The sequence below is a fragment of the Drosophila rhopaloa genome, unplaced genomic scaffold (genome assembly GCF_018152115.1).
Source record: "Drosophila rhopaloa isolate 14029-0021.01 unplaced genomic scaffold, ASM1815211v1 contig_167, whole genome shotgun sequence".
NCBI classification, from domain to species: Eukaryota; Metazoa; Arthropoda; class Insecta; order Diptera; family Drosophilidae; genus Drosophila; species Drosophila rhopaloa.
Window position 1 is genome coordinate 689,515 of NW_025335047.1, and position 59,796 is coordinate 749,310.

At 44.6% G+C, this 59,796-nt stretch overlaps 1 protein-coding gene across 1 annotated transcript; it reads right to left on the reverse strand.

The window, feature by feature from the left end:
* Positions 1-29,620: 29,620 nt before the first annotated feature.
* Positions 29,621-37,578, reverse strand: LOC108052573. The gene is made up of 7 exons (XM_017134991.2): positions 37,247-37,578; positions 34,307-34,788; positions 33,910-34,070; positions 33,143-33,344; positions 31,474-32,663; positions 30,564-30,782; positions 29,621-30,333 (listed from the first exon to the last, which is right to left on the reverse strand). Exons 2-7 carry the CDS (start codon positions 34,750-34,752, stop codon positions 30,239-30,241), a joined length of 2,313 nt encoding a protein of 770 aa, XP_016990480.1. The 5' UTR covers positions 34,753-34,788; positions 37,247-37,578; the 3' UTR covers positions 29,621-30,238.
* Between the last annotated feature and the right edge of the window lie 22,218 nt (positions 37,579-59,796).

The following is a 59,796-nucleotide window of genomic DNA, read 5'->3' on the forward strand; positions in this document are numbered from 1 at the left end:
ATCCATCAGCAAATCAACCAAGTGCAGACTCTTCTGTGGAAGAGAAACGAGACCCATCTTAGAATAGCCAGTTTGGCAATTAAATCGCTTTTGTTCGGACTAATGGACCTCTTACTTTCGGTTCGTGATGTGGTTCGATTTGATGAGCTGTGATTCGATCTGAAACGCTCTTGTTTTGTGGCATGCAAATGATTTGTTAAACAACAAAGATTTTGAACCGAGTGTTCGGCTACCGGACCCAAAAACCAAAGCTCAAAACATTTACCCAAACAATTGGAATGATTAAGCGGATTTTTTGTCTCTGCGTGGGGGGTAGATGTGTGAAACTTATAAACAATTATTTTCACATTTCTGGGCTTTTGTTGGCTTGGGCCAAAATTAAAGTAGCGTAGAACTAAAGCAAAGCTCAGGACCATGAAATCGTGTTTAATTTTCGTTTTGGCTTTCTATTCGCTGGTTCTGGCCAAAAAAGCAAAGCAAGTGCCAAAGTTTCTCTGCCTCGTGTCGGCAGAAGTAATTCTAATGGCCCAGGTCATAAACGGCTTTAATTTTGTGGCCGCGGCTTAAGTTAGTTTCAAGGTTAGCATGATGTGACACTTTCATTCGTCAACCCCTTTCGACTTGGTTCTAGCCGCTTTCTATTAAAGTTTTTTTTTTCCGATTTTTATTACAACTCATAGCCTGTCCACATTAATATCAATTGTGGCCACTGTTTGACATCGAGTCAACGCCATTTAACAGCATAATTAACACATGTTCTTCGCACAATCGATTGCACACGCATCTCGATCTACCAGTCGGCCACTAAATTGGTTATCTGGTTTAAGATGAGTCCACCATCCGACTTGCCTGGCTACCTCTTTCATTAGCACGTTGTCCAAGTCCACATTTCCAGTGAAATTGGTGGAGACGGGCCTGTCACTATCCCATTCGAATTGGTAGAACAGGTGACACTTACGGAGTGGCTCAACCAATGGATCCCAGACTCGTCATGCGCTCCACTCACCTACGAGTCCATGGGTGTAGCAATTACAGGCCGCTTCTTCTTAATTGAGTTATGAGTTCTTCTTGTTAGCGGAATTCCCTAAAATGCTCTTACTTTAACGGGGAGGTCCCCGTCACTTGGGAATCGAGCGGCGGATTCTGGGGCAAGTTGAGTTGTTTTTTCTAAGAACTGTCGGCATCGCTGATGAAAGCCGCGTTCCTCGCTTGTGGATCAGTAATGCGACAGAAATGGCCTAATGAGTAAATTAATTGCTCAAAACCATGATCTGGCTCTATTTGATCCACTCTTTTTCGCTATAAATACTCAATAAATCAGCCAGCAGAAACGACCCTAAGTTAACCCCCCTTGAACAATCAGCGATTAATTAACAGAAAAAGTTAAAAAGATGCAATGAAAGTGCAGTGATTTTACTTCACTTTTTACTTTCGTAGGAAGAGTGTTAACAATTTGGGTCTGGCCCTAATGATGGCTCATGCAGGTTACCGATCGATTAAAGTCGTTCACTTCAAAACAAACAAACCAACAAATGGAAAAACAACTTCAAGATGAACTATGCCAGATGAGATGAGCTGATTTCTGCTGGCTGCACCTCGAGCATTTAGCTCTCACTTTTCCTAATTAACAAGAGACCACTTGAATACCCTGTAAATAGAAAAGGGTATATGAAGAACTTCAAGTACTCACAACAGGGCAAACGGTTTCTGCCACTAAATTAAGACATTTACGACCTGGTCAGATGCGAATCAATAATGAAATGGCCATGCAAAATTCTAGACACAACAAGCAAAGCGCTAAAAAAGCCGCCATGGGGAATGCCGCAACGGTAAATGGGTCTCGACAGGAGACTTTGGACTTCATGACTGCAGATACCCGACTTGAGATTAGAATGAATCATTTCCAGGCATCCTAATTGAGTTGTGGCCACGCCGGCAGGCCGAAATATTAGCAGACGTCTTGTCGATGTCCAAGTTTTAGTCTGGGTTTTGGTCTAGGTGCCTTGCTCAAAGGTGTGAGACTACTTAGCCGGGCCAACTAAGCGGGACCAAACTGCAACGATTAGTCGCAGACTTTTCACGAGGAAGTGGACGAAGGGCCATTTATCAAAAGCTGCTCGTGTCTAGTCTCTTTGGACAAATTAACCGTTCCCTGACTGACTGACAGACTGACTTACAGACTCAGGAGCTAACTAACCAAGTAAGTGGCTAACGGGGACTCCCACTTTAATTGCTCCACCGATGCTCTCACGCCGAAAGTGTTATAAAAAGCCGCATCCACAGACTGAAATCGGAAAGAATGTAGTTCTCTGGGTCAATGCGAGCACCTGAACTAATCAAAGCCACTTCAAGCGAGGCACGCGTTCCGTCCAAGTCAATAAGCTTTCACAAATATTTCCCCAATATGACACGCACTCGAAATGTGGCAAGAACACTTAACATCGAAGAGAGAGAGATGTGCGAACTGAGCCAAATGAATTCGATCAGGGAGTGACAAGAACCAAAGCTGAACTACAACCTTAAGGGTGGACATGCATCTCTGAGAACTTTTACTCGAGCTGAACCTCACGTTCCATGTGGCAAAAGGTTCGGATTCCAGTTCCATAAAACACAATGGAGCATTGCCCGTCTTAGATCGATTGTTCTACCGATGGCCATGGCTTGCAAATTTTCGGCAGCTTTAATGTTTATTCATGAATTCCAACATGAAACGGCAATGCAACGAGGAAAAGACAAGTTCTTCGAGCAGCACAAACATAAATCAAATTGGCCAGCTCTTTCAGTAAAGGCCAAAAAGATAGAAACAGAAAAATCCAAGAGCAACTGCAGCACGCAGTCATGGCCAACTGATTGAGCTGTCGCGTATTTGGGTGAGGTGAGATCGCCCAGTGTCTAAATGGCCATAGAATGACTGGGTTGTGGGAAGGGGTATACCTATTTCTGGCTTCGAGCTTCGTGTCTTGGCTGCTTAGGGAAATCTGCAGCAGAGAAAATTTCCATATACCTTGCGATCTTATATGGCTCCGTTTTCATGGACTTTTGTCATATCAAATTGTAAATGGAAAACGGCAAAAAGCCCGCCCACTGTGGCCATCAGTTAGCATCCCGGTCTGGGTAGGAATGCATTCATATCTCAGGGAACAACTGGGTCAACTGGCTCAAACAACAAAAGTGCATCAAGAGCAGCATCAGCGAGCTGAGCTAACGGAAGACGATTATCAATTTTATTTTGGCTCATATTAATAGCCTTTATTCTTCTCGCACTTTTCTAGCCCAGTGGCAAAATCTGAAATGTTTTTCATGTTTCTCTGCCACAGTGGTTCTGGCACTCCAAGGAGAAGTCAGAAAAAGCCTGGCGAAACTTAATTACGAGATTTTTATTATGTCCCAATAAAATAATTATAATCTTAACAAAATAATTAGGTAAATCGGTGTATAGAATCATGCGACCAATATAGTCAAAGAGAAAAGCATCGCAAATCATTTTATGCTGATGCAATTGGTTTATGTTATATGGAAATGGCAGCTAATAAACATCCCATTATTTAAGCCATCATCGAACGAGCAAGAAGAGTAATTTGAACTCTTAATCAACAAAAGCTATTAAACTAAAAATATGTGTATTGTTCATAAAGACGATGGTGTCGCGGAGATCTTAAAAGATTTTAACGTCGAGAGATGTTTAAGAGATGTAAAGATTTTATCTGTATACTCATAAAAGTTTATGGGATTTACAACCAAGGGAAAAAAACACCTGTTACCCTTGTTTTTTATGCTGAATGTAGGCATCCTTCAGAACGTCACTAATTGGCGTGGCGAATTCCCGATTTCTTGGGTTGTTAGCCCTTTCCAAATTTTCGCATAAAATCACGCTTGCAAAGCTCAAAAAGCTATTATTATTCTGGTTTTTAATATCTACATACTAACTTGTATAAATGAAATTATGCAAAACAAAAGAAATAAACTTTTAGATCTTTAAAATCGGATTTCGATTTATAAAATATAAATTACCTATGGATCTGCCTTAACAATTTTAGAATGTTTTTAAAAATATATATTGCATTGTCAATTGATATGATATTCAGAAGATATTTAATTATTGAAGCCTTAATATAAGGTTTTGGAATATTTTTATTATCATTTGATTTTGTAAATAGGTGCACCAGACTTAATCTATCGGGGTTGGTAACAAATTAAGATCTGACACAGCTTTATATTTTATTTGATTTTTTATCGCTAATGCACCAATGTGAATTGAGTTCAATAGTCTCGGAACTTGCTCTGTTTCGATTTCAGCTGCAGCTTCCAAGTGCCGTGAATGAGGTCCATCTTTCGGCTGCCGGTGGGCGCTTTCTTTTGATACAGCGGGCATTACATCAGCCCGGATTTGGATTGTAATCGATTCGAGTTGCAACCACATAACCGTATCATCTGCTAAGTTCCAACCCATAATGGCATTAACTCCTCTCTTTAAAAGCGAAAAGTACTGCCGGAAAATTACACTGTACATTTTGGGAGGGGGAAAAATCACTGCAAAGTGGTTTAGCAATTATGTCTACATATCTGCTTGTCTCTTGATTTGTTGTTTAAATTGGATTGTGGGTCACAATCATATGTATTTTATTTGAATTGGCTATTTCTGGCCATTCGATCAAACGCACATTCATTACAAGGGGTTTGGGGAAAACTCACTCCATCTTCAACACAAAATCCTAAACATGCAAGCTTCTATCGCGGATAGTTAGTGAAGAATCGTGTGTCTACGGCTAATTAGGCGAATATATCCATCACGGCTATTTTGCAGATGCCATTAAAACGCCTGCGAAATTGGGTTTATAGTGCAGAAGCTTGATGTTCCATGGCTATTTATATCCGACACCTGCAAACAAAAGATCTAAGAAACGAACTCGAACTCGTTTCTGTGCGTTGCCTGCTGGTTGTTGTTGTTAGTGTATGAATTTATGCATAAAGATTATATTTTTGCAGACTAACTTAAGCGGACAGTTAGTTCTTACCGGGGGCCCCGATACGTTCGTTCAATAATTCAAACAAAAAAGTATCCAACTAATTTTTCTCCATTTTTTGTGGTCCACGCCTACCAAAGACTGGCTCTAAACATGCCCGTGGCTCAGTTGAGCTAAAAAAATTGCAGTCGGTAAACCGAAATTGGGTTGTCCGCTTGACCAACACCGTTTCTAACCATTTGCCGTGCAATTAGTCAAAATTATTGTGCAATGTTTATCCAACAAGCCACGAGTGACACTTCGGTCAATAAACAATTCATTTGCATAACTCGAAGCACGATTTTGCAACAGGGCAGGCAAAACCATAACCACCTGGTACCTCTTCTCTCCTTGATGCAGGAATGTTCGGTAGCTGAAGGCTTTTCCATAGCTTTCCAAGTGCAAATCATCTTCACACTTCTGCCGAGGATGCTGAAGTACACCGATGACTCTGCATATTTATCTGCATACCACTGCTAATAGAGGGTATAATGGTTTGCTGATGAGGCGCGAAGTGATAAATGTATGGGCTGGTGGGAGTTCAACATGTATTGCTACACGAGGGAACATTGAGTGATTGGAATGGGGATTTTATCGGACCTACAGAAATAGCGTGGTTGTTTCTATTTTAATTATGAACAAAAATTGTGCCGTTCTTAAACATTACTTCTTCGAAGTATTTAATATTTATGGGAAAATATTAATCATTTATGGAAGAGTGTTAATTATTTTATTCATCGAAACTTGAATAAATATAAATATTTTAAATTTTTGTTATACTCTTAATTTGTAAGATTTAATAAAAGAATTTTTCTGATTCAACTTTAATTTTTCTGCTTTCCAGGTTGGCCTTTTGAGCCACTCGAATTATCACCGCATTTTGGCTTACTGGGACTTGTGCCTTAAAAAAAAGAATTAATTATCAGGCATAATTGTCATATATTTGAACTTACTCCTTCCACACTGGTCCTTCTCATCTTTTTTCTTTTTGGAAGCATCGCCCTTACCATCTTTATCCTTTGGTGGATCGCATTTCTTTGTGAAAAAGCGAGAACGCACTTGAGAAAAACCAACAGCACTTAATCTGTTCATTTTTGCATCAATAGGCTAAAGGTTTAGAAACAAACAAGTAAATTTAAATTGAGAAATCAATTTTTTCTCGTTTTTTGAAAACTCTATAATCTTATGCTCACTTTGATTGATTTTTAATTTATAAAACTTTATCAAGAGTGTCTATACTTCGATCCCTTAGAAAATATCGAATCTTTTCTATTCTAGCTGCCAATAGTCAAAACCAAATAGAAAATGCATCAACAAACGTGCAGATTTGAGTGTTGTAATTGACGGCTGTCTGTCTTTGACTTGATTAACTCATCGATGACTCGCTGGTTCGATGAATGGCTAGTTAGTTGGAAGCCAGCCCCTGCAGACGACTCAATTGACAGGCCATATTTCCAATTTGTTTGGATAATTGATGACTGTTAAACTGACTGCCTTTTCTTTCATCGGGTCAACCCGTAAAGCGATTCCATATGCAACTAATCATGTTAGGGGCAAACTTCAATGCAAGTGATCAATGAAAGTGAGAGTTTGGAGCTACAAATTTAACCCATGAAAAGCGTTTCGATTTAAATATGAATGCACAGAAAGCACAAACAATACTTTCGGTCAGAAAAGAAAGAGTAAAACTTTCATTTCTTAGGGTTTTGGTTAACATACGTCCATCATCTGTCTAATTTTAGACCTTTTATTTGCACAGGTTCGAAAAAAATGTTTTTCCCACATTCGTTGTTACATGATTCGAAGCAACTGTCTGATTTGGATATGGCGCCAGCCTACTCCAAAATTCTAAATTCAGAATTATTTTGTTTATGGCACTACAAGGAAAACTGAAAGTTAGAAAGTGTTTTCGTTTTTCCCAAGCACATGCACCGAATATATATGAAAACAAGAAAGGAAAGCTAACTTCGGGCGGAGCCGAAGTTGATATACCCTTGCAGAATACTCTGTAAATTATATTCTCCAAAATTATTCATATGATGCATTCTTAATACTCATAAAAAATCCCAACTTCCTAACTTTAAAAACACCAAAGTTATGACATTTCCAATCGTTCAGTTATATGTCAGCTATAGGATATAATCGGCCGATCCTTATGAAATTTGGTAGGTCGGATTGGCTGGCCAAATATAACACCCATAGAAAATCCCAACATTCTAACTTTACAAACACCAAAGTTATGGCATTTCCGATCAATCAGTTATATGGAAGCTATAGGATATAGTCGGCCGATCCTTATGAAATTCGGCATGTCGGATTGATTAGGCAAATACAAAACCCATAGAAAATCCCAACTTCCTAACTTTACAAACACCAAAGTTATGGCATTTCCGATCGTTCAGTTATATGGCAGCTATAGGATATAGTCGGCCGATCCCGGCCGTTCCGACTTATATACTGCGTGCAAAGGAAAGAAGGGTGTGTGCAAAGTTTAAATTCGATATCTTTAAAACTGAGAGACTAGTTCGCGTAGAAACAGACAGACGGACAGACAGACGGACAGACAGACGGACAGACAGACGGACAGACGGACAGACGGACAGACGGACAGACGGACAGACGGACATGGCTATATCAACTCAGGAGGTGATCCTGATCAAGAATATATATACTTTATAGGGTCGGAGATGTCTCCTTCACTGCGTTGCACACTTTTGACCAAAATTATAATACCCTCTGCAAGGGTATAAAAAAGCCGTCAAGTGGGGCCATAAAACTCTGCACTCGGCTAATATTCTTGGGCCCGATTTTACACTCGCTGTGGGTCATTTGCAAATGCCTAAAGTGCCTGAAAGAAAATATTTTTTGAAAATGGGTATCAGTATCAGAAGATTTAAAAACCTTTTGATTAACTGTAAATGTTTAATTTAATACACTCATTTAAATTGTCTTCCGGTGTATCAAAAAAAAAATAACACTGACTCCGGTAATCAACAAATTGTTTTTGATTTTGATCGGGGCAAACGATTGACTCCCGAATTGATGGTCCACTATTCACGTGCTGGGCCTGAACTCTGGTTTATGTGCTCCCAGCCAGAAGATCGATTGGCCGATTGTTGTCAAACTCATCAAATACATATTTCAACCTGGTCGTCGGCGGCTTCATGTTCACCGATCGTCGGTAAAGATCGCTCGCCGGGCACATTTATTGCGGCCATTCAGGTTTATGGCGCAAAAAGAGGTAAAAAAGAAGAAAGAGGAACACACACATATCATTGGATCGGTGTGCCACCTCTTTTGGGTTTTCGTTACAAATTTAAGCTAGAACCACCGCTGCTAGTGGCTTTTGGCAAATACAATTATGCTCACCCGGCCATTGTTTGGATCTAATTTTGCGGATTATGGCCACCAAGTGCGATCCCGCATATAGCGATGGTGGTAATTCTCTTTCGCAAATTTACCAAGAACTCTGGACATAAGCCGATTGGACATCAATGTATTATACGCCATACGGATCGCACATAAAGCGAATTCGGTGTAATTAATTAATTAACGATTTGCATGAGAATGCAACCTTTCCCTAAACCGAACGATTCTGACCTGATTGCCAAATCGCTTCGCTCCACCATCGAAAGTGGGCCTCTTAATTATGGCCATAATTATACGCATTTAGCGGCGGTCAAATGATTGCTAAGTGCTAGACCGGCGGCTAAAATACTCATGCCAGTCGGTCACAATTAGTCGGAGGGCCAATGCATGTCAATTGGGTGAAATTCGATGGTATTTTGGCCCATGGCTAGCATCTAATTGAGCGGTAATGGTAATAGGTTGATACAATCCGCCGTCAAAATAATAAAAATCAATTAGTCGGCACTGTTAGCATATACGAATTCCGGCGAACAGCAAAAGCAGATGCAGATGCAGCTGCATCATATCTATACCTGAGGCAGTGGGTTAAGTGCCACTTAAGCGCGCACAATAGATGGAAATTCAATTAACTCGGGGCCATTGATAAAGCCAGTACAGACGTTTCGGTAGCTGTCGGCGATAAAATACAAAAAGCGACGACAATTGCCAACGCCACCTCGCTAACCCCTTCTAAAGAGACCAAAAAGAAACCACAATTCTCGGGCAGTTTAATTGCCAAACCGATAAATGGCTGATAGCTTTGGGCTAGAGCATAAATTGGTAGCAAGTCGAGGAACTCGCTCGCAGATTGCTTTGCATTCTAGATGCCGGAAAATGCCGTTATGCATCGATGTCTGTTGACCTTTCAGCCCGGCCCAAAACATTTATTTTGTCATTGCCCGACTCGGGTGGTCTTCTCCCACTCCTCCTCTTGCTCCTTAAAAACATTTTATCGAAGCAATTACACAAAAGCCGCTTAGTAAATTATGTACCCAGGCAAAGTGAGGTAACAAAAAAACAGAAGAATCGAATAAGTTAACAAAAAACACAAATTGCGCATTCATTGGGCGATCACCCTTCAAGTCGCTCTCCTTGAACGGTACCAACAGTTGTGTAGCCTCACCGGCCCTACTAAATCTCAGTTTCTTGCCAAGACTTGCATAAATTTTAGACGAAATTTTATCGAAAGTGTGCATCTTACGCCCGCCGAAAACAGTTAGAAGGAGTAGTATTGTTGGATACTTTTCAACTGGGCCTAGCATGTCTCTTTAAGTCTAAACATGCCGCTGACAAAATGCTTAGCAATGAAGACAACAGCAGCAGGAAAGAATCGGCAATAAAAGAAATGAAAAGACGCCTGGTCTGGAAATTGTGCCAGTAGTGTATACACGGCCACATTTAACAGGAGCACAAGGATCGAAGTCCCTTTGTCCATCTGTCCGAATTCTAACTTCTCCATAGTTTGTCTCCAAGTTGTTCGGCTGGCTGTTTAGGTGATATCAGAGCTGATAGAGGCCCTGTCTGGGATCAGGTCATGCCTCAGATGGAGATGGAAATAGACAAGGAGGAGGAAACCCAGCGTGGCTTCATTATCCTTCTTTGTCTCCATTCCGAAACGTGGTTTATTCTGCCTGTATGATGAGTAGTTCCCGTTGGGAAGATGCAAGATTAAGAAATTTGTATTCAAAGATTGTGCCAATTCCTCGTACCCAACTCCATTAATCTCTCTGCAAACCTTTCGTTTGCTTAATTATAGAAAGGTGTTCTCGATGCCAATTCAATTTGTGGGATAGGGCGTGTTATAAACTGATTCCCTTCGATTGTGAGTTACCTGGTTATCATAAATCAACTTGAGTCCGCTCTAATTGATTAGCACGAATAAAAAAAGCGATAGTTATTCCCTCGGTCAGATTGTGGGTCATCAGGTTGTCAATTCTTTTGCGCTTTAATGTATGGCTATTTGCATAAATCTTGCCTGGAGAGAATGTCATCTATATGCGTGAGTTGAAATTATGGTGAAGTCGAAAACTGGCTGAAAGTTGTAGGATAACAAATGAGAATGTTGGGGTTAATGACGCCTGGTATTGACTCTTCGCTACTCGCTATTGTGCTGCGGAATCTATTTCTCCAAATGTCAGCAATTATTGGCTATTAGAGGTATCACTTTTAACAGGTCTTCAGAGTTTTCCAAACACTTTATTCATCTCTGTTTTTGCGATTTAATGAACTTTCATTTCGCATGTCAAACATTTGCAATTCGCTGCCCACTTTAGCGTTCTGCATTATACATCCGAAAATGAATATAAAATCGAGTGTCCCGCATTCGACCGATGTCAACCGTCTTCTAAATCCAATTTATATTCCGATGATGCATGGCCATCGCTCATCTGCCTCACCTTTTGCTTTTGTCGTCTCTAGTCAGAATCGTGACGCGAATGCCAAGAGCAGGAGTATCAAAGGATGCCACTGGTAAAGAGACCTTGAGGAGGATGGAGCCACGGCCAGATGTGTGTCGATCGGAGTTTTGATTTAGTTGAAATCCCCGTCCGCTTGACACTCGACATGAGTGAAAAGCTCGTGGAGATTCTACATTCTCTTTTCGCCAAGCATTATTTCATTAAATTCGTACTCGTTTGATTAGAATCACTTTCGAGTTCGCTGGGAAGTGAAACCTATACACGACGCACTTTCGATGGCACGTGAGACAAACGAAGTGCATTGGGCAGTGCGGACTGTCCAGGAGGGACTGAATAACAATGGAGTGATATGGGAAAACTCTCCTAGAGACCCAGGGTCAGCACATGGAGCACCTGGTATCCAAACGAAATGAAAATTGCAATGGGCTAGGTTTCCCTCTTGTTCGCACAAGAGCGGCATCTAATCAAAGGGGTAGCCCGTTCAACTCCCATCTGGAATGGAAATGCAATAAAAGTGCAGATGCAACTGGTTGCCGAAATGCAACGTGATAGTTGCCACATGCAACATGAGGCCAGAAGAAAGAGAAACGGAGGTGGAAACCGAAATAGAAACAGAAGTCTCAGGAGAAGAAGAGCCAGTCAAAGTGGCATCGGCCTGGGAATTGGGCTAATTGATGTTTTGCTGCACTTTTACCTGAAACGTGGACAGTGAGAAGGCCATATCAATGCACATACAACGACAAACCAGAAGAGCCGACATCGTCGAATGCATATTACATGACTCTTCAACCAGGAGCTGATCCAACTGCATCTTAATTAATCCGGGCATCGGCTGATTTTAAAACAGGATTGTGGACTGAGACGTGCTTTAATTGAATACAATTAATTATTAACACATTGTGCTAGGAACTCAAGGCTGGGGGCCCAGATAAAACGAGTCGTGAGCTGACTGCTGAGCAGGGCGAATTTGGATATGGAAATGCATTTTCTACGGACTCCCCTGCAAAGATTTGCAAGTCAAACGGCGATTGTTTAAAACATACTGCAGGCTTAACCCAATTTGTTGTGGGAGTCGTTGGAAATTCCCTAGTTAAACGAGTTAATTGCTGCGGGAGATTTTACCTCTGGAATGTTTTCCACCCAACGGTAACATTGGAACACTGGACCGAGCCCGACATATGGTGCTGCTGACAGGTGCCGTGGACATTTTTCAATGCATTCAATTGGAGGAGACACCAAACAGAAGGCGGGGAAGACATGGAGAACGTAGACAAAGTCGCGCAAACATTTCAAACATCTGCTGCCTGTTTGCGTTGAATGGAGAAGATCAGAAAGGAACGGCGTATCCAAGGAGTAGGAGGTCCATCGAACGGCTTGCTTTTCTCACCCGGCCAACACAACCTCTAGATTCCGCGGAGGAACATGGCCAACAATCGATTGGAATGCCAGTTGCGGGTGTCGCTTGCCTGGCGACAGCTCCTCCAGCTTTTGGCGACAGAGGCCCAAGATCCAAGACCTAGTCCAGGAACCCAGCTCAAGACAAGTGCCCGCGCCTGACGCCCCCAACGGTGCCATTTGAATATCAACATTTGTCATCGTGTGTCGTGCGGCATTCCGCACTCTTTCTGTTTTTGTTACTCTTCCCGGTTGCAAAGTGACCAAAAGTAAACAAAATCCAATTAAAGTCAAGTGAAACATGGCCAGGGATCAGAAACAGTACTGCTCGACTCGGGTCTTTTAATTGAGGGGCTCTCATGTAGCCATGCAAATGTGGGCCAGCCAGAATAAGAGCTACTTAAAAGGATTGTTGCAGAATGGCACTGCAACTCCAATTACTTTGTAAATCAGCTTGCAACACTTTCCCTGAGGGAGAGAAGTGGAGCGGGCTGGTGGCAGAGATCTGGAGAGCATTTTGCATTTTGTTCGATATCTAACAAAGATCAGAGCAGACCAATGAAATTTGGAACACGATCGTTGCGAATTGTAATTGAAACGCATTACCTCCAAATGGCAGCAGCCGAGTTCGGTTCGTGTCTTTGGCTCTAATGGGCGTTGGCCACAGATCTCCGCCAGAAGTCGGTATAAAATAACCACAAGTAACGTAGGCGATGACAGCATCGGGAAATGGAGACCAAGACTACGCACAGAAAATGGGTGCAGGGGGACTGGGGATCGCGACATGGCAGCCGAAAGTAGGTGAAGCAGCCGCTAACGAAGACCAACTAATGGAAAGGATCCGCCGATCCGCGGGTAAGGAGCAGGAGCCAGTATCAATGGATGGCAATCGGACATGCGCGACGCATTGGCAGCCAACACAGAAAGAAACAAACTCACAAAGTCCAGAGTGGGAGGCACTCGACTCACGCACTCAAATGCGAAGATCCGGAGGGGATTCCTAGGAGGGAAGCAGGTCTTTTAGGGACAACAATGCGCGGTTCGATTTGTTTGCGATCGGGTAAAGCAAATTTACGGCAGCCCAGGAATGTCCCCTGTCTTTCGATTCCACATCTCTGTCTGAAAATCTCCGTAGGTGGTCAACACCCAAATGACTTCTACTCTTGGACATCAACTGCTTACCCACTCATCCAAACATTACTCCATTCAGAGGTGCGTGCGATTATTTGGAGTGAGGCTAAGAAGTCTTATTATTGTCTCTGATGGTAGCACATTTGTCATAAGCATCTCAGGGCCTTTGTAACGGTTCAATTTTGGCATTGCAAATATGCAGCATGGGAATTCGTGTCATTAGAGGAGGATTTACTACCCTTCCCCCTGATAATCATAGGCATGGTCACATGCAGAAGGAGTGAACGATTTAACCTTGACAGGAGACAAAAACGTGGACTCATCAACCATCGATGATCAGCGATCCAGTTGGACCCGCGGGACAGGAAGAACCGTTCTTGCAACGTGAAATCAGCAGGTTGCCATGGTCGATAACAGATCGAGCAATTAGTTGACAAGGATTGGATGGGAAGGTTCGGAGAAGGAAGAGGATGATGAGGTAGTGCGTCTTCGTGATTCCCTGACGGTGACTGTGACTGTGTTGTCAAAGGTGACTATGATAGGCACGACGGCTTCATATAAGTAATACGAGAGGTTGAGGATCGTGATGACCAGCACGTTAGTCACTCATTCGCCAGTTGAGATCAGTTCGGATTACCTCTAATCAGGAGCAACTTGCCCAAGTTCCCCATTCCCAACAGTTTGGTTCTAAATGCCGTTAAAATTCAATGACTTGCTGCTGTTTCCCAGAAGCAAACGACACAGAAACCGAATTTTAAATCAGCATCTGAATTTAATTCACAATTATTATGAGTTCTCTGTGGCTCAGCTCGCCGCTGTTTTATATCTGCTGGGAAAACTCATCATCAAAAGCTAAGAGAGATGACCTATATTTTGCATAATTGTTCCACTACAGTTTCTCTGATCTCCTAACCGAATATCTCCTTTCTGTGGGTGCATTCCATTGCACAAAGTCTCGCAAATTCTCCCCAAAACCGAGAAAGTTCATTATGTCCGGCAGATCATTTTTATTTTCATTTGCGTGGCGTCGGCGGTCGGCAAATTATCCTGGCACCTGGCCCCATCTAACTCCATATCTAGCTCTAAGTCCGGTTTGGATTCGGTTTGGATGCACTTAGAGAGCCACTTGACCATCGTCCAGGTCGATACTTGCGTGTTCTCCAGATTTTGGTTTCGTGATGAAAATATCGGAGAGTGGAGTGCAAGAGGGTGGACCGAGGCGTTATGTCGGCTTTGATATTATAACCGCAATTAGTCGACATGGTCTCGAGTGCTATCTCTGGCATCTGTGAGCGGATTGCACTGCCCCTGGATCACCTCCTTCTCTAGATTTGCAGTGAGAGTTTGACTGGATTCCATTTCTCTGCATTTCTCGCACTCTTAAAGTCTCGAGCTGCGAGTCTCGAGTGGCCGATGATTGGGCACGAGAAACACACCCGGAAAAACCTCCTCCAAGGGAGTGACTCAGCCATCTATTTTTGCCCTCATGCCGATGGAGTGCAGATTTAAGATTGAGATCGAATAAGATTTCAATTGCGAGTAAAAAACTTTCGATTGCTCAGAGAGGTCAAGAGCTCATATACGAAACGGGAAACTGACCGCAGGATGCCGTTGAACCCTGAGTTCGCGGTTTGCAGATATCTAAATCGATGGGAACTGCTAAAAATAAGTCAGCATCGGAACTCGCCATAACAATTTCCTGTCATTCTGAGGCAGCGACTGCGACGAGGTCTCCGCCCCTTTATTGCTTTCATAGAGCACGCAATTAATTAGTACCTCTCCAGAGCGAAGAAAGAGTGGACAGTTCCAAGCCGAATCTGCTGGAGCGAGGAGATATACAGAGAAGTTCCCCTTAAACTGACCAGCAGAGCTCATCAAGCCACCTACGCTTACGGTACTTGGTCAGCTGCAAATTAATCTCCCCTGCTCCACTTCCCCCTGCGGTTCTCCTGGCTTCTCTCCAGAACTGCCACTAGGAAACCCCTGCCACACTTCTGAAGTCATTTTCCAAATTCTTGACAATTTATCATTCCGCTTTATTTGGCCAATTTTTCTGCTCGTCAAGTGTTCGTGACCAAAGGGAATGGGGAATCAGACCAAAAAAAAAAAGGTAACAGAAGTCAATGGCTTGGCCCAAAACTAGGTCAGACTGATTGAGTAGCCGCCGGCCGTCGAATGCCAAAAATGTTAATTAATTCGAATTAAAATGTTGCGAACGCGGTGCGCCGACAGAGTCCGGCAAAGGAAATGGAAACGGACTCTGGAGTTGGGTCCCTAGTTGTAGAGATGTCAAAGGAGTTCCGAAACGGAGTGGAGATATGCAGAAGAAGGCGTTGGCGTTGGCAGTTTACCGTTGGCTGGACTAGCCTAAACCGATGATAACTCGGTTCTCCGGTTCCATTTCCATTTCTATTCCACTTGGTTGGGCTGTGCTCTATGGTTTTAACAGCAGACCAAAGGCCAGGGCAGAATTTTGATATTGAAATTGCTACCTTGGCACACCAAACACAGAGGAAACTTCTGCCGGAGGCCATGGTTTGATAACATCAGTCCGAGAGGGAGGAAAATAGGGGGAGGAGCAGCTTCCACTGTAGGAACAAAAGAAAACAAAAGACAAAATTCCATTTGGTAAACGCTCGCCCAGAGAAAAGCGGGAAATGCAACGCCACGGAGGAAAACAAGAATGAAAAATAATCTAAAGCTTGGGATGTGGAGCTGCAGTTGCAGCTCAGTTTGGTTTCGGTTTGCGTTTGGTTTGGCCAAATGTAACTACAATTTAAATGCTAATCTGGCATCTGTTCGCGGTCGGAGGTTGGCGGATTTCGGATGGCGGTTGGCGGACAATGGCAGAACGGCAAAGCATGGGCAAACAGCACCGCCCCCAAACCGCCCACTCAACGCAGGCCACGAGGGGGGGGGTGGACTCACACTTAGTGGCTACAGCCGTGATTTGCATTTGCTCATTAGCCGCCAAGGCAAACCCACAAATAAAGGAGGAAAACTTCTGGATGCCCCTGCCCTCGAAGGTGCTTATTTATTGTACAATCTGACTCCTGACTGACTCCGCTGTCTAATTAGTTTTCACGCCTATAAACTGCCGACTTTATTTGCGGCGGATGCCTGCTCTGGATTCCCAGCGAGATTGGCCACAAAAATGTCTGATCTCGGATCTCTGGCCGAAGTTCAACGGAACACAGTACCGCTATATTTCCTCCGAACCCTCTCCGGAAAACCGCGACACTGAAAATACAAATAGAATCAGAAATAAGGCAGAAGTGGAAGCAAAATCAAAAGCTAAAGTACATTTGTAAACTGCCAATTATTATGAAATGGGAAGACAGCAACAACGGCTATGTTACACAAGGTAGTGAAATGGGAAGCTGAGGAAGAACAAGACAACAGCGACATCCAAAGAACTAGATTCTAGTTAGTTAGTTCTCCATCAGATGGAAATGTGGTTCCCCCTGCAGAGCAGAAAGCGCGTCACGCCGAAATCCCGTGTTTCGCTTGTTACCATTCCGAGGGTTTTGGGTTTGGGTTTAGTGTGGTTCCTAAGTTTGTGTTCAGCAAGCGCCGGCCGTCGGAAGAGCAAACCCCTCGTCCTCCTTAAAACGTCTTTTTTTCTTCTTCTTCGGTTTTTTCGGCTCGCGTGCTGCCAAACCGCCAATTACCAAACATCAAAAAGCAGTTTCAACCGCCGTTCCCTTCGACTCCATCTCTTTATCCAAGTCTCAAGCCAAGTCTGAAAAATAATTTGCTCGCTGGTTTGTGTGTGGCTTTACCTATACTTTTGTCAGTCTCTGGCCCTTTACCTTCCAACCCATTCCCATTCCTATTCCGATTTCCCTGTGGACACCCAAAAAGGTGTTCGAAATGCCAAGAATCCGTTGCCGAATCACGCAATGGGAAATAAGAGGAGGAATTACCCTAGCAATAGAAATGCAAATGGGAAATGCTCTCGAAGATCTTCGTGGCTCACGAAGCGATTCATTCCGGGGCCAGTGGCCAGCCCTCTTCTCGAAGTTCCGTTCTAAGCAGAAATTAATTTAATTATATCGGGCATAATAAATAAAGTGAGTTATCCAACGCGGTCTGACCTGCGGCGCCTTTTGACATTTTAATCACGTCAGTCGGGGAGTAACTGGGCCACTTAAAAGGCGTTGGAATAGAGGTGGGAGTTGTATTCTGGTATTCTATCCAAATCGTGACTATAGAGATCAAAGAGAAGAGCAGGAAAAAAGAAGAATAGTTCTTATAGATGAGTGCGGGAGATTAGGCATCTCTCACCATGTATGCTAATTTTATGTTAACAATAGCCATAATCTTCGTTGAGTTGATTGATAACCCACTGATCCATAAAACTTTAATGGCATCCCCGGTTGCATCGTTCGAAACGAGGATCTGATCAAAATCATTTTTATTTGCATTTCGCAATCAGTCTTTCTGCCCAGGGTTTATCCTTTAATAGTCGCCTCCGTTTGATCAATGCGCTCTTTGGCTTCTGCGTAGGCCTCCAGCTCTGGAGATCCAGGTCCAGCTTCGTTTATAATGACAATCACGTTCCTCCAGTTGAATCATCTCTCTTTTGCATTCATCATCTGCTGCTGAGATCTTCATGAACACGGATCTAGTAAGAGGTTTACTCAGTAATGTGCGAAACCAACTTGAGGACTGCGTGGGTCGATTTTCACAGGGAAGAAAAGGGGCAAGAGGAACCCTGCAACAAAGTTGCAGCATCAAGTTGCTGATTATCCCGGCTTAGTTGATTTAAAATCATCGTTAGATGAATGAATGATTGTGGCCAACACCACTATTCCACTAGTCCAATTCCGTCGGATGACGAAGTCGAATTCGGAAAATACAATTGAAAACCCGCGAAAGGCGCCTTGGAGTGAGGCTGATGAAGTCAGCGCCAATTTCCCGGTGCAAATTATTGCCCGGTGCAAATGAAAAATTTAAGGCATCCTGTTTCCATCAGCAATCGGATAAAATTGGGATCCACGGGGCATCCGAGGAGATCTGTTTATTGCTGCCTTGATTTATGCAACATTTTCCGCAATAAAAGTGCCAACGGCTCGAAGAATTATTACATCATCACGTAATAGGCCTCTACACTGGACTTGATTCAGGTGGGACCTCTTGTCAGGCTTCAGCTTTCTTCAAGGCGCCACGCCCGCCTCAAATTGCCCTCCGATGCAAGTTCCCCCGATATCGTTCCACTGCCCAAAAGCCCATTACCTCCACTCTTTGGCGCTGTCATAAATCAGTCGCCTTCCTCGAGTCCCCGCAAGAGGCAGCGGCATTAAATACTCGTACTCTCCTCCCAAGTTGATGCCCGAACCACAGCCATGGCCACAATGCCGCTGTTAAGTGTCGTGTCATCCCCGAAGATCCATCATAATAGTCAGGGCCTCGACTACAAAGATTTGTGGAGAAGAAGAATTTGCGTGGCACGTGTCCATCATGGCAAGTGACCACGAATTCCAGCGAGGGAGTTACCTGGGATCGGAGGTGTTAAATTGTGAGGAGAATATTCCCAGATGCTGTAATAACACTGCCAAATTGGGGCCCCTTAAGAAGAGGGGTTTCCACCTTGCCTGTCCAGTCACTTGTGCTCCAGGTTTCTTATCTCGACCCCACTGTACCCCGCGACGTGGTTCGGAATGGCCCATTGTGCAGAGACACCAAACACGGAAGTCGCGGCGTGTGCACTCCCCAAATGCCCATTTAATATAATTTCTATTATTTTTGCCAACTGTGGCCACTGGAAACTGCCATCAGGTGACAGTTACAATGCAGAAACAATATACAACGAGCGAAACTCCTGCTCCCTCACCCACTCCTCGAATTCTGAGTGGGGACATTGCCACCATCCCATCGCCATTGCCATCCCAACCCCTCCAACCTGTCTTGGCCACTCGATGCTCCATTCCCGCAATGATCATCATAATCGTGATCGTTTTTGGTTTGGTATCGGGCTCGCTTTGTTCGTCCAAGTCTAAGTCCAAGGCTGTCTTGTCCTCGGGGATCCATTTTTGGCATGCGTTCGGCAGAGAACACTTCCTGTTGCTGTGGGAAACACTCGGGAACTTGTTCCTTTCATGCGACATGTTCGCCACGATTTCTCTCGTGGAGCTCTCCCAGTTTCTGTTCGCAAAACCCACCCACATAAAGAATATTCCTGCCTTATAAAGTGTATTTTAGCCTCTGTTTGTATTGCAAATATTTTGGAAACCCGCTCTCATAAATCAATTAGCCAAGTTTAACAGTTTCGGGTCGAGGTGCCTGTTCTGGTGCTGGTGGGTTGGATGGGTGGTTGTGGCTCCGTTCTACTTTGTGGTGCATGGTGCATGCAACAGGCGAAGCGGTCATAAATTTCCAAGGCGATGCCCCTTTTGTGTTGCTGCAAATGGCAGTCGAACTGCGAGGTCCTTTCCTCTGCCTTCTGGCATGCGAAAATTGGTGCAAATTGATGAGAATATAAATGGAAAATATTGGGAGCGGAGTGGGGCGTTTCTAAGATCATTTTCAGATCCCCTACTGGAGCTAAAGGGGATAGCAACAATCTGTTTACTTTGTCAAGTGCCGCGCAGTGGAAATTGATGGAAATTGCTCCAATTTACCGGTTCGCACACCCGCAAGATGCGAATCTCGCCCAGGCAGTTTATCAACTCATCTCCACCAGAAGCCGACTCCTCCGACTCAAGGTCGCTGCAGGTGGGATGAGTGCAGCCATGGAGAATAGGAGCGGAGCAGGTGTTGCCTCCATTGACAGTTGCCTTGATTGGCTTGTGTTGCATGTCGCACGCCTCATACTGCCTCTTCGAAACCTGGTGCTCCTCCTCCACTTCCTCATCTTATTCCGCATCTATGTCCATGCCGGGCACACCCCTTCATTTGCAGAGACTGAATCGGAGCAGGAACCCATCCACTCCAAAGACAACTGCATTTTGGGCCCAGCTTGGCGGAGGAAGCCACGAGTTGGCGACTTGGCGAGCTGGTGTGGCAACGCCCAGAGCAAATATTGGGGGAATAGCCATCACTACCCATTCCATCCCATCCCCTTCCGCATCGCGTTTCCCCATCTCGATCTCCATAACTCGCTGCAATGTCGTTGCTAATCGCAGGCTCTGGGATTGTAAATTAAAAGTGGAAGCTTCGATGGCGGGGAGATTGCATCACAACTGCTCACCTATTCGATGTGTCCGGACTCATCAGCGCAGGAATTAATGATGGGAATATGAAACCGCCAATTTGCCTAGCTCCACAGCGAATTGCCGGGAATCTCTCTTCTTTGGAGAGCCAAAGAAGGAGAAATGCTTTCCAATCCCTCTTCATATGGATGCAACAATATAGCAGATGCCACCTCTGCGTGCCCATAACTCACTGGAACCCTCCCCCTCACCCATGCCATCTGAATCCAAGTCTGGCCAGGCTAAGCAGGAGCAAAAAGTGCGGCAATTAGAAGCAGAAGCTGCCGATGGCAGTTGAATGTTGGTCGGTGATTGAGTTGCAGCTCAGATGGACTCCACCAGCCCCTCTGAATCCCCGGCCCTCCATTCCCGGCTGTAATTGATGGCGGGGATGGGGATGGTGATCGTGAAGGGGGAGGGGAGTGGGGAGTGGGAGGCAACGACCAACGGCAACGGCGGCAAACAGGAAAATTCATATTACGAAAAAACTGCATCGCTTAAGTGTCATTATTGGGACCAGAATTTCAACAAGTGGGGATTCTGGAGGAGATGGAGAAGTTGGAGATGGCAACTTTCACCGCGCTCAGGATTCCTTTGAGCAGTGAGCTTCGGTTGGAAACAGAGGAACCCGAACCACAGCCAGACATCGGTCAATCTGGGATCCCCCTCTGCCAAGCCCCTTGTCCTCCTCCTGGGTGCGCCAATATCCGCTGGCCACAATCAACACCTCCGCACCGCCTCTTCCTAGCGAGGTGGAGCCATCACTCAACTTCAACTTCAGTCAGTCTGTGGCTTCTCTTATCTTTGGCAATGCCCCGATCCACCTTCCGCAATCACCCACCTCCTACCTCCTTCTCCTTCTCCTCCTCCTCCAAAGTCACTTGGTGTTGTTTTTACACCTTGCTTGTTTTTGTGGCCATGGTCTGGTGTCGAATGGATCCCAACATGGGTGCAGAGTTCTGTAGTCGCAGTCCAGGTACAAATCCAAGTTGTCGACGGTTAAGGGCGTTAACTGGGTTAAACGCTCGTTGACAGTTTTATGCCGCCGACCAAGCCAAGACCACATCTAAACCAAGAACTCCGAGACCAAGACGAAGGCGTTGAAAGTCAGTCAGTGGCACAGACCAAACGAGACAGTTACTAAGAGTGAAAATTCTGATTGAATAGTTTTTCTTCCCTTCTGCATAGAAAGTCGCCATTAGAAACAGCCGAAGGGAACCATTGAAAAGTGAAACAAAACAAATCAAATGGCGGTACAATTAGAGAATACAATGTTACCATTCCACTCGTAAACTTCACCTTTCGTTTCGAAACGGCGTCACCGGGAGGCGAATTTGCAGAGCACTTTCATATTGCGTGTGATTCTTATCGTCAATTTGCGATCCTTTCACTCCTTCCATTTTCCAGATCTTAACTCATTCGGGGATCATTCCTTGATTACCTGCTTAAACCAAGAGAAACTCCGAATTCCGATTGATGATTCACCTTTGCGTGTCATCGTAATCCTTTTCATTTCGCCAAAAATGCTCTCTATGCACTTCCAGTGAAAGTAAACCACTTTGATGAACGCACTAAAATGCATTAAAGAGAGAGAAACCTGCTCCACTTCTGTAAAAAAGTTCAGGTTGAAACAAATTCGAGGTGGAAACCAATTCATTTGCAAACAATCGAGACACGAGCTTAACAGAGAGTTTCTTCGATTAATTGCCGGAAACATAAACTCCTGTTAATGAAAGACATCGACATTCTGGATAAATGAATATGGAAATGAGAGGAGGAACAGAGTCAGTCCACGCGGTAATCAAAGAATGTGCGAAAAATCGAAAGGAAATTTGCATGACACTCAATGGAGGTTGAAACATCGGTTGCAAGCATACAACCGACCCTCTAATCTCGTGACAAGATCAAAGCTTCCATTACTTTAATACTGTTTCTTCCAGACTAGTCACAGTTTCTCGGACATAGAATGCAAACAAATATTTTAATATTAAGTGACACAGAAAGAGAACAGCCATCCGCCACAGTAAATCTGGCCTTTATAGGCGGGAGCAACAAACTCCCCACTCGAACTGTCATTGTAAACGTTGACCAACAACCGCTCACCTCTTAATTTTGGCTACGATTGCGGTATGCGATAGCAATTAGAGCAGAACTCTGCAGGTTCCAATTACTCAATCAGAAGTGTAGGTGAGCAGGGAATTATTTTCGGTGGCCTCAATCAATCCATGGCCATCAGAAGAACTTCTCCATTCACACGCCAATTCCAATTCAAAAGTCAAGGCCCGAATACGGATGGCGGTTGGCGATTGCAGACTTCCTATTTAGATTACAAGCCTCAACGCTTTACCGAAACAGCAAGACAGAGAAGTACAATTTATATAATTTCTTTATCAGATCTGCTGGATGCTACAGTGTTAATCGAACGCGGAGAGGCCTCAATTATGGCCACAAAGCGAAAATCGTCGTAAAATCGAAGTGGACTCCGAAAGATTTCCCCTACAATTGTTTATATCAAACGCAATGCACCGGAATTTGATGAAAATGCGGGAAAAGTGCGACGAGTTCAGTTTGCTATGTGTTCGATGACTGCGCGTCATAACTTAATTGCATTATGTGACGGACAAATTCGAGACAGCCTCCGCTTTCTTTGTGGCGCAACTATTACTGGTGGTATTACTAGTGGTGTGGTTGCATAAACGCTGTATCAAACCAGGTTGCCTTGACTAAGCTGCCCCCACAATCAGTGACCTCATTCCAAACTCACCGTTTTTTGGTCTGCCTTCGATGGTTATCGCGCACTTAATTAGGCGTGTGTTAAGGTAATGCTTGTGTAGTTCTTCTGGTACTTACAACTTTGGTCATTAGAAAGCTTTAAGGTGCTTTCCCGTCCACAATATTCCCCTTTGCCAGAATTCGAGAACTGCTCTCTGGAATGATCCGTGCACCTGCTTGTTAATAAATTCTAGGCTCTGTTATAGCCCGCTGTGGGACATCAATTTGGCGCTATTCAGTGCAATTCAACGCCGAAGCTGCGTGCCAAGCGCTGTGGCAGAAAATCATTTGGCGGTTACAATTGCACTTTATTGCTTCCGACGAGAACAAGAACTGAGAATACGAAGCTTCAGGTGTCGGAAAAGCTTCTTCTGGGGAAAGTTCTGCAAGAGTAACGCAGAGTTTCGGTTAAGAGTGAAGAACCAGAGAATTCCGAAGAGAGTTTCATCGGCTCTTTCGATCTCTTCGACAAAGAATGCAGCAGACTTTTCGCCAAAGAATAATTCAATGCCGCGCCAAGAACGGTTATTCATTTTCATATCCGCGGAATACACAGCTAAACGGCATTGTTGCATTAATAAATGCAACAATGTCACGCCCAAGTCAGCAGCAGCGACTTCCGCCTAAAAATGGCTCAAATGCTTTCAGACAGCAGCCGAGTTGGTCGACATATGCCGACATCAATCCGCGCTGAATCAAACAAACAAAACAGCTGGAGGCCTTCAAATCAGAAAGCCCAAAGCAAAGCAGATCGCTTCGGATCTGGAGACCAGGAGGGTTCTGTTTCCAGCGAAGTCGCCTGGACTGGTCGGTAAACCAAATTGGAAGAGCCCATCTCGTCGGCTTATGAGGCAATGCCATTCACTTGCCGACATTGGCCTTACTCTCCCCAGTTTAAACATTACACAGAGAAAAATTTTTAAAGAGAAGGAACCACTCTTCTGCACCGTCTTTATTTATCGGATAACAATTTCAAAGTTTGTCCTTAATCTGTATTCAAGTTTTTATTTTTTTTTTTGGATATACTAATTACATTTTGAATGTGCTTTTTCAATCCGTAACTATTGAAACCCATGTTCAAAGTACCTCTAAATAATTGTTGTTAATTAAACTGTATTACCCTTTTTTTTCAGTGCAATATTTCTCTCTGTTGGTTCGCCAGCAAAATCATAATCATGTCAGCAAATTAGACTGACATGCGGCGTACGTGCCCCAACTAACAGATGAAGAGGATCTCCGCGAGTAGGATGGATTTTTCTTTGGATGCTCCAGCAGAGAAAGCCTTGCGATGGTATGGTATGGGATGAGCTGGGATGGCATTGCGTTGGAATCAAATGGGATGGGATGGGTGAATGTCTCCACGTGCGGACGGACAATGCGCCGTGTCATCTTCCAGTTCGACAACGGAGTTGAACCGTTGCCAATTCGTGCGACAAAACTCTGAAAATTCTCACTGCCCAGAAAAGCTTTTTCTGCGCGCTCAAGATTTGTTTGGTTTGTTTTCTGTTTTTCATCATCTGGTAGACACATTTCCCAAATGCGCAAAAAATTCTTACACAATTACGCTGATACCTTGGCTGGGTTTTCGTTTCGGCCGCACACGCAGAACGACAAAAAAGAAAACTCAATTCTCATTCCGTAGATTCAGCGCAAATCTCTTCTGGATGCGGCTGGATGGTCAGCGGATTTGGGTCACTTGACTTGGGTCAGGCAACGGTTATGAAACAATTGCAGACAATTATCCGGCGGCCGGGCTAAACTGTCTTCTCAGTTTTGTGCAGATTATCAACGAGAGTAGCTGACGACTTTGTCATCGCCTCCCGACCGTTTTCCCAATAATTTTTCTAACTGATTTTGTAATTAATGCCACCCAGCCAAAGAGCCAGCAAAGGCAGGAAAAACTTTCGCTTGGATGCCGTTGCCGGCTCATAAAAATGCCTTTGAATTGAAAAGTGGCCAATAAAGATCGAACAATTGATGTGCGCCCGGCCGGGGAATCACTGCGTGGCATTCACCTTGGCGAACAAAGACCTTTTGATTCCTTTTTCGCGCCCTGCGGCTGCCATTGATATTTCCAGCGATCCAGTCAAGCAAAACTAAGCCAATCCCAAACCTCTTGACAATATTTCAGCGTTTTTCACTTGACATTTAAACAAAACGTCGCTATTTGCATCGCTTATAGATTTTTCACTTTTCTTATTTCGGACAAATTTCTTTGCTACGTGCCTAAACCATAAAAAGGGTTCTCTGAACATCTTTCTTCTTATTTCAACCACTATTACAGCATCACCCGAAAAATTCCTCATCAATATGCTGGTCACTGCCACGAGGTCTTTTGCTTATACTTGATCTTTGTGGCCAAGTTCATTTACAGCCCGATTAAACACAAACTGAACTGCGCGACTGAGGCAGCATTTTTAATGAGGTCTAATGATCAACAATAAATTATTGGGTAATTCATTTAAAGAGATGTGGCTTGCATTGAAGGTATGCACCGACCTCCCAAAAATCCTTAATGATGCATTTATTGAACATTATTACAATGTAGGTGCTTTCCTTCTTAATGGTTTTAGTCTAATTTATTTTTTATACCATGTTTGAAATACACATTGAGCTCGAGTTGACAGAAATGATTACTTTTGCTTAAATCAAGCAATATAAAAAAAATGTTATTCTGAATCACTGTGAATTTCTGATATATATAACATTGTGGCGAAAAATGATTTAAATATGTACGGATTTTTATCTTTTCTATTCTGCACGCTGCAATATAAATATAAAAATAAATATTCGTTTTGTTTTTATTTTTCCTAGTTTAAGTTTGTTGTATTTTGATTTTCGTACAGTTATTTTGATAATCTGATTTATTAATATCCAATAAAAACGTTAGGAAAACTCGATGGCGAGGCGAAAACTCAACAGATACCCGAAGCAAGTTTGTCGCTTAAGTCATTCGTTTTCTTGCCACATTTCTCTCGTCACGTTGTTTTCGGGTTGTTCTGCTGTTTCTGTAGTCGGTAAAAATCTAGTTGGCTTGCCACATCTTTTCTCCACACCACATTGGCATCCTTTTCATTATTTGTAGGTGTCTATTGGGTCAGACAAAATACATTGGCAATATCACAAAGTAATGAGATATGCTCCCCTGATATATGGCAGGCACTTTGGGCTGACAAAATGAGCAGCCAAGCTATAAATATACCAACCGACAGCATCTGAGCATTAGGCATCTGGGGATCTGAGTCGCCGAGCAGAGAATTTCGCCGTTGCAAAGTGATTTCCTCGCACTTATTTTCAATTCTGTGAGCCAGCAACTTGATAAATTAACACTCTGCACATGCCATTTGTTTATTTGCCTAAATAAATCGCCAACGAACCTGAATTCGAGTCGGAATCTGAATCTGAATTTGGGTCCAAATGCGCAGCCAAAAAGAGCTCCGCGCGGCAGCAATTGTAAATGCTGGAAAAGCTGGGAAAAGAGAGAAAAATATAAAGCTAAACTTCGCTCCACACCCTGCGGCACACAGAATATCTCGAACATTTGTGTGCTGTGCACACATTCAATTTATGTATCCCGATGCGAGGAGCCCGCGACTTTCCGACTTGGATTCGAATTCGGACTTCGACTGGAACTTTGTTTATTGCCCCACTAAGGCGACTGACCCACAACATTAAATTGTAATTTGAGTGGGGCAAACCGAACATTTTTACTGCAAATTTTGCCAGCCAGCCTCTCGGCTAAGCTTGTTGTTGCTCATGTAAGTCACTGGAGTCAACAATATATCGAGTAATTAGAATTTCTATCTGTGACTCTTCACGCCCAAGTGTTGTGGCCCGCTTTTGTGTAATTCTTTGCGAGGAGAACGGTACTGAGATTGGCACGCGACTCATTCTCGGCGATTCGCTAATGACTCCACCATGTCATTGACCATACTCAACAGAAATGGCGATGGCAGCAGCAGCAGCAGGCATGCAAATCGATTTGCAGGCGGACGGTTGCGTAACCGTTGATTAGGAGAGTACACTGGAAAAAAGTTTTAGTAAAAGCACAATCAAGGAATATTATACCTTCTGCAGCTGGGATTAGTTAGTTTATCACCGACATTTCCCTAAAAGGGTACAAAATTGAGCCAGAACTTTAATTCAAAAGGCTAATTCAGCATCAAAAGGGAATTAAGTAGAAATCAAAATTGCATTTTGATTTTTCCGCTGTGCTTTCTTCGGTTGCTTATAGCGCAAAATCAATTCCTAACTCGAATTCGGTTAGTGCGGAAATCAATCGTAGGCCGTGGAATACATCTCAGATATCTGAGCTGTAAGCTGAACTTCGTGCTTTAACGCATATTACACGTAATTCATTTTACATGCTGCCGTTGTTGGAGCTGAACAAAAAATGAAAACAAACCGCAATGCCATTAACGATCCAACAGGCCAATTGATGCTCCCAAATTCATATTGGCCCAATCTACAGCGTTTCGGGTATTGCCTTCGCGTGCGTGATTCCAGAAAAGAATGCTAGTTTTGAATTCTTATTCATTATGCCTTCTACCCCCTTCATTTTGGCTTTGGGTGTTGCTAACGAAATGAGTTGCAAATGCCCGGCAGTTGCATTTCAGTCAGGCCATTGTCCTTGCGGCAATTCATAAAGATTATGGAGCAGCAGTCACGAAAAAAAGTTGGCTACCCACCCAGATTGTTGGTCCCCAAAGACCATCTGTTGACATTGCCGGCGGACATTGTCAAGCCGAGCACTTTATTTGCTGCGCGTTTGACATAAACATTTGCCCAGCGGACAACTGAATGGCCAAGGCCTCTGTTCGGCTCCTTATAAAGAGCATACGACACATCGAAGGCTGCAATTTTTGAAATACGCATTGCAGAATTTATGTTATGCGTGTGCCTCCAAGCCTCGCGAGTCCCGCGGTGACAAAAATATAGAAAAAAAAATAGAAAGACGCCAGCCAGCCAAACGGATGCTGTGCATCGCAGCCACGGAAAGTGTTCAAAGACTTTCGCTATGCCGGGGAGCACAGAAGTCTCGGGGACATTAGAAACGAAATGCTGGGGAAAAAAAGAAGGAGTCTCGAGGAGTTGGCTCCTCTGGAGGCTTTGTCTAAATTTGGATGGCCATGTCAGTGACAGCATTTGACTTGGCAACTTTTCATGTTCATGTTCGCCAACTTGCGCCGAGTTCAAAGCATCAGATTCGAGATAATGTTAAACATTTCCTTTCAAATTGTTTTTTGCCTGCTGCTGCCCGCCGCCTGCATTTGCTGTTCTCGGTGACTTCCATCTTAGGATGGTTTGATAGAAAATACTTATAATTATGACTAAAAATATGGTGACTTTTCATCTAGGCGCAGTTAAAGAATGGCTTGAAGAAAGTCCCTGACAATTTTTACTGCAATTTGGATTTAGCCATACAAAAAGTAATTGTCAGTAAAAGGATATTATTAATACATTATTTGTTAGCAAATATAGTCTTTCTTTGATAGAGCGATTTGGTTGGTGGCCTTTTAACGAAAATCTTTCATAAATCTAAAACCTAATAAAATAAATTGATTATATTATCGGAAAATCCCTACTACCTCTTCTCTGCAAATGAATGTTATTTATTATATTTTTATTCTCAAAAGTCTATTAACATTTTGTTATGAATAAAGTTTTAGTTAAAATTTTCTTAACGATTTGTTTAATATTTTTAAAAACGTAAAGTTTTTTCTACATGTTTTTTGTTTAACTTAATTGGTTACATTTGGTGCATGTTATATACATTAACTGTTTTTTTTACTACACCCATAAAGTAAGGTAGCTTGGGGTACTCGAATGCCCCAACACATTTCCATTTCCTTTTAAACCACCCACTCAAGTTGGGGCTCATTTCGCTGCCTGCACTCCGAATGTGGGTGAAATCATGTTAATGAAGTTGTTTACCTGCAATTCATAGCCCTCTTTTCCTCGCCCAATTAGTTTGTCACTTTTACTGCAGGCAGTTCGTTTAGCTTGGTTCAACGCCATTTAGCCAAGGTTCAGTTTCACTCGGGCCAATTTTCCACCTGGTGAGTGTGGCACTCACTCTGTTGGGGGAGGATCGAGGGAGGAACTCTAAACGCTTCTCTTGATTGATTTGTATCTACGCTGATTAGGCCAAAACCAACAATCTTGGCCAAGGCTTGAGGTTTTGGCCTTGTTAGAGTCCGTCGATTGTTGATCGATTGACATTGACAGTAACGGGCAAATTTCGTTTTCCGAAGACCAAACAAATCCCGGTAAAAAGAAAATTAATGCGAATGCAAACGAGTTTCTTTCTAATACGTTTATTTACCTTTTATAGCATCTGAAGTTTTGTCTCTTGTTACATTTTTGTGTGGTGTGTTCGATTGGGCCTAGCATATATAAGCATTAAGTTAAGTTAAGTTAAGTTTTAGTATTTAAGTATTAGTAGACAGTCAAACCTCTCAAACGAGCAATGCTTGTCAGTTCAGAGCTCTCTTCAGAGGTTTGAATGGTTCGCACTATATCTAAGTAGCTTTACTTTCCGAGTTCCGAGTCTTAAGCTGATAGTATGTCGACGTATTCAGAGTAGTCTTAGCGGTAAGTCTTATAGAGGGGGCGCCTAAACGCGCATACATATAGTTAGGTATAGGAATAAATATTAAGCTACGGTTCGTTCGTCCCTAAGGGAAACCCTTCACAGAGGAGTCCAGCTCAATGGCGGAAAGTCCGGGGAAGGGCGTCCATTCTCCATCTCTGGATCGTACATCTACTAACTAGATTATGAGCAGTGCTAAGTTTTGAGCTAAGTAGAATTTCATGCTAGTTTCTGCCTCTCCACCCGCAGCTCGATTTCCATCTCCTTTTCCATCTGTATCTCGTACTTCTTGGCTTGTTAAGAGGCCATTCACTGTCGTTGACGTTCTTACCGCTTGTGTAACGCTCGCTTCTGCATATTGTCCCAGACAGCAATGACTGTAAGCTGGAGCAGCAGGAACAGAGCACCGGCAATTATGAAGCCTGCATAGAGTTGTAAAAAGAGTTGAAGAAAATTTACGAGCTTATTTAATTAGCTGGGCACTCAGTCGGCAAGTCGAGGCTGCTTCTTCCTAGGGGCTAGATGGCGCGACGGCACGCGATTAGAGCAAATCAATTTGCCACGCTCAGCGATACCAAAAAGATGAAGCCGGATCGACTTGCCACTGTGCTACACATAACCCAAGTGATCCCAACTGATCCCCTCAACTCACCATAGCCATTTATGCAAGTGTCCGTTTTAGTGCCCAGATCCAGTTGCAATTTGGCCAGGCCATCCAGACCACCGGTTTCCGAGCCTCCCGAAGAATCGGCGCCATTGAAGGCGAACTTATCGGTGATTTGTATCGATTGCACCAGCAGAATGTTCTCATCGCCGGCCGCCTGATGACTCACATCACGTTTTTGGCGTTCCGACTTAATGGCCAGCTCAACTGTGAAAAGGTAGCAGCGCATCCATCGAGCAGAAAAGCACAAAACACAAAAAATTGCAGGCGAGCAAAGAGAAGCGAAAAAGAGGCAAAACAAGAAATGAAATATGTTTTCTGGGAGCTGTTGTGCCACCAAACCAGGGATGGTGTGCCACTAAGCGAGGAAGGTGCATAAATTCCGGGCAGGCCATAATACTGACATTCCAATTTCCCTGACCGAACGGCAAAGTTATTAGTGTCAGAAATTTGTTGGGCTCCTTTTATAGACACATTACACTTAATCCTTTCTAAATATCCAATATTTTTAACTGAGATAAAAATATTAATTTCTAAATTTAAACGTTATTGGGCTTCAAAAAAGTATCTTCAATGTGAAATACACTAAATTCAAATAATAATAATCGATAATAACCGGACAAACTGATCAGTTAAGTAATGAATTTTTGTTTGCCCTAAAGTAAATTCTTATTGAGCAAAAAATCAAGGTTCATAATGATCGATTATTATCCACTGAACATTTTCCTAATTCTTTGCAGTAAGTAAATGGCAAATGTCATATGGCCATACTCGTGGATCCCCACCTTCCCGCCTTCGATATTGGATATTCGATCCAACTTTTGCCAGAGGTCACTTGGTGGCGTTGGCCATCGCCATCCCTGGCTTCGGTTCTGGCCGCGAAGAACCGTTTACTTACCGCCATCAGTGCCGTTGAGCACCGATCGCTTGCGACGACCGTAGGACAGCAGTGACTTGAGCTCGCCGTTCTCATCGTTGTCGCAGATAACCGGTTCGCAGCGCGGTATGCAGGGCGTGACCAGGGCGCGGAACTGCACCAGCTCCGAGGAGGGGAACTTGAAGGCGTCGAACTGTGAGAGCAGCACCTTGCGATTGCCGGCCAGCTTTTGCATGGCACTCATTATGTACTGGTCCGTGGGACAGCCGTTGGCGTCGATCAGTGTGATTTCGGCGCTGTCCGTCCCGTCCATGGCCACCAGTTCCCTCACAAAGATCTCGTACGGGCTGTTGGCGTCGACGATTTCGAAGCGGAGAGCCAGTGGATCTCCAACCTCGGCAATCCTCTTCATGTCGCTGCCATCACGTGCGGTGATCTTCATGATCACATTCGGCGAATCGACGATGATTTCCTCGCTGAGAGTGGACTCAATCTCTCCAGTGACTCCCAGATCCACATTGTTAACCACCGTCTTGTTGGTCAAGTCGTACTGGCAGGATACAGCCAGCCCAAGATCGGAAGATGTGACGATCATGTCGTGGTGCTGGATCACAATGTCGTTCATGTACCTGCCATACGCACTCTGTCGCACATTGCACTCCAGATCATTGTACCTCATCTTAAGGTCGAACTCCAGTGAGTTGTTCACATTCACAGCGCAGGATTTGGGTGCTCCCTTGGCGTACACCTTGCCATCGAAGAGCTTGGAGGTGCGGATCTTGGTAACCATCTCCCCAGAGCGACAGTCGATCGATACGTTGTAGCAGGCGGACTGTTCGTAGGTGGCCGCTTCCTCGATGGAGAGGTAGGGCTCCGAGAGGTCCGTCAATGTGGCGCGGCTGTGGTGGGACAGTCGGCAGACCAACTCCCCGGTTTCGTTGTAGTCATACGAGTGACACCGGAACGGGGCCGTCAAGCAGAGGTCACGGCACTCGTCCAGAGTCTGAACATTCTGGTGCACAGAGTCCACCGTCTTCAGAATACGACCCGCTACGCGCTTGAACTCGCACAGCTTGCTCGGCTCCTCCGCGCAGTTGTTCTCCAGATAGTCGGCGCCATCGTAGGCCGCAATGTTTGCCTCGTCCGACAGCGTAATGCGATCCATGTCCGAGAGCTCGCACAGGCCAGAGTGCGCATAGTAGTTGGCCGATCTTCATGTTGCACAGAAAGAAAATTATGGGAAATTGTCTATTAGATTTAACTTACATTTAAAATGGGAACCATTTAACAATAACTTAATTGATCGTTGAAAAATATTAAGGTTGTTTGATTCGATATTATAGGTATTTACCCTTAAATGGAAAATTGTTAAAATTAAACGTATTTTAATTGGATATGATTTGTTACTGTTGATTTACTTCGTAAAACAACTTGACAGACCGATAAACAACTAAACATAGCCAATTTATTATTGATTTATAAATATATAAATTCGAACTCCAGATGTTGTTATACCAGTTTAACCCAATATCAAACCAACCTGATATAGATCGATTTGTGTTAATATTTTGTTCTGTGTACCACAGACGTTTAGTGTTTAGTGTGTAGTGAATTGAGGTGGGGAGTTGGGGAGTTGAGGGCGGTCCAGTTCAAGAGGGTGGCTCTGCTGTAACGGTATCGCAGCACTTACCGGCAGGTGAACTCCGTCTCGCCCAGACACAGTTCGATGCAGTCGCGCCGCGTGGCCACACTTTGGCTGGCCTTGGCCCGCTCCGGCAGTCGGTAGCCCTGGACGCGATCGATGCACCAGGCCTTCGAGCAGGGACGCACTCCGAAACAGGATTTCTGCGCGTAAACGGTGAACACGGGGTACTGGGAGCGGGAAAGTGAACCTGAAAAATGGGGAAAGATAGCCAGATGGGGGCGGCATTTGTTGTGATTAGCGGGAAACATTTAACATACAAGCTGCGAGCCAAAGATCGTGATTGGGCGATCGAGTGCTGAGTCTTTAACCAGCCTCTACACATGAAAAAACGTACTCTTTTACTATTTCCATATTTAAACTAAAACTTAAATGGCTTCAACTTTTCTCATAAGACCTATTCTGTATTTCAGATTTTCGAAGCAATTATTAATTATTGGAATGGCGAAAAGTACTCAACTTTGATTTAACAATTTTCACTTTGGGGTAAGTGGCTTTAAAACATTATTAGTTAGTTATTGATTTTGTAAAGTTTATTTAAGCTAAGTGTGGCATTTAATTTATTCAAAATATTCCTTTCAGGAATCTATTCAAAAAATCAAACTTTTAAACTCGGCGCTAGAAACTTGAATTAATATTTGTAGTAAGTGGTTGCTATCGATACTGCTATTATCATTTAATGTTTTGTAAAACCCTTGTTCGAAGACATTATTGGGTTTACGATCCCCACTTTTCTGCCGGCGCACTTGACTCACCTGGCAACTGATCGGCTGTGCTGCGGAACATGACACAGAGGCCCGTCTCGTAATTAACCGCACTGCAAGATTCATTGGCCTGGCAGGCCTCCAGGCAGTCGGTCAGCATGAGGGTGCCGGGCAGCGTTTCCAATTGCTTCGATGGCGCCGATAGCACGTACCTGCGATGGTGGATTAACCGGAAAGTAACGCACATAAATTCTGGGGTTCTTGGGGGCCAACCCAAGTGGGTGGGATCGCGGCATTATAAATGGGGGAAGCCACCTTTACGATGTGTTAACAGGCAGTCGTGGGTATAATTTATGCTCCCTGCCCAAACAATCGTGGTGTTGTCCCTGCTCCAGAGGCAACTAATTGCCCGCAATTAAGATTTATGTTTATTGTCGGCGACACTTACCCTGTTATGAGCTCGAAGCCAATCATATCCGGTTCGCAATCCTCGTCCACCGAGGAACCCACCGAAGGTGTTGCCATGGGAGTGGGGCCCAGATCATCGGCCTTAGTCTCTACAGCAGCAGCAGCAGGTGATACAGCAGTTGGTGCAGGGACAGAAGCAGAGGAATCTGCAGAACCAGGTGGCGATGCGACAATCGCTTCCGCTGGCTCAACGCCGAACGGTTTTGGTAGCTCGCTTCCGTTCGGCGCCGCAGTTCCCGCCCCCGATCCCGCTCCCGTTGCCGGAATCGGTGTGGCATTGTTGCGCGGAAATGTCTTCAACGGTTTCACCGCCGGCCGCTTGGGCAACTTGCGTGCTGCCACCGAGCTGTCCACCAAAAGTAGCATTAAGCTCAGCAGCGCCATCATGCTGACTGCTCGCTTCGTTGTCATTGACCGCAGTTGCATTTTAGACTCTGTGTTCTGTGTTCTCTGTTCTGTGTTCTGGGGGGGTAAAGTAAAGAAAATAACGTTTTGGTAGCTTGGTTTTTAATTAGCATTTCGGTCTTCCCACTCCCATGCTTATCTCGTGATTAATTGCCCCAGCAGTTACAGTTAAGCTTTAATAATGGGTTTAATAGGGGCTATCCTGCAGTGCAGTTGCAATTGCAACGCCCACCAGCACGAAGGCACTTGATTAATTGCCAAGGAAAAGATGCAAAATCAATTTGGTTGATGGTCCCCGACTCTGAAAACGGCAGCAGTTCAGATCTAAACGCTGCTCACACGCACGGGCTCTTGAAGAATTAAAATAATGCCACTTACACAAGGCGCACGCACAGGAAGCCTAAACAAAAAAAAAAAAGAAAAGCTACCAGGAAAAGCACCTGGACTTTCAGCCAAGAAGCTGTTAACTGAAATGGTCAGAAGGAATTCTGATTGGGCCCCTCTGATCACAATGCGATCGATACGGAGGAGAACACAACTGTTGGATGCTTTATGTTGGATCGTTAGTGGCTTTTGCGGTTACTTTTCAGAACCAGACCCAGCTGCATGGAAAATGCATTACGTGTAATATGCGTTAAATCACAGAGAGCCGGGTTTTCTACATGCTCTCGACTTGATTTCCGTACTAATCGAATTCGAGCTTCGTGAGTGCCTCATAATCAACGATTATGCAATTGTCTGCTGCCTGCAAATCAATTTTCATTGTTGCTGGTCAATGACACGGACTGCTCAACGAAGCGAGTCGCGTGCCCCTTGCAGGGAATCAAATGAAACAGAGGGGAAACATTCTAATTAGCCGGTCTCCCAGCTGGAGAAAACCACCAGCTACTGGCCCACTCAAATCACAATTTAATGTTGTGGGTCAGCCGCCTTAGTGGGCCAATAAACAAATCCTCGGATCCACAGTTGCAAACTCACGGACATGGACATAAATTTACTTTGGCAGCCAAGCTGCTCCTGCTGCGGATTCGATTCGAAGCAAATGGAGATTTATATATATACATGCTCGCATCGATGCCTGTGGATTTATCAGCTAGTTTAGCAACTAGTTTCAAGCTTTAGCATATTTACAGCCAAATTTGACAGTTGGTCTTGACCAAGCTTTATGGAGTCTGGGTTAAGTGAGACTTCTTGGGATCTGGTTCAAAATTCGGGCTAATCCCGCTGCTTTCATGCTGTCAAGGTGCCGATAAAGCACATTTATGACACCAATACGCCAAAAACTAGTTGCCACTTAATTAGAATGGCGAGTGATTGGTTGTTGTGTTGGTGGGGAAAAGTGTGCCAGGGAATGACATAACTGCCATCCAGGCTTATCTCAATTGAAGCACTGCTCAGTGTAACTGTAAGCAATGTGCGCAAGTCGCCGCAGATGGAGGCAACACCAAGCAAGTTGGCCAGAAAAAGCCACTTGGCAACTACTTCATGGCCCGACTGCTATCTTCATTTCATGGCTCGCAATTTGAAAACTGCACCCGCTGGCCATCGATGGTAGAAGGAGTAGGCTCCGCTTGGATTTCTCGGATGTGGGTCACCTCGAGCTATTTCTATAGAAATTCTTTTTTGTGGCTGGCAGAAATTTCTCAAAGTTAGCGACAAATCTTCAATTAATGGCCAGTGAAATTTTTCAACTATCAAAAGAGCCACAAAACTAGTTTCCCTTGTCTGCGGTGTATCAAACCAAAAAAGAAACAAGAAGCATTGGGAAAATCTTGACAAAACTTTTCATTTCATGGCCCAACCCTAACGGCAAATCAGCCGCACCAATTCGAAAGCCATTCGAAAACCTAATCTATGCACCCAAATCCATAAACATGATTTCCGAGCTCACGAAGAAGCTGCTCTAACTGTTGAACGCATTTCGGATCATGGGTAATACTATACTGGTCCGGAATATTAATGAGTTTGGGTAATCGTTTAGCCCGGCTCTTTCGTAACAGGGCAATGAATTGTGGAGCACGTAAAGCGGAGATTTGTCATTCGGATTTTCGGATTCTAATTAAGGCAGCGAAAGTCTTTGACATTCAGGCCTTGACTCGTCTGAGCCCCAGCTAATTGCCATTAAATGGTCGCATCATACCGTTGACTGACCCAAATCACTGGCCACCAGCAGGATTCCCAATGGATCGACAAAGGAGCAAGAGACTTGACCAGGCCGAAAGTTAATTGCCTGCAGAATTCTGCGCATTTGGGAGTTGACTGGCTCTGCACGCCGTGTTTCCGGCATGCCAGCGAAAATGCCAGCTCCTCTTGAAACTGGAAACTGGGAAGCTTGGAAACTAATGTGACATCTCCTCGATGCTTTTTGTGCTGACATTCACCCAAGCTTTCTCTAATGATCCATTGACCATTTTCGTTTAATTGATCGACATGTGGACATCCTGTTTGCCTGACAATTGACACCTTGTCAGGCATTGAATGCCAATCGATGTGCAGAACGCGTTTTCAATTTTACCTTTAGCACTCGAGAATGTGTATATATAGATATGACCGTTTCAAAACTTCACTTAAGATAGCAGGACACGCACAAAACACTCAATTGATTTGTTTCAAGAATTTGACTTTTATAGTTTGATGGACCGAAACAACGCGAACCGCTCGAGCGACGTCCTCACTGTCGAAAGTGGAGCGCCAAACTGCCTCTTCGGTGATTTTGCTAAACGTTCTTATGCGAAGCTCTTCGAGGAATACCAGATGCTGGGCAAGATCGAATCGGATCAAGTTCGTTAGCTTCTATCACTGGAGCGCTAGCGACCGCCAGTTCGAGCACCTTGACACTGAATGCTTGCTGCGAAGGCCGCGGAAAACGTTTTCAAGCTGGGAAGCCGACCGTCGAAGACCCAAACGCCGCCGACGTCGGCAGCGGCAGAAGCAGAAGCAGCAGCGACTAACTCTCTTTTGGCCAAGAAGAAAAACCGGTAGAGGACGGAAAGCTAATGGCTCAAACGGCCGCTCTTTGCCAGCTCTCTTCTGGGAACTCTCTTCGCTGGCAACTTTCTTCAGCTTCAGCCTCAGGAACAGCTTTTCTTGCCGAAGGTCTGCAGGTCTTTCGTGGGTTTCTCGTTCTTGTCGGAAGTAATAAAATGCAATTATAACAGTCGAGGCAAATGATTTTCTAATGCGATTGCCTGACACGCAGCAACGGCATCGAATTGCACTGAATAATGAAAAATTGAAGTGCCACAGCGGGCCATAAAAGAGCAGCAGGTGCATGGATCACTCAAAGAGGAGCTCACTCATGGAGTTGTTTCGTGATTTTCTGGAGGGGTAAGCCCCCCAGAACCTTGCAGCTTTCTAATGACCAAAGTTGTAAGTACCAGAAGAACTACACAAGCATTACCTTAACGCACGCCTAATTAAGTGCGCGATAACAATCGAAGGCAGACTAAGAAAACGGTGAGCTTGGAATGAGGTCACTGATTGTGGGGGCAGCTTAGTCAAGGCAACCTGGTTTGATATAGCGTTTATGCAACCACACCATTAGTAATACCACCAGTAATAGTTGCGCCACAAAGAAAGCGGAGGCTGTCTCGAATTTGTCCGTCACATAATGCAATTAAGTTATGACGCGCAATCATCGAAAGCACAGCAAACTGAACTCGTCGCACTTTTCCCGCATTTTCATCAAATTCCGGTGCAGTGTTTGATATCAATAATTGCAGGGGAAGTTTTTTTTTTGATTCCATTTCGATTTTACGGCGATTTTCGCTTTGTGGCCATAATTGAGGCCTCTTCGCTTTCGATTAACGCCTTTGAGTGAATTATACAATTTTTCCAACAATGTAGCACATCCAGCAGATCTGATAAAGAAATTATATAAATTGTACTTCTCTGTCTTGCTGTTTCGGAAAAGCGTTGCGACTTGTTATCTAAATAGGAAGTCTGCAATCGCCAACCAGATTCGGAAATTGACCTCTGAATTGAAACGGGCGTGTAAATTGAGATATTCTTCTGATGGCCATGGATTGATTGGGCCACCAAAAAAAAATTCCCTGCTCATCTAAACTTCTGATTAACTAATTGGAACCGGAGGAGTTTTTCTCTAATTGCTATCGCATGTCACGATCGTGGCCAAAATTATAAAGTGTGCGATTCCTGAGAACCGCTTCACTTTAATCTTTGGTGAAATAACTACCGAATGTTGTTGGACAAAGCTTACAATCACAGTTCGAGTGAGGAGTTTGTTGCTCCCGCTTATCAAGGTAAGATTTACTGCGGCGGATGGCCCAGATATAAATCAACACTAGACCGTTAGTAGGAAGTCGATTTTTATAGGCCATCCACTGATTTTTGCTTTTCTGTTTCTGTGTCACTTGTTATTCAAATTTTTGTTTGCATTCTAGGTCCAAGAAACTGTGCCAAGACTTGCAAAAAAATAAGTGTTGAAAGTGACGGAACAACCTTTGCTGTTGCTCTGATCTTGTCCCGAGTTTTGAGGTTCGTTTGCAGAGCAAACAACGTTTGAACCTCTATTGAGTGACATGCAAATTTCCTTTCGATTTTTCACACATTCTCTGATTGCCGCGTGGGCTGTTTCTGTTGGACCTCCTATTTCCATTTCCATTTACCCAGAAAGTCGAGGTCGACCAGACCCGCTCCTGATGTTAATGATAATGTTTCCGGCAATCAATCGAAGAAACTCGCTGTGTAGTTTGTTTTATCGTCTTGTCTCGATTGTTTCAAATTTAAATTAATGCAAGTTTCTTACTCTTAAATATTTCTTAAGTTTCACTTGGAATGCATCATAAAATGGAAAGGATTGCAATGGCACTCAAAGAATCATCTGTGAGTCATCAATCTTTCTGCACAGTTTCTCTTGGTTTAAGCAGGTAATCAAGGAATGATCCCCGAGTGAAAGGATCGCAAATTGACGATAAGAATCACACGCATGATGAAAGTGCCCTGCAAAGTCGCCTCCCGGTGACGCCGTTTCGAAACGAAAGGTGAAGTTTACGAGTGGAATGGTAACGTTGTATTCTCTAATTGTACCGCCATTTGATTTGTTTTGTTTCACTTTTCAATGGTTCCCTTCGGCTCTTTCTAATGGCAACTTTCTATGCAGAAGGAAAGAAAAACTATTCAATCAGAATTTTCACTCTTAGTAAGTGTCTCGTTTGGTCTGTGCCACTGACTGACTTTCAACGCCTTCGTCTTGGTCTCGGAGTTCTTGGTTTAGATGTGGTCTTGGCTTGGTCGGCGGCATAAAACTGTCAACGAGCGTTTAACCCAGTTAACGCCCTTAACCGTCGACAACTTGGATTTGTACTTGGACTGCGACTACAGAACTCTGCACCCATGTTGGGATCCATTCGACACCAGACCATGGCCACAAAAACAAGCAAGGTGTAAAAACAACACCAAGTGACTTTGGAGGAGGAGGAGAAGGAGGTAGGAGGTGGGTGATTGCGGAAGGTGGATTGGGGCATTGCCAAAGATAAGAGAAGCCACAGACTGACTGAAGTTGAAGTTGAGTGATGGCTCCACCTCGCTAGGAAGAGGCGGTGCGGAGGTGTTGATTGTGGCCAGCGGATATTGGCGCACCCAGGAGGAGGACAAGGGGCTTGGCAGAGGGGGATCCCAGATTGACCGATGTCTGGCTGTGGTTCTGGTTCCTCTGTTTCCAACCGAAGCTCACTGCTCAAAGGAATCCTGAGCGCGGTGAAAGTTGCCATCTCCAACTTCACCATCTCCTCCAGAATCCCCACTTGTTGAAATTCTGGTCCCAATAATGACACTTAAGCGATGCAGTTTTTTCGTAATATGAATTTTCCTGTTTGCCGCCGTTGCCGTTGGTCGTTGCCTCCCACTCCCCACTCCCCACCCCCCTTCCTCTTCACGACCCCCATCTCCATCCCCGCCATCAATTACACCCGGGAATGGAGGGCCGGGGATTCAGAGGGACAGGTGGAGTCCATCTGAGCTGCAACTCAATCACCGACCAACATTCAACTGCCATCGGCAGCTTCTGCTTCTAATTGCCGCACTTTTTGCTCCTGCTTAGCCTGGCCAGACTTGGATTCAGATGCCATGGGTGAGGGGGAGGGTTCCAGTGAGTTATGGGCACGCAGAGGTGGCATCTGCTATATTGTTGCATCCATATGAAGAGGGATTGGAAAGCATTTCTCCTTCTTTGGCTCTCCAAAGAAGAGAGATTCCCGGGCAATTCGCTGTGGAGCTAGGCAAATTGGCGGTTTCATATTCCCATCATTAATTCCTGCGCTGATGAGTCCGGACACATCGAATAGGTGAGCAGTTGTGATGCAATCTCCCCGCCATCGAAGCTTCCACTTTTAATTTACAATCCCAGAGCCTGCGATTAGCGACGACATTGCAGCAAGTTATGGAGATCGAGTTGGAGAAACGCGATGCGGAAGGGGATGGAATGGGTAGTGATGGCTATTCCCCCAATATTTGCTCTGGGCGTTGCCACACCAGCTCGCCAAGTCGCCAACTCGTGGCTTCCTCCGCCAAGCTGGGCCCAAAATGCAGTTGTGTTTGGAGTGGATGGGTTCCTGCTCCGATTCAGTCTCTGCAAATGAAGGGGTGTGCCCGGCATGGGCATAGATGAGGAATAAGATGAGGAAGGTTTCGAAGAGGCAGCACGAGGCGTGCGACATGCAACACAAGCCAATCAAGGCAACTGTCAATGGAGGCAACACCTGCTCCGCTCCTATTCTCCATGGCAGCACTCATCCCACCTGCAGCGACCTTGAGTCGGAGGAGTCGGCTTCTGGTGGAGATGAGTTGATAAACTGCCTGGGCGAGATTCGCATCTTGCGGGTGTGCGAACCGGTAAATTGGAGCAATTTCCATCAATTTTCACTGTGCGGCACTTGACAAAGTAAACAGATTGTTGGTATCCCCTTTAGCTCCAGTTGGGGATCTGAAAATGATCTCAGAAACGCCCCACTCCGCTCCCAATATTTTCCATTTATATTCTCATCAATTTGCACCAATTTTCGCATGCCACAAGGCAGAGGAAAGGACCTCGCAGTTCGACTGCCATTTGCAACAACACAAAAGGGGCATCGCCTTGGAAATTTATGACCGCTTCGCCTGTTGCATGCACCATGCACCACAAAGTAGAACGGAGCCACAACCACCCATCCAACCCACCAGCACCAGAACAGGCACCTCGACCCGAAACTGTTAAACTTGGCTAATTGATTTATGAGAGCGGGTTTCCAAAATATTTGCAATACAAACAGAGGCTAAAATACACTTTATAAGGCAGGAATATTCTTTATGTGGGTGGGTTTTGCGAACAGAAACTGGGAGAGCTCCACGAGAGAAATCGTGGCGAACATGTCGCATGAAAGGAACAAGTTCCCGAGTGTTTCCCACAGCAACAGGAAGTGTTCTCTGCCGAACGCATGCCAAAAATGGATCCCCGAGGACAAGACAGCCTTGGACTTAGACTTGGACGAACAAAGCGAGCCCGATACCAAACCCAAAACGATCACGATTATGATGATCATTGCGGGAATGGAGCATCGAGTGGCCAAGACAGGTTGGAGGGGTTGGGATGGCAATGGCGATGGGATGGTGGCAATGTCCCCACTCAGAATTCGAGGAGTGGGTGAGGGAGCAGGAGTTTCGCTCGTTGTATATTGTTTCTGCATTGTAACTGTCACCTGATGGCAGTTTCCAGTGGCCACAGTTGGCAAAAATAATAGAAATTATATTAAATGGGCATTTGGGGAGTGCACACGCCGCGACTTCCGTGTTTGGTGTCTCTGTACAATGGGCCATTCCGAACCACGTCGCGGGGTACAGTGGGGTCGAGATAAGAAACCTGGAGCACAAGTGACTGGACAGGCAAGGTGGAAACCTCTCTTCTTAAGGGGCCCCAATTTGGCAGTGTTATTACAGCATCTGGGAATATTCTCCTCACAATTTAACACCTCCGATCCCAGGTAACTCCCTCGCTGGAATTCGTGGTCACTTGCCATGATGGACACGTGCCACGCAAATTCTTCTTCTCCACAAATCTTTGTAGTCGAGGCCCTGACTATTATGATGGATCTTCGGGGATGACACGACACTTAACAGCGGCATTGTGGCCATGGCTGTGGTTCGGGCATCAACTTGGGAGGAGAGTACGAGTATTTAATGCCGCTGCCTCTTGCGGGAACTCGAGGAAGGCGACTGATTTATGACAGCGCGAAAGAGTGGAGGTAATGGGCTTTTGGGCAAGGGAACGATATCGGGGGAACTTGCATCGGAGGGCAATTTGAGGCGGGCGTGGCGCCTTGAAGAAAGCTGAAGCCTGACAAGAGGTCCCACCTGAATCAAGTCCAGTGTAGAGGCCTATTACGTGATGATGTAATAATTCTTCGAGCCGTTGGCACTTTTATTGCGGAAAATGTTGCATAAATCAAGGCAGCAATAAACAGATCTCCTCGGATGCCCCGTGGATCCCAATTTTATCCGATTGCTGATGGAAACAGGATGCCTTAAATTTTTCATTTGCACCGGGCAATAATTTGCACCGGGAAATTGGCGCTGGCTTTATCAGCCTCACTCCAAGATGCCGAATTCGACCTCGTCATCTGACGGAATTGGACTAGTGGAATAGTGGTGTTGGCCACAATCATTCATTCATCTAACGATGATTTTAAATCAACTAAGCCGGGATAATCAGCAACTTGATGCTGCAACTTTGTTGCAGGGTTCCTCTTGCCCCTTTTCTTCCCTGTGAAAATCGACCCACGCAGTCCTCAAGTTGGTTTCGCACATTACTGAGTAAACCTCTTACTAGATCCGTGTTCATGAAGATCTCAGCAGCAGATGATGAATGCGGAATGGAGAGATGATTCAACTGGAGGAACGTGATTGTCATTATAAACGAAGCTGGACCTGGATCTCCAGAGCTGGAGGCCTACGTAGAAGCCAAAGAGCGCACTGATCAAACGGAGGCGACTATTAAAGGATAAACCCTGGGCAGAAAGGCTGATTGCGAAATGCAAATAAAAATGATATTGATCAGATCCTCGTTTCGAACGATGCAACCGGGGATGCCATTAAAGTTTTATGGATCAGTGGGTTATCAATCAGCTCATCGAAGATTATGGCTATTGTTAACATAAAATTAGCATACATGGTGAGAGATGACTAATCTCCCGCACTCATCTATAAGAACTATTCTTCCTTTTCCCTGCTCTTCTCTTTGATCTCCATAGGCACGATTTGGATAGAACACTTTTTAAGTGGGCCAGTTACTCCCCGACTGACGTGATTAAAATGTCAAAAGGCGCCGCAGGTCAGACCGCGTTGGATAACTCACTTTATTTATTATGCCCGATATAATTAAATTAATTTCTGCTCAGAACGGAACTCCGAGAAGAGGGCTGGCCAACTGGGGGCGTGCCACTGGCCCGGAATGAATCGGTTCGTGAGCCACCAAGATCTTCGACAGCATATTCCATTTGCATTTATATTGCTAGGGTAATTCCTCCTCTTATTTCCCATTGCGTGATTCGACAACGGATTCTTGGCATTTGAAACACCTTTTTGGGTGTCCACAGAGAAATCGGAAAAGGTAAAGGGTCAGAGTCTGACAAAACTATAAACAAATGCACACACAAACCAGAGAGCAAATTATTTTGCAGACTTGGACGGAGACTTCGACAAAGAGAAAGGAGTCGAAGGGAAGGGCAGGTAAACTTCTTTTTGATGTTCGGTAATTGGCGGTTTGGCAGCACGCGAGCCGAAAAAAAGTAGAATCGAGGGTGGAGAAAGAAGACGTCTAGGCTGGGGCTTGAGAGCTGAGCCCAAACTGAGGAACCAATCTTAGCCCAAACCGAAACTAAAACCCAAACCCTTGGCATCTAACGAGCGAATTTTGGGGTGACGCGCTTTCTGTTCTGCGGGAGGGACTCCCCTTCCATCTGATGGAGAACTAGCTAACTAGAATCTAGTTCTCTGGATGTCGCTGTGGTCTTGTTCTTCCTCCGTTTCCCATTTCAGTACCTCATGAAACATAGCCGTTGTTGCTGTCTTCCCATTTCATAATAATTGGCAGTTTACTAATGTTCTTTCGCTTTTGATTTTGCTTCCACTTCTGCCTTATTTCTGATTCTATTTGTATTTTCAGTGTCGCGGTTTTCCGGAGAGGGTTCGGAGGAAATATAGCGGTACTGTGTTCCGTTGAACTTCGGCCAGAGATCCGAGATCAGACATTTTTGTGGCCAATCTCGCTGGGAATCCAGAGCAGGCATCCGCCGCAAATAAAGTCGGCAGTTTATAGGCGTGAAAACTAATTAGACAGCGGAGTCAGTCAGGAGTCAGATTGTACAATAAATAAGCACCTTCGAGGGCAGGGGCATCCAGAAGTCTTCCTCCTTTATTTGTGGGTTTGCCTTGGCGGCTAATGAGCAAATGCAAATCACGGCTGTAGCCACTAAGTGTGAGTCCACCCCCTCCCTCGTGGCCTGCGTTGAGTGGGCGGTTTGGGGGCGGCGCTGTTTGCCCATGCTTTGCCGTTCTGCCATTGTCCGCCAACCGCCATCCGAAATCCGCCAACCTCCGACCGCCAACAGATGCCAGATTAGCATTTAAATTGTAGTTACATTTGGCCAAACCAAACGCAAACCGAAACCAAACTGAGCTGCAACTGCAGCTCCACATCCCAAGCTTTAGATTATTTTTCATTCTTGTTTTCCTCCGTGGCGTTGCATTTTCCGCTTTTCTCTGGGCGAGCGTTTACCAAATGGAATTTTGTCTTTTGTTTTCTTTTGTTCCTGCAGTGGAAGCTGCTCCTCCCCCTATTTCCCTCCCTCTCGGACTGATGTTATCAAACCATGGCCTCCGGCAGAAGTTTCCTCTGTCTTTGGTGTGCCAAGGTAGCAATTTCAATATCAAAATTCTGCCCTGGCCTTTGGTCTGCTGTTAAAACCATAGAGCACAGCCCAACCAAGTGGAATAGAAATGGAAATGGAACCGGAGAACCGAGTTATCATCGGTTTAGGCTAGTCCAGCCAACGGTAAACTGCCAACGCCAACGCCTTCTTCTGCATATCTGCACTCCGTTTCGGAACTCCTTTGACATCTCTACAACTAGGGACCCAACTCCAGAGTCCGTTTCCATTTCCTTTGCCGGACTCTGTCGAGGTACCGCGTTCGCAACATTTTAATTCGAATTAATTAACATTTTTGGCAGTCGACGGCCGGCGGCTACTCAATCAGTCTGACCTAGTTTCGGCCAAGCCATTGACTTCTGTTACCTTTTTTTGGTCTGTTTCCCCATTCCCTTTGGCAAACACTTGACGAGCAGAAAAATTGGCCAAATAAAGCGGAATGATAAATTGTCAAGCATTTGGAAAATGACTTGAGAAGTGTGGCAGGGGTTTCCTAGTGGCAGTTCTCCAGAGAAGCCAGGAGAACCGCAGGGGGAAGTGGAGCAGGGGAGATTAATTTGCAGCTGACCAAGTACCGTAAGCGTAGGTGGCTTGATGAGCTCTGCTGGTCAGTTTAAGGGGAACTTCTCTGTACATCTCCTCGCTCCAGCAGATTCGGCTTGGAACTGTCCACTCTTTCTTCGCTCTGGAGAGGTACTAATTAATTGTGTGCTCTATGAAAGCAATAAAGGGGCGGAGACCTCGTCGCAGTCGCTGCCTCAGAATGACAGGAAATTGTTATGGCGAGTTCCGATGCTGACTTATTTTTAGCAGTTCCCATCGATTTAGATATCTGCAAACCGCGAACTCAGGGTTCAACGGCATCCTGCGGTCAGTTTCCCGTTTCGTATATGAGCTCTTGACCTCTCTGAGCAATCGAAAGTTTTTTACTCGCAATTGAAATCTTATTCGATCTCAATCTTAAATCTGCACTCCATCTTAAATCTGCACTAGATGGCTGAGTCACTCCCTTGGAGGAGGTTTTTCCGGGTGTGTTTCTCGTGCCCAATCATCGGCCACTCGAGACTCGCAGCTCGAGACTTTAAGAGTGCGAGAAATGCAGAGAAATGGAATCCAGTCAAACTCTCACTGCAAATCTAGAGAAGGAGGTGATCCAGGGGCAGTGCAATCCGCTCACAGATGCCAGAGATATCACTCGAGACCATGTCGACTAATTGCGGTTATAATATCAAAGCCGACATAACGCCTCGGTCCACCCTCTTGCACTCCGTTCTCCGATAGTTTCATCACGAAACCGAAATCTGGAGAACACGCAAGTACCGACCTGGACGATGGTCAAGTGGCTCTCTAAGTGCATCCAAACCGAATCCAAACCGGACTAAGAGCTAGAGCTGGAGTAAGATGAAGTCAAGTGCCAGGATAATTTTCCGACACCACGCAAATTAAATAAAAATGATCTGCCGGACATAATGAACTTTCTCGCTTTTGGGGCGAATTTTTGGTGGTTAGTGTAATAAGTTTGGGAGCAAGGAATCGAAGTTACAGAAAAGAGATATTCGGTTAGGAGATCAGGAAACCAAAGTAGAGTGTAACAATTATGCTTTTGATGATGAGTTTCCCCAGCAGAGATAAAGCAGAGGAGAGCTGAGTCACAGAGAACTCACAATAATTGTGAATTAAATTCAGTTGCTGATTTCGAATTTGGTTTGTGTGTCGTTTGCTTCTGGGAAACAGCAGCAAGTCATTGAATTTTAACGGCATTTAGAACCAAACTGTTGGGAATGGGGAACTTGGGCAAGTTGCTCCTGATTAGAGGTAATCCGAACTGATCTCAACTGGCGAATGAGTGACTAACGTGCTGGTCATCACGATCCTCAACCTCTGGTATTACCTATATGGAGCCGTCGTGCCTATCATAGTCACCTTTGACAACACAGTCACAGTCACCGTCAGGGAATCACGAAGACGCACTACCTCATCATCCTCTTCCTTCTCCGAACCTTCCCATCCAATCCTTGTCAACTAATTGCTCGATCTGTTATCGACCATGGTAACCTGCTGATTTCACGTTGCAAGAACGGTTCTTCCTGTCCCGCGGGTCCAACTGGATCGCTGATCATCGATGGTTGATGAGTCCACGTTTTTGTCTCCTGTCAAGGTTAAATCGTTCGCTGCTTCTGCATGTGACCATGCCTATGAATATCAGGGGGAAGGGTAGTGAATCCTCCTCTAATGACACGAATTCCCATGCTGCATATTTGCAATGCCAAAATTGAACCGTTACAAAGGCCCTGAGATGCTTATGACAAATGTGCTACCATCAGAGACAATAATAAGACTCCTTAGCCTCACTCCACATAATCGCACGCACCTCTGAATGGAGTAATGTTTGGATGAGTGGGTAAGCAGTTGATGTCCAAGAGTAGAAGTCATTTGGGTGTTGACCACCTACGGAGATTTTCAGACAGAGATGTGGAATCGAAAGACAGGGGACATTCCTGGGCTGCCGTAAATTTGCTTTACCCGATCGCAAACAAATCGAACCGCGCATTGCTGTCCCTAAAAGACCTGCTTCCCTCCTAGGAATCCCCTCCGGATCTTCCCATTTGAGTGCGTGAGTCGAGTGCCTCCCACTCTGGACTTTGTGAGTTTGTTTCTTTCTGTGTTGGCTGCCAATGCGTCGCGCATGTCCGATTGCCATCCATTGATACTGGCTCCTGCTCCTTACCCGCGGATCGGCGGATCCTTTCCATTAGTTGGTCTTCGTTAGCGGCTGCTTCACCTACTTTCGGCTGCCATGTCGCGATCCCCAGTCCCCCTGCACCCATTTTCTGTGCGTAGTCTTGGTCTCCATTTCCCGATGCTGTCATCGCCTACGTTGCTTGCGGTTATTTTATACCGACTTCTGACGGAGATCTGTGGCCAACGCCCATTAGAGCCAAACACATGGAACAAACTCTGTGCCTGCCATTTGGCGGTAATGCGTTTTAATTACATTTCACAATGAACATGTTCCAATTTTCATTGGACTGCTCTGATCTTTGGGAGATATACAATAAAAGTCTTTGCTCTGACCCGCTCTCCAGATCTCTGCTCAGGGAAAGTGTTGCAAACCGATTCACAAAGTAATTGCAGTTGCAGTGCCATTCTGCAACAATCCTTTTAAGTAGCTCTTATTCTGGCTGGCCCACATTTGCATGGCTACATGAGAGCCCCTCAATTAAAAGACCCGAGTGGAGCAGTACTGTTCCTGATCCCTGGCCATGTTTCACTTGACTTTAATTGGATTTTGTTTACTTTTGGTCACTTTGCAACCGGGAAGAGTAACAAAAACAGAAAGAGTGCGGAATGCCGCACGACACACGATGACAAATGTTGATATTCAAATGGCACCGTTGGGGGCGTCAGGCGCGGGCACTTGTCTTGAGCTGGGTTCCTGGACTAGGTCTTGGATCTTGGGCCTCTGTCGCCAAAAGCTGGAGGAGCTGTCGCCAGGCAAGCGACACCCGCAACTGGCATTCCAATCGATTGTTGGCCATGTTCCTCCGCGGAATCTAGAGGTTGTGTTGGCCGGGTGAGAAAAGCAAGCCGTTCGATGGACCTCCTACTCCTTGGATACGCCGTTCCTTTCTGATCTTCTCCATTCAACGCAAACAGGCAGCAGATGTTTGAAATGTTTGCGCGACTTTGTCTACGTTCTCCATGTCTTCCCCGCCTTCTGTTTGGTGTCTCCTCCAATTGAATGCATTGAAAAATGTCAACGGCACCTGTCAGCAGCACCATATGTCGGGCTCGGTCCAGTGTTGCAATGTTACCGTTGGGTGGAAAACATTCCAGAGGTAAAATCTCCCGCAGCAATTAACTCGTTTAACTAGGGAATTTCCAACGACTCCCACAACAAATTGGGTTAAGCCTGCAGTATGCTTTAAACAACCGCCGTTTGGCTTGCAAATCTTTGCAGGGGAGTCCGTAGAAAGTGCATTTCCATATCCAAATTCGCCCTGCTCAGCAGTCAGCTCACGACTCGTTTTATCTAGACCCCAAGCCTTGAGTTCCTAGCACAATGTGTTAATAATTAATTGTATTCAATTAAAGCACGTCTCAGTCCACAATCCTGTTTTAAAATCAGCCGATGCCCGGATTAATTAAGATGCAGTTGGATCAGCTCCTGGTTGAAGAGTCATGTAATATGCATTCGACGATGTCGGCTCTTCTGGTTTGTCGTTGTATGTGCATTGATATGGCCTTCTCACTGTCCACGTTTCAGGTAAAAGTGCAGCAAAACATCAATTAGCCCAATTCCCAGGCCGATGCCACTTTGACTGGCTCTTCTTCTCCTGAGACTTCTGTTTCTATTTCGGTTTCCACCTCCGTTTCTCTTTCTTCTGGCCTCATGTTGCATGTGGCAACTATCACGTTGCATTTCGGCAACCAGTTGCATCTGCACTTTTATTGCATTTCCATTCCAGATGGGAGTTGAACGGGCTACCCCTGTGATTAGATGCCGCTCTTGTGCGAACAAGACGGAAACGTAGCCCATTGCAATTTTCATTTCGTTTGGATACCAGGTGCTCCATGTGCTGACCCTCTGGGTCTCTAGGAGAGCTTTCCCATATCACTCCATTGTTATTCAGTCCCTCCTGGACAGTCCGCTCTGCCCAATGCACTTCGTTTGTCTCACGTGCCATCGAAAGTGCGTCGTGTAGAGGTTTCACTTCCCAGCGAACTCGAAAGTGATTCTAATCAAACAAGTACAAATTTAATGAAATAATGCTTGGCGAAAAGAGAATGTAGAATCTCCACGAGCTTTTCACTCATGTCGGGTGTCAAGCGGACGGGGATTTCAACTAAATCAAAACTCCGATCGACACACATCTGGCCGTGGCTCCATCCTCCTCAAGGTCTCTTTACCAGTGGCATCCTTCCATACTCTTGATCTTGGCATTGCGCCACGGAAGAGCTAAAAGAAAGAAATATTCATATTATTTTTTTTTATTCAATGCTTAAAAACAATTAAACAAGGTGGATTTGTAGAAAAGTGAATTAAAACCTGCACTTCTAAGCCCATAACTTTTCTTACAGACATCGGATTCCAAAGTAGCATACTTCTAAATGATTGTGGTTTAATTCTCTAAAAAATTGTGTTTTCAACTCGGTTTGTATTTTGGTGACGATTTTCCGTAATTTTTACCCCTTTCCAAATTTTGGAAAAATGGCTTTGTAGAAAAGTTATCTAAAACCTGCACTTCTAAGCCCATAACTTTTCTTACAGATATCGGATTCCAATATGGCATACTTCTAAATGATTGTGGTTTAATTCTCTAAAAATCTGTGTTCTCAACTCGGTTTGTAATTTGGGGTCGCTTTTACGTCATTTTTACAGTGTTACCCCTTTCTAAATTTTCGAAAAATGGCTTTGCAGAAAAGTGACCCAAAACCTTCACTTCTAAGCCCATAAATTTTCTTGCAGACATCCGATTCCAATGTGGCTTACTTCTAAATGATTGTGGTTTAATTCTCTAAAAATCTGTGTTTTCAACTCGGTTTGTATTTTGGTGACGATTTTCCGTCATTTTGACCCTTTCCAAATTTTCGAAAAATGGCTTTGCAGAAAAGTGACCTAAAACCTGCACTTCTAAGCCATAACTTTTCTTACTGACATCCGATATCAAAGCCATGTCGGTCGAATGCTGGACACTCTATTTTATATTTATTTGAGGATTTATAATGCAGAACGCTAAAGTGGCCAGCGCATTGCAAATTGACACGGGAAATGAAAGTTCATTAAATCGTAAAAGTATAGATGATTATCGTATTTGGAAAACTCTAAAGACCAGTTAAAAGTGAAACCTCTAATAGCCAATAATTGCTGACATTTTTTAGAAATAGATTCCGCAGCGCAACAGCGAGTAGCGAAAAGTCAATACCAGGCGTCATTAACACCAAAATTCTCATTTGTTATCCTCCAACTTTCAACCAGTTTTCGACTTCACTTTGATTTCAACTCACGCATATGAATGATATTTTCTCATGTAGAGATATATGTATGCAAATATCCATTAATTTGTGATGGCAGCAGAATTGACAATCTGGGAAATTGCTTTGACCCACAATTTGATCGGGGAAAAGAACTCTTGCTTTCCTCTTTCGTGCTAATCAATTAGCGCGGATTCAAGATGATTTATGATAACCAGGTCGCTCGAAATCGAAGGGAATCAGATTAAAAGACGCCCTCTTTCGTAAGTTGAAATGGCATCGAGAACACCTTTCTATAATTAAGTAAACGAGAGGTTTGCAGAAAGATTAATGGATGTGTGGACGGGGAGTTGGCACATTCTGGGGAACAAATTTCTTAATCTTGCATCTCCCCAACATCAAACAAGCAGAATTAACAACGTTTCGGAATGGAGACAAAGAAGGATAAAGTCATGAACTTTGCCCACGGGGGGTATCCTCCTCCCGGTCCATCTGCATCTCCATCTGAGGCATGACCCGATCCCAGACAGCGTCCCCTATCAGCACTGACATCACCTAAACAGCCAGTCGAACAACTTGGAGACAAACTACGGAGAATCGGGGATGGGAACAGATGGACAGAGGGAAGAGGGACTTCGAACAAGACTTGATCCTGTTGCTCCTGTTAAATGTGGCCGTGTATACACTACTGGCACAATTTCCAGACCAGACGTCTTCCCGTTGCTTTTTATTGCCGTTCCTAATTCTGCTGCATTTTCTTGCTGCTGTTGTCGTCATGGCTGAGCATTTTGTCAGCGGCATGTTAAGACTTAAATAGACATGCAAAGCCATGCCACGAGGAATCAGGCAAAAACGGGACTCCTCCTAACCATTTGCAGCGGGCGTAAGATGCACACTTTCGATAAAATTTTCTTCTCAAAATTTATGCAAGCCGCAAATGCAACCTAGAAACGAGAACCCAGAACAGTAGGGACTATTTTTTTTTTTGGAATCCCGGAAAGGGAACAACATCATTTACAGCACGAGCTGGCCGAAAAGTCTCTCTTATTTGTGGCACCCAGACACGAAACCCGCGGAGCCTGTCATAAATACGATTCTGCAGCCCATTTAAAGGTTAACTGGGTTAAGGGCAAGTGGGACAGATGGGAAAATGTGTCCCACAAGTCGGGGCTTCATAACTCAATTGACTTGTGCTCGTATGTAAATCGACGTAATCAATTTATTTTGCCGATTTCCCTGGGAAATGGAAACATATTCATTTCGAGTGCGGTTTGGTGGCTATGCTCCGATCATAAGACTGCTTGGCGAACCTGCATAGTGATTTATGCCGCGGGGCAGTATCTTTGCCATATCACATTAACCATTACCGAACTCCCACTACCAAGGAGCTTGGAGCATCTTGGCTTATGACTGACATCCTTTTCGCTTTTGCCAGCATTGTTTGTTGTGGGTTCTTTTTAGTTGGCCGTTTTTGCGGTCAATTGGTCAGGCTTTTGGGGTTCGGGGTTTGGGGTTTGGGTTTTGGTTCGGTTCTTTCTATAGAGCCAAAGCCATGTGTGTGGAATCCATCGATTCCGCTAGTTCCTGGGCATTGTTCGATGGGCTCTCCATGCGAACGGCAGATTCGGTTTTTATTTGTTCATTATTGGGTCCGCAGTCCACGTCGCGTTTTAAATGAGTTATTGAGCAAGTGGCTCAGGCTTGTTTACCTACATACGATGGTTCGTTTGTCTGCCTGCTTGGCTCCTGTGCCGTTGTCCCAGTTAGTTAACTAAGTTGCCTTCTTTCGCCCAAGGAGCCTCTGGTATGATTAAATTGAACTCTACTCCATTCCGGGTAATGGGAGCCGGGAAGCCTCTGCTGCGTATGTGGGTCAGGCCAGACAATTTGCATTGTGAATCGCCCGAAACTGTTTTGTAATTGCTAGGCTCCCATTGATAACAAAAGGTCGCTTTTATTTCTGGTCTAGTAAAAGAAAGTCTATTTTGGGGCACAGAGAGATTATTTATGGGCGTGACAAATCGGAGTTTTCTAATATATTTTCAAAAACAAAAGGCACTTTAATCACATTAAACGGATTCGCGAGGCTTTCAGCTACAAATCGCAGTGTGAACCTCGCTATTCCTCATTCACACTCATCAGAAAGCCATTTGATATTTAATTTATCGTTATTCATTTGGATCGCGGGTTCAACAACTCATGAACATCTGCGCGATATTCATTGGAGCGGGTTCGCTTATGCTTATACGCTTGGCGCAAATGGCATTGACAGGATTACATTTCAGACAGGATGAGAAGGCAAAGAGAAAGCCGACCGTCTTTTCGACTGTGAGGGTGGGAAAGTACGATCATAAGTTTGTTTCGATTAAAAGACATTTAGCAGATACTTGAGATATTTTAAGCCGTCAAATGGCGATTCAATTGGCGCAGGTCAACGTTTGCCTGATGATTTCAGGTGTCGGGGATTTATTCTGTTCCGAGTAAATGCCTGAATTTCTTTTACAAAAAGTTCGCATTCCATTCGCCTAATGAGACCCAAGCTCCATAATTACGCTGCCAATTAAAGCACTGACGGGCATCGAACAGACTCCAAGAGCTGGCAGCTAATTTGATAATTTGCCTAATCAGTTCAGAAAATTTCGAAAACTCGGTTGGTCTTACCATTCATGAGCAGATAACAGGCACTACATGAATAAATTTAACACACTGGCCATTCATGTTTACAACCGTTAGGTTAAATGGACAAAACAAACCTTTTAGAGGTGGTATCTCTTGAGGGTATGGAATATGCAAAGTGTGCTACTGTGTGACCGACTGAGTTCTTTCTTTCATCGGGCCGGGCCCCAGAGATTTGTGTTGATCAAACACGCTTTTCTAATTCGAATGCCCCTACTCGGAGGTCCCAAGCCATAAACTTTCTTTCTGAACTTTCAATTACAACTTTCAGTTTTTCTGGAACTGTTAAAGTCCCCAACCCAGTTGAGTTCTTTTGGGCCAGTCTAGTTCTATGTGTCATTATCTTGTTACGAGCATTACTATTACTTGTCACACGGCGCTTGTGTGACCTTCACTACTAAGCTTAAGACCCGTGAAAAACGGCCCGAAAGCTGATTTCTTAGATCTTTGGTCTGCATCATGGGAACTAATCATATGAAAGTGAGACGAAAGTCTTGTTTTAATGGGAAATCATTTTTTGATTCAGCTGGGATAAGCTCATTGATTTGGTAGTATGTTTATTGTTATGTTTATGGTTGGCCATTAAACAGAATTTTATTACTTAAAACCTATTGAAATAAATTAATAGATGATAGATTAACACAAATGTATTATTATCGCTTAAGCCTTAACGGATTTACCAAATCAACACCCGAATCCCACAAATGGACCCCTAAATTGCGTTTACCTGTTCTGCCTTCTGCTGAAATCGCCCACACTTTTCGCATCGACACTTGTTGCCGCCGAAAAATAAAAGGCAATGCTCTTTACATAATTTGATTGCCACCAATATCCCGAACCCGCAGTCCCGGAGCCAATGAGCTGCGATTCAGACACCCACACCCATTAAGCGATACCCAAGCTGAGCACACAAATTTTTAACTTGCCTGCAAATATGCAACTTACCAGATGCCGTTAAACGCCCACGGGATTCGTTTCGGACGGATGGAGCAGGAGCTGTAGATGGAGCCAGATCTGGTGCAAAGGTTTTGTCGGAGCTGCATCGGCACAATAAATAATATGTAACAAAGTCGAGACCGCCACTGCGGCGGTGGCTTATGAAGCGGGTTTGTGGCGCGTGTGCAGAGACTTCTACCTCGTACACAGAAAGAATTTAATTACACTCTGTTAACCATGAGCTGAATTTTAATATGGCCACGAAAAGGTTCCCGCACGTCAGTGTTTTGACAAAATGGACCTGAAATGTGAAAAGTGTTCGTTTTTGATCATTTTTGAACCTTGTTGTCGAAATTTTGTTTATCAATATATTTATCAAGTGTTTTAAAACATATATTTCCAAACAAAATCTACCAAGTCCTTAGAAGCAATCGACTTTCTGCATCCAATTAAACTTTAAAAGAGGAGACTCTTTTTTAATTTATAACGCTCTTTATTCTGATTAACAACTAAATATGTTTTTGATAAGTGCAATCCATTGAGCTGCCCAGATTGAAGCTTAGTTAATTTCCGCTCTGGCTCTGGGCGCAGAATTCTGCGGCGGATTAATGTGGGTCAGAGCGGGTGGGTCATGCGATTTATGCTAAGCGGCGGTAATTGCACAGGGAACTCGAATCCATCATCGCCAGGGCTAAGCTCCCGCCCCGTTTCAAGCACTTTCTCACACGAAAGTGAATTGGGAGGGGCTGTGCAGCAGGTTCGGTACTTTTCACATGATTCCCTCAACGAGCATAAATCAGTGACTCTGTTTGTTTGCAACCACGCATGGATTCAAATCGATTCGAGGGCCGCAGGCGACTCTCACTTTCAGGTCGGTGCAACTTCGAGTTTGACTGAACCCGCAGCATTCCTTTCAACATCTTGGCTTTGGGATTATTAATGGGCAGAGGCAATCGATAGGCACTGCTCGAATGACCGTTAGTTTGCAAGCACGCCATGGCCACTTCCGCCAACAGAAATCTGCCAGCCAAACGCTCCTCGGCGACGGGCAATTAATTGCGCTAATCGCATTAAGAACTCTATGGCATATAAATGCCAACATTAAGAGCACAACGGGGCCACCGCCGCTGCCACCGAAAAGCGCTGCTGGCATTTTATTATGCCAGTTCCACATGACAGGAGTCCAAAAGTCCGGGCCAAAGTTGCCAAAGTTGCCATTGAAGCCTGCAGAGCCGCATCCTGTTCTATTCTAGCTACGACGACGACGATGACTCCTCCGATGTTGTCGTAAAAACAAAATGCTCTGGTGAACATGAAAATGTTCTATGGCCACACGACCCGCGGCCAAGTGGAACAGGTGCAACCAGTTGGGTTCCAGAACAGAATACCGAATGGCCAGATGGTTATGGATTCGAAATTAATCTGTGGGAGGGTTTTTTTTTAGCCAGCTTTATTGTGGCCAAGTCGTAAATCATGTCAGACGGCAAGAGATCCAGAATAGGAATGCATTCTGTTGGGGATGCAAGGAATTGGAAGTGTTAAATGCTGATCATCAAGCAGTTATTTCAAAATACGGTTAGGTCGTAAACCGATAATAGAAACATATCAAAATCCATATAACTCCATTAAAGTTTTGGTTGATTCGTTTTATCCCCCTACGGCTCTGAACTCTGGGGATTCGTTTCATTCTCCCATCTAATCTGGGACCACGCCTTCCCCCTTTTTTTCCAGGAAACGCCTTTGACAAGTTCGTGTCTGAAGTCTTTCGTTTGTGGCTGATTGATTCCGATGCTGCATCGCCTTCAATCGGCTAGAAATCAAACAATTTCGCTTTCATTGTACGCAGCTCAATTTGTACAATATAATTTGGGATTTGGGCTCTCTTTATTAATGCAATTACCGCACGTTAAATAAAAGCCGCGCTGCGGTTACGTGCAACGTGACCAGATCGAGCAAACATTACATCAGTGGCCGCAATTTGGGGTGCCTCAAAGATCTTCAAAGAGCGCGCCCGCCGGAGGATTGGACATGGCTCAACTAGTCCGCCATGGAGTCATGGCACACATTTCGACTTCCCCGCACTTAAGTGTAATAAAATTTGTAATAGAATAAGTGCAGTGCACTCGGGAACTCACAACTATTGCTATTTCTTCGCGATGTCCACAGTCTAGAGTCCGATATCGTAGCTTTCCCCCCCGCCATCCTTACATGGAAATCATTTTCGATACCGCCGCCGGCGGAGGAGAACCCCTCCCTAATCTAAAAATCTAGAGCGCCAAGCCGAAATGAAGATCATTCACTGGCGCACCGGCTTTAATCGAGTTTTTGCTTTGGCAATTTCGAGTATTATCCCCGTAATCCCCCGCATAATACGGTATCCGAGTACGCACCTGTGTGCATTTATATGAGTTAGAATAAAACTGATAATCCACTTCCGTTAGCCGGCTGCAGTTGACCCACTTGCGCTGGCTTCTCAGGATGGATCTGTGCTAACCGTGGGCGGGCCACAGGGTATTTTTGCATTTTCAGATTTACCATCCGCCATTTACCATTTACCATTTGATATGACAAAAGTTCGTGAAAATGGCAGAGAGCTGGAGCCATATAAGAGTACAGGGTATATGGAAATTTTCGATTTCTCTGCTGCAGATTTCCCTAAGCAGCTAAGACACGAAGCTTGAAGCCAGATATAGGTATAACCGAGGCCAAAACCCAGACATTCTATGGCCATTTAGACACTGGGCGATCTCACCTCACCCAAATACACGACAGCTCAATCAGTTGGCCATGACTGCGTGCTGCAGTTGCTCTTGGATTTTTCTGTTTCTGTTTCAATTTCTTTGGCCTTTACTGAAAGACTTGGCCAATTTGATTTATGTTTGTGCTGGCCGGAGAACTTGTCTCTTCCTCGTTGCATTGCGGTTTCATGTTGGAATTCATGAATAAACATTAAAGCTGCCGAAAATTTGCAAGCCATGGCCATCGGTAGAACAATAGAACTAAGACGGGCAATGCTCCATTGTGTTTTATGGAACTGCTATGCGAACCCTTTGCCACATGGAACGTGAGGTTCAGCTCGAGTAAGAGTTCTCACAGATGCATGTCCACCCTTAAGGTTGAAGTTCAGCTTTGGTTCTTGTCACTCCCTGATCGAATTCATTTGGCTCAGTTCGTACATCTCTCTCATTTCGAAGTTTAGTGCTCTTGCACCATTCCGAGTGCGTGTAATATTGGGGAATTATTTGTGAAAGCTTATAGACTTGGCCTGAACGCGTGCCTCGCCATTTCGAGCTTTGATTAGTTCAGGTGTTCGCATTGACCCAGAGAACTACATTCTTTCCGATTTCAGTCTGCGGATGCGACTTTTCATAACACTTTCGGCGTGAGAGCATCGATGGAGCAATTAAAGTGGGGTGTCCCCGTTGGCAACTAACTTGGTTAGTTGGCTTCTGAGTCTGTAAGTCAGCCAGTGAGTCAGGAAACGGTTAATTTGCCCAAAGAGATGAGACACGAGCAGCTTTTGATAAATGGCCCTTCGTCCACTTCCTCGTGAAAAGTCTGCGACTAATCGTTGCCGTTTGGCCCCGCTTAGTTGGCCCGGCTAAGTAGTCTCACACCTTTGAGCAAGGCACCTAGACCAAAACCCAGACTAAAACTTGGACATCGACAAGACGTCTGCTAATATTTCGGCCTGCCGGCGTGGCCACAACTCAATTAGGATGCCTGGAAATGATTCATTCTAATCTCAAGTCGGGTATCTGCAGTCATGAAGTCCAAAGTCTCCTGTCGAGACCCATTTACCGTTGCGGCATTCCCCATGGCGGCTTTTTTTAGCGCTTTGCTTGTTGTGTCTAGAATTTTGCATGGCCATTTCATTATTGATTCGCATCTGACCAGGTCGTAAATGTCTTAATTTAGTGGCTTAAACCGTTTGCCCTGTTGTGAGTACTTGAAGTTTTTCATATACCCTTTTCTATTTACAGGGTATTCAAGTGGTCTCTTGTTAATTAGGAAAAGTGAGAGCTAAATGCTCGAGGTGCAGCCAGCAGAAATCAGCTCATCTCATCTGGCATAGTTCATCTTGAAGTTGTTTTTCCATTTGTTGGTTTGTTTGTTTTGAAGTGAACGACTTTAATCGATCGGTAACCTGCATGAGCCATCATTAGGGCCAGACTTTAATTGTAAACACGCTTGCAACGACAGCGACATGTAAAGTTAAATTGCTGAACTTTCTTTGCATCTCTTTAACCTCTCCTAATGGATCCCTCACCATCCAATCACTTATTAATCGGTGATTGTTGATGTGGGGTCAAGTTGGGAGCCGTTTTTCTCGGCTGATTAATTGAGTCTTTATTGCGAATTAGTGTAGATCAAATAAAGACTGGACAAGATCATGGCAATAAATTTACTCATTAGACCATTTAAGTCGCCTTATTGCTCTAGAAACAGAGACATCTGCAATGCTGACAGTTCTGGGAAACGGCAGCTCACTTGCTCCAGAATCTACTGCTGGATTCTCAAGACAGGAAATGCCGCATAACATGGCTTCATTTTAGGG

Coding starts and splice junctions, on each gene's coding strand:
- LOC108052573 (XM_017134991.2), bottom strand. CDS start 34,752: ATGCAACTGCGGTCAATGACAACGAAGCGAGCAGTCAGCATGATGGCG. Junction 34,071..34,306: donor GGCTTCGAGCTCATAACAGG/GTAAGTGTCGCC, acceptor CCACCATCGCAG/GTACGTGCTATCGGCGCCAT. Junction 33,345..33,909: donor CACAGCCGATCAGTTGCCAG/GTGAGTCAAGTG, acceptor CCCATTTTTCAG/GTTCACTTTCCCGCTCCCAG.